Source organism: Aegilops tauschii, chromosome 7, assembly GCF_002575655.3.
Source record: "Aegilops tauschii subsp. strangulata cultivar AL8/78 chromosome 7, Aet v6.0, whole genome shotgun sequence".
NCBI lineage: Eukaryota > Viridiplantae > Streptophyta > Magnoliopsida > Poales > Poaceae > Aegilops > Aegilops tauschii.
In genome coordinates this window covers 400604098-400674918 of record NC_053041.3, presented here as the reverse complement: position 1 = coordinate 400674918, position 70821 = coordinate 400604098, and the positions used below count along the sequence as shown (strand labels likewise).

The 70821-nt window shown below is 46.4% G+C and overlaps 4 protein-coding genes, 1 long non-coding RNA gene and 1 pseudogene across 15 annotated transcripts; 4 read left to right on the top strand and 2 right to left on the bottom strand.

Moving 5' to 3' along the window:
• Nucleotides 1–13934: 13934 nt before the first annotated feature.
• Nucleotides 13935–14498, bottom strand: LOC109751436 (uncharacterized; annotated as a pseudogene).
• A 4382-nt stretch (nt 14499–18880) lies between these two features.
• On the top strand, nt 18881–19985 carry LOC141028070 (uncharacterized). The gene is made up of 3 exons (XR_012190327.1): nt 18881–19075; nt 19162–19712; nt 19792–19985. It is a non-coding gene; the product is annotated as an uncharacterized lncRNA (long non-coding RNA).
• A 7074-nt stretch (nt 19986–27059) lies between these two features.
• LOC109761017 (plant-specific TFIIB-related protein PTF2-like) lies at nt 27060–29164 on the top strand. Its single transcript, XM_020319813.4, has one exon. The coding sequence runs from the start codon at nt 27135–27137 to the stop codon at nt 29019–29021; it is 1887 nt and encodes a 628-aa protein (XP_020175402.2). The 5' UTR covers nt 27060–27134; the 3' UTR covers nt 29022–29164.
• Nucleotides 29165–31280: 2116 nt separating this feature from the next.
• On the top strand, nt 31281–35326 carry LOC109761187 (uncharacterized). The gene is made up of 10 exons (XM_073503450.1): nt 31281–32594; nt 32696–32771; nt 32891–33015; nt 33111–33193; nt 33285–33417; nt 33509–33666; nt 33743–34228; nt 34324–34377; nt 34463–34572; nt 35201–35326. The coding sequence occupies exons 1-4, from the start codon at nt 32507–32509 to the stop codon at nt 33131–33133; spliced, it is 312 nt and encodes a 103-aa protein (XP_073359551.1). The 5' UTR covers nt 31281–32506; the 3' UTR covers nt 33134–33193; nt 33285–33417; nt 33509–33666; nt 33743–34228; nt 34324–34377; nt 34463–34572; nt 35201–35326.
• Nucleotides 35327–38583: 3257 nt separating this feature from the next.
• On the top strand, nt 38584–62572 carry LOC109761013 (uncharacterized). Of its 11 annotated transcripts, XM_073503442.1 has the most exons (14): nt 38823–39062; nt 39145–39188; nt 44780–44928; nt 45360–45427; nt 52353–52492; nt 52852–52949; nt 53043–53105; nt 59313–59470; nt 59559–60024; nt 61082–61140; nt 61220–61319; nt 61414–61496; nt 61702–61793; nt 62014–62572. In XM_073503442.1, exons 9-13 carry the CDS (start codon nt 59701–59703, stop codon nt 61790–61792), a joined length of 657 nt encoding a protein of 218 aa, XP_073359543.1. In that variant the 5' UTR covers nt 38823–39062; nt 39145–39188; nt 44780–44928; nt 45360–45427; nt 52353–52492; nt 52852–52949; nt 53043–53105; nt 59313–59470; nt 59559–59700; the 3' UTR covers nt 61793; nt 62014–62572. The 11 variants fall into 11 exon arrangements, with proteins under 11 accessions (XP_045087975.1, XP_045087974.1, XP_073359548.1 ...); XM_073503447.1 differs by lacking the exon at nt 44780–44928 and having other exon boundaries at nt 38795–39062; nt 61082–61134; XM_073503441.1 differs by lacking the exon at nt 44780–44928 and having other exon boundaries at nt 38795–39062.
• On the bottom strand, nt 41336–44308 carry LOC141027206 (uncharacterized). The gene has a single exon (XM_073504188.1). The coding sequence runs from the start codon at nt 44306–44308 to the stop codon at nt 41336–41338; it is 2973 nt and encodes a 990-aa protein (XP_073360289.1).
• Nucleotides 62573–70821: the final 8249 nt, after the last annotated feature.

The window sequence follows — 70821 nt, the reverse complement described above, 5'->3', positions numbered from 1 at the left end:
ATCCATGTATGAGAACAAAGTATGGACTTTGGTTGACTTGCCCGATGATCGGCAAGCCATTGAAAATAAATGGATCTTCAAGAAGAAGACTGACGCTGACGGTAATGTTACTGTCTATAAAGCTCGACTTGTTGCGAAAGGTTTTCGACAAGTTCAAGGGATTGACTACGATGAGACCTTCTCACCTGTAGCGATGCTTAAGTCTGTCCGAATCATGTTAGCAATTGCCGCATTGTATGATTATGAAATTTGGCAAATGGATGTCAAAACTGCATTCCTGAATGGATTTCTGGAAGAAGAGTTGTATATGATGCAACCGGAAGGTTTTGTCGATCCAAAGGAAGCTAACAAAGTGTGCAAGCTCCAGCGATCCATTTATGGACTGGTGCAAGCCTCTCGGAGTTGGAATAAACGCTTTGATAGTGTGATCAAAGCATTTGGTTTTATACAGACTTTTGGAGAAGCCTGTATTTACAAGAAAGTGAGTGGGAGCTCTGTAGCATTTCTGATATTATATGTGGATGACATATTGCTGATTGGAAATGATATACAATTTCTGGATAGCATAAAGGGATACTTGAATAAGAGTTTTTCAATGAAAGACCTCGGTGAAGCTGCGTATATATTGGGCATCAAGATTTATAGAGATAGATCAAGACGCTTAATTGGACTTTCACAAAGCACATACCTTGACAAAGTTTTGAAAAAGTTCAAAATGGATCAAGCAAAGAAAGGGTTCTTGCCTGTGTTACAAGGTGTGAAATTGAGTAAGACTCAATGCCCGACCACTGCAGAAGATAGAGAGAAGATGAAAGATGTTCCCTATGCTTCAGCCATAGGCTCTATCATGTATGCAATGCTGTGTACCAGACCTGATGTATGCCTTGCTATAAGTCTAGCAGGAAGGTACCAAAGTAATCCAGGAGTGGATCACTGGACAGCGGTCAAGAACATCCTGAAATACCTGAAAAGGACTAAGGATATGTTTCTCGTATATGGAGGTGACAAAGAGCTCATCGTAAATGGTTACGTTGATGCAAGCTTTGACACTGATCCGGACGATTCTAAATCGCAAACCGGATACGTGTTTACATTGAACGGTGGAGCTGTCAGTTGGTGCAGTTCTAAACAAAGCGTCGTGGCGGGATCTACATGTGAAGCGGAGTACATAGCTGCTTCGGAAGCAGCAAATGAAGGAGTTCATATCCGATCTAGGTGCCATACCTAGTGCATCGGGTCCAATGAAAATCTTTTGTGACAATACTGGTGCAATTGCCTTGGCAAAGGAATCCAGATTTCACAAGAGAACCAAGCACATCAAGAGACGCTTCAATTCCATCCGGGATTTAGTCTAGGTGGGAGACATAGAAATTTGCAAGATACATACGGATCTAAATGTTGCAGACCCGTTGACTAAGCCTCTTCCACGAGCAAAACATGATCAGCACCAAGGCTCCATGGGTGTAAGAATCATTACTGTGTAATCTAGATTATTGACTCTAGTGCAAGTGGGAGACTGAAGGAAATATGCCCTAGAGGCAATAATAAAGTTATTATTTATTTCCTTATATCATGATAAATGTTTATTATTCATGCTAGAATTGTATTAACCGGAAACATGATACATGTGTGAATACATAGACAAACAGAGTGTCACTAGTATGCCTCTACTTGACTAGCTCGTTAATCAAAGATGGTTATGTTTCCTAGCCATAGACATGAGTTGTCATTTGATTAACGGGATCACATCATTAGGAGAATGATGTGATTGACTTGACCCATTCCGTTAGCTTAGCACTCGATCGTTTAGTATGTTGCTATTGCTTTCTTCATGACTTATACATGTTCCTATGACTATGAGATTATGCAACTCCCGTTTACCGGAGGAACACTTTGTGTGCTACCAAACGTCAGAACGTAACTGGGTGATTATAAAGGTGCTCTACAGGTGTCTCCGAAGGTACTTGTTGGGTTGGCGTATTTCGAGATTAGGATTTGTCACTCCGATTGTCGGAGAGGTATCTCTGGGCCCTCTCATTAATGCACATCACTTAAAGCCTTGCAAGCATTGCAACTAAAGAGTTTGTTGCAAGATGATGTATTACGGAACGAGTAAAGAGACTTGCCGGTAACGAGATTGAACTAGGTATTGAGATACCGACGATCGAATCTCGGGCAAGTAACATACCGATGACAAAGGGAACAACGTATGTTGTTATGCGGTCTGACCGATAAAGATCTTCGTAGAATATGTGGGAGCCAATATGGGCATCGAGATCCCGCTATTTGTTATTGACCGGAGACGTGTCTCGGTCATGTCTACATAGTTCTCGAACCCGTAGGGTCCGCACGCTTAACGTTACGATGACAGTTATATTATGAGTTTATATGTTTTGATGTACCGAAGGTTGTTCGGAGTCCCGGATGTGATCACGGACATGACGAGGAGTCTCGAAATGGTCGAGACATAAAGATTGATATATTGGACAACTATATTCGGACACCGGAAATGTTCCGGGTGATTTCGGAGAAAATCGGAGTGCCGGAGGGTTACCGGAACCCCCCGGGAGAAGTAATGGGCCTTATGGGCCTTAGTGGAGAGAGAGAGAGGGGCAGCCAGGAGGGGTCGCGCGCCCCCTCCCCCTTTGGTCCGAATTGGACTAGGAGAGGGGGGGCGGCGCCCCCCCTTTCCTTCTCCCTCTCCCCCTTCCTTTCCCCCTCCTAGTAGGAGTAGGAAAGAGGCGAGTCCTACTCCTACTAGGAGGAGGACTCCTCCTCCTGGCGCGCCAAACAAGGGCCGACCGGCCTCCCCCTTGCTCCTTTATATACGGGGCCAGGGGGGACCCCATAGACACAACAATTGATCTATTGATCTCTTAGCCGTGTGCGGTTCCCCCTCCACCATATTACACCTCGATAATATCGTAGCGGTGCTTAGGCGAAGCCCTGCGTCGGTAGAACATCATCATCGTCACCACGCCGTCGTGCTGACGAAACTCTCCCTCAACACTCGGCTGGATCGGAGTTCGAGGGACGTCATCGAGCTGAACGTGTGCTGAACTCGGAGGTGCCGTACGTTCGGTACTTGATCGGTCGGATCGTGAAGACGTACGACTACATCAACCGCGTTGTGTTAACGCTTCCGCTTTCGGTCTACGAGGGTACGTGGACAACACTCTCCCCTCTCATTGCTATGCATCACCATGATCTTGCGTGTGCGTAGGAAATTTTTTGAAATTACTACGTTCCCCAACATGAATTACCTGGGTGGATTGATGTTGCTTGGTTGTTGAGAGTTGAGTGGCTCCTTAGGGCCATTTCCATGGTTTTACCTAAGGTGATTCACTTGTGGTTTGCCACCCAGGACCAAAGAGATTTCTAAGTCTCTCCAAGTTTAGTAGCTTTCCGTGCAACCTTATGATATATGAGCTCTGTCTTGATCAACTAAGTTGTGGGAGTTCAACCTGTCGGCTTGACTAGCAGATGTAGCAAAATTATAGGTTGGACGGGTCTTGCAAGTATGGTTGAACTTTTCTTCTGAAAGATCTTGTCTCAATTCTCTCCTTTCCATGATGCACTCCGCGTGCATAGGATGTTTGGGTTAATTGGGTCCTAAGGTGAAAGTGCACAACCTCTGCATAGTTAAAAACTAAGTACTTAGTCGTGTCCCCGGTGAAGGACGTCTTCGAGCAGCTGGACAAGGATGGATGGAAGAATCTCATCATCGTTTTCACTAAGTTAAAAGTTGACTAAGGGAATTTTATATGTGGTGCTCATAGGCTTTATCCTATGGTGCCAACTTTGAAAGAAAAGTCTTTGAAAAAGATAGGGAAAAACTGGCTTTCTGCACTTAGCCTTAAATTCCACTAAGCCAAATATGCATATAGTTAATCGAGTTGTCATTATTTACCCACCAAAGATGTCATTTGCCAGTACATCATTGTATTGACCTCCTTCGGGGGCTGCATATTCCAATGTGCAGGTAATTCCGATGAAGAATGAGAAGTGTTGGACTCGAGCTTACACCCAACATGTATGCCTGTGGCACATGCTTGAAGATGGAGGCTCATTGCTTTTGCTTGCTTTATGTTTAAGTTTTTTGGCTAGTCCAAGAGACTATGCAAGGATGTAATAAAGTACTTTGAATATTCTTGATCTGTGATGTAATAATTTTGATACTTATGCAATGATACTTCGAGTTTTGTACTGTGGTGCTAGCATTGATCCAGGGACTAGCACATAACACATGCATTCCAACTTTAATAAAAGTTGGGGGTGCTACAAAAACTTGGTCCTCTAGGATACCAAAGACCAAAGTTAGGAGTACCAACTAAATATCGAAGGATCCTTTTCACCGCCATCATATGGCTTTCTTTAGGACTAGATTGAAATCTTGCACACATACCCACACTAAACATAATGTCCGGTCTAGATGCACAAAGGTCAAGCAAAGAACCAATAATAGAATGATAAAGTTTTTTATCAACCTCTTTACCTTCCGAATCTAGTTTAAGATTCGCATTTGTGGGCATAGGAAAATTCACCGATTTAGCTCCCACCATATCAGACTTCTTGAGCATGTCTTGAGTATATTTAGCTTGACATATGAACGTTCCTTCTTGATATTGGGAAATTTCAAATCCAAGAAAACACCTCAATGTTCCCATCATAGACATCTCAAACTCCTTGGTCATTAGCTTAGAAAATTCATCACTAAATTCACCATTAGTAGCACCAAATATAATATCATTAACATAAATTTGGCATACAAACAACTCTCCTCAGCTCTCTTAGTAAAAAGAGTGGGATCTATAACACCAAGCTCAAAACCACGATCTAATAGGAACTCCTTGAGATGATCATACCAAGCACGCAGAGCTTGCTTGAGGCCATAGAGTGCCTTATGTAGTTCATAGGCATGGTTAGGAAACTTGGTGTCTTCGAATCCCGAAGGTTGTTTGACATACACTAGTTCATTTATAGGACCATTTAGGAAAGCAATTTTAACATCAATTTGATATAATTGAATATTATGATGAGTGGCATATGCAATTAAAATGCGAATGGATTCAAGTCTAGCAACGGGTGCGAAAGTTTCACCGTAATCGACTCCTTCGATTTGTGAATAGCCTTGAGCCACCAATCTTGCTTTGTTGCGGATGAGTTGACCATGAGCATCTTGCTTGTTATTGAATATCCACTTGGTGCCAATGATGTTGATGTTCTTGTCACTTGGCCTTTCAACTAATGACCAAACTTTGTTGCGCTCAAAGTTGTTGAGTTCCTCATGCATAGCTTCTACCCAATCAACATCCTCGAGTACTTCATACACTTTGGAAGGCTCTACAAAAGAGACAAACGAGTGGTGTCCACAAAAGTTCAACAATTGTCTACGAGTGGACACACCTTTAGATAAGCTTCCAATAATGTTTCTTTGGAAATGTTCATTGGAGTCCAAAGCAGTAGCTCGCTGTGCTTGACGACGAACTTAGCGTTATTGTTGAGTCTCTCCAATAAAGATATTTTCACCATCACCTTCTTCTTGTCCATGATCAACCCTTGGTGGAGTGCTTAGAGGAGAATTCCCTTCAATGTGTCCACTATCATCAATGGGTGGTTCTTGGTCATTGTCTTGGACATGAGTGTCATTTTGAAGGTCTTGTCCTTGTTCTAGGTTAGCTTGTTGATCAATATTTGAGGTAGATGGCTCCACTTGCATGGAGCTTGAGCCTTCATCTTGAGCCACAAGGGGTTCCTCAATGGGTATAAGCGCACCTACACCCATTCTTCTTATGGCCATCGAGGGAGGTTCATCATCTACAACATCATGATCAATATGCCCCGCTTGGGAGCCATTATCCTCATCAAACTCCACATTCATAGACTCTTCAACACACCCCATGGATATGTTGTAGACTCTATAAGTGTGGGAGTTTGTGGCATAACCAACAAATATGCCTTCAAACGTTCTAGGCTCAAATTTAGCAAGTTTACAACCTTTAATGTAGACATGGCATTTGCAACCAAATACACGAACGTAATTGAGAGTAGGCTTGTTACCGGTAAGGAGTTCATAGGGAGTTTTGTTGAGAAGTGGACGAAGATAGAGCCGGTTGGATACATGACACGCGGTATTGATGGCTTCAGCCCAAAAGTTGTATGGAGATTTAAACTCCGCCAACATTGTTCTTGCCATATCAATGAGATTCAGGTTCTTCCTCTCCGCTACACCATTTTGTTGAGGGGTATACGCAGCGTAATATTGGTTCCTAATCCCCTCTTCACTCAAGAATTCATCCATGGTGTAGTTCTTGAACTCCATCCCATCATCACTCCTTATTGCCAATATCTTTGTCTCATGTTGACGATGCACTTCGGTTGCCCAACTGATAAATATCCTTTGAGTTTCACTCTTCCTCTTGATATAGAAAACCCAAGTATATCTTGTAAAATCATCCACAATCACCAAACAATACTTCTTGCCACCAAGACTATCATAAGTTGGAGGCCCAAATAAATCCAAATGAATGAGTTGCAAGGGCCTCTTGGAGGTGATAATTGTCTTCTTGATATGATTCTTCTCATGAGTCTTCCCAGCAATGCATGCACTACAAGGACGATCTTTAGAAAAACTCACATTTGTTAGTCCCAACACGTGCTCGCCCTTTACAAGGTTTTGCAAGTTTCTCATACCGACGTGGCCTAAACGGCGATGCCAAAGCCAACCCACGTCGGATTTAGCCATTAGACATGTGGCAACTTGAGTGGTTTCTTTGGATAAATCAACCACATACAAGCCTTGTTCCACAAATCCAACTAAGGCTACTTTAAGAGAAACCGTAAAGAGGACGGTCACGTGTAGTTTATTAAAGACTACAGTTTAGCCACAATTGGTAAGTTGACTAACGGAAAGAAGATTGTATGAAAGGGACTTGACAAGGAGAACTTTCTCAATGGACAAGTCTGGAGAGATCACCACCTTGCCATGTCCCAATACCTTAAGTTGAGCATTGTTCCCGACGGTGACAGTGGAGTACTTGATGAGTTCATTCAATAAATCCCCCAACAATTCCTTGCTTCCGGTTATATGTGATGCGCATCCACTATCAATGAGCCATGATCCTCCACCGGAAGCATAGTCCTACAATGCATCAATGCTTGTTTTTAGGTACCCATTTTTGGATGGGTTCTCTTTTGTTAGTCACAAGGGTCTTAGAAACCCAAATAGCATAGTGATAATCATCTCCATATGAAGTACCAACATACTTAGCATAAACATAACCATTGTATTTCAAAAGCACATAAGATGGGTTATATTTGCCGGCAAAGTTTTTGTGGGTGAGCATGCTCCTAGTAGCATTCCCATCCACAACCTTGTTGGATTCATTTTCTTTAGCCAACTCCCCCTCCTTCACAAAAACAATATCATTAGTGGAGGGAGTGACTTTTTTCTTCTTGTTGTTGGCCTTCTTGGACTTAGGTGCAAAACCAAGTCCCTCCTTGCCAACATTCGCTTTTTGCGAGTTTAGGAGAACATTCAAGTTCTTCTCCCCTTGGATACAAGTGGCTAGGCCCTTCTCAAGTTGGTCCTTCAACCTAGTGTTCTCCTCAATAAGTTTTGCCTTGTCACATAAAGAGTTAGTGGCACAAGCATTTTCATTTGAAGCAATAGGAGTAATAGCAAGAAAGCTCAAAAGATATTGAGCTTTCAATGTGTCATATAACTCTTTGAGTCTAGTGAGCTCACTTGAGGTTGCTTTATGGGATACCTCAAGATTCTCAAGATCCTCAAGGAGTTTGGCATGACCCATTAGAAGCTCATCATGTTTGATCTTGTAATCACTCGAGGCCTCAAGAGCACTATCACAGGTTCCCTTTGCTTTGGATAAATAGAAAGCTTGAGTCTCCTCAAGTGACTCTATCATGGTTTGTGCCTCTACAAGATCATCTTCTGGTTCCGTGATTTTATCGGCATGATCGCGGGCATGTCCTTCTAGGTCCATAATCTTGTCCTCCTTTTCCTCAAGGGACAATTACATCCATGCCACTAGTTGTGTCACACCCGTTTGTTTTGCCCCTAAATTCAAAAAACCCTCAGTCTTGCCCAACCACGTTTGCTGCACTTATGTTTTTGCCCTTCCGTCACGGCTCTGCCTGGTCAGCGCCTTTTGACCATAACTGGCAGCCGTTTATGGACACATCTTGCCCCTAGCTTGCTCTTACAGGTGGGTCCCGCTCACTCCCCATCTCACTCTCTCACTCGACAAACCCTAGTTCTGGGCGGCGACGACCTTGGCGATTGGCGGCGCCATCGATTCTCATCCCACACAATGGACAGTGGGGAATGCAGTGGTGGCGGCGGTGATAAGGGATCCACGCCGGCGGGGTATGCTCTCTCCCTCGCTCCCTATCTCTCTCTCTCTCTCTCTCCTGGATTTGGTCGATTAGGCTCTCTCCCTCCTCCTGTTTCTCTCTCCCTTGGATCTGGTGGAGTAGGCTCTTTTACACTAGATCTAAATGATGTAGGTGGTTTTTTCTTGTTCTTGTGTGTTGATTTATGCCCTGTTTGCATAATAGGATGGATCCCACAAGAGAATTTTCTCTGTCTATAAGAATGGAGACAAGTGTATTAGCTTCCGTCGGCACAAAGCAACATGGATGTGGCTTTAATTTCCCCTTAGTGGTGGACAACAGCAGCAGTTTTAATGATTTTAGAAATGCAATCTCTTCCAAGTATCCTTGGGGTGTGTTTGATGCAGTAGAGTTCAGATACTGGGACAGTGAGAAAGTTAATTGGGTCCCTGTGCAGTCTGATGATGAGTTAGCAGTGATGTTTAGAACAAATGCACAAACCATGTCATGTAACTTGGAAGTTACAGTTATTCAGAGAACTAGAGCAGAAAGCATGTCTTCTAGGCCATCTGGTTCAAGGGGTTCAGGTGTCAAGCTCTCTGGTACACAAGCACAACCTAGGTCAAGCACAAGAGCAGGCAGTACTACTTGGAAGCCACCTGGAACTCCAAGTGCTAGAGTCAATTCTGAGCCTTCTTGCAGTCAAAGCCAAGCACAACCAGAGAAAGTGGCTGACCATGTTGTGGAGGAAGCTATGCCTGATGAGGCAATATTGTCCGATGAAGAGGATGTGAAACTGTATCCTGGCTATGTCCAACCCAATAACCAGGAAGATGCAGTAGATGAGGATTATATACCAGCAGAATTTTCAGACACGGATGATGATGAGAGGCAGGAGGAACATGACATGGGACATTTTGAAGATGATGATGAGGATAGACCTGTAGTTATGTATGATAGAGAGAATCCCTCAATTGAGGAAGGTGTAGTCTTTCCCTCTGCAGTTGACTATAGAAATGCAGTTGCAACATTCTCAATAAGGACAGAAACAGAATTTCAAATTGTCAAAAGTGATCCAACAAGGTTTACTGTGCACTGTGCATATGAAAGGTGTAAATGGAGATTGCATGCATCTTTGATGAGGAGAAGCACACTGTTTCAGGTACTATACATGTTTTCATAGTTGTAACCTCTAATAAACTAGTTCTGATTCAACCTCTAATAGTTATTTATTACTTATTGTGTTTTGTTATTCATTTCAGATCAAAGTAAATCCTTACCAGCACAATTGTCCAAGTGGCAACTTACTGGCAAGCCATGCATCCATGCTCTCTTTTTTATTACTGCTCTAAGAGGTGATGCCAATGCCATTGATCAATATGTTCATAAGTACTACTTTGTTGAGAAATTCAGAGCTACTTATGCTGACAACCTACCAGCTTTAGAGGGAAAGCAACAGTGGGACATAGTGAATCCAGGATTCAGATTGTGTGCACCAGTTCAGAACAGAGCACCAGGTAGGCCAAGAAAGCAAAGGATCAGGGCTAGCAGTGAAGGAAAGGGGCTTGGTGCTAGGAAGATAAAGTGCAAGAGGTGTGGGAGATTTTGACACATTGCCAAACACTGCAAACAATCAGTTGATGCTGCATTTGGAGAGGAGGATGAACATTGGGGAGCAGAAAATGTGGATGAGGCTGCAACAGAACCATTGAACAATGAGGAAAATGCAAATACTGATGGAATAGATGATGATGATGATGAAGGAGTTCAGCAGCCATCTACACAAGTTGAAGCTACTGTAGTGAGGTATGTACACTTACTATATTGCATTACTGTTTCTATTTCTAGGTTTCTCAATGCCATGTCTGATTACTCAACCATCTGTCAGCCCCAGGAAAAATTACAAAAGAGCAGCTGATAGAGGGGCTTCTCCAAGAGCAACTAAGAAGAAACCAGGCCATGCAGCAGTAGTTGAACCCTCTCCAGCTCCAGCTCCAGCAAAGAACACCAGATCCAAGGCAAGGCTGTTACCCAACCCAGCAAGAAACGCTAGGAGCAAATCACTGAAGTTCTAATTGCTCCCTATCATGTTGAACTTAATAATGTGATGTGCACTTGGCTCCTGAATGTGCACCATCATGTTGTGATGTTGAACTACTTTGTTATGTCGTCGTCGTGTGATCTTGAACAACTTTGTTATGTCGTCGTCGTGTGATCTTGAACAACTTTGTTATGTCGTCGTCGTGTGATCTTGAACAACTTTGTTATGTCGTCGTCGTGTGATCTTGAACAACTTTGTTATGTCATTTTTGTGCAATCTTATGGCATGTTCAAGATCAATCAATGCTTTGGATCATTGATACTACTGAATTCACATAAATAACTCATAAACAAGTTCCAAACCGCATCTTCCATTACCAACTTGCAATATCCATTAGCTACAATAGTTCATCCATCATAAACAACACTACCTCATCCATGAAATTTGCTCAAATCTCTGAAGACACAGAGATGGCCACAACAACAACACACAACAGGGCAATACCAAACAACGGTGTCCACACACGCAACATTTCATCTCGCTCTTTCAGTTTCTTCTTCAAAGTGCGCTTCTTCTTCACCAGCTCTAGGTTTCTCTTCTGCAAATGATGACATTCGATCCACATCCGTTCAATCTCAGCATGCATCTCTTCAAAGGCAAGGGCAACGCGAGCTGGGGGAGGCGGATCAACCCAAACCAACCATTGGCACTCTTCTGGCAACTGCAATTTAGGCAAGGATCAGAGAACAACAAGGACACGTCCATATCCAAGATTAATGATCTAATGTTACTCTTACATCAAGTGGGCACCCTAAAAACCATCTGCCGGTGCTTCCCCCTCCCCAGGTGACTCGACGGGCTGGAACAAGGCCATGTCCAGCACAGCGGTGCTTCGAGTTGTACTCCAAGCCGGTGTAGGTGTCGTCCGGCAGATAAAACTCAGATGCATGCTCCACAATGCCCACCCCATCGACCTTCTCTAAAAATGTGAGATTTTTTCCCAAAATACACAAACCCTAACCCTAGAACAGAGGAGCCGGGGGAAATCCAAAGGGAATCACCAAGCGTTGCTTACCTCTCGAGCCATGGCGGGTGCCGACGAGAACTTTGATGAGATGCCCGGGCTCGACATCGCAAGATCCACCTCCTCCCGCTTCTCCTCCTCTCGTTTTGCCGCGCCGCCGCTCTGTTTTTTTCACTTGAGCTCAATGAGGAAAAGTAGTAAGGGCAACCAGCCCAGGGGCAAAAATGTCCATAAACGGCCGTCGGTTATGGTCAAACGGCGCTGACCAGGCGGAGCCGTGACGGAAGGGCAAAAACATAAGTGCAGCAACCATGGTTGGGCAAGACTGAGGGTTTTTTGAATTTAGGGGCAAAACAAACGGGTGTGACACAACTAAGGGCTCAAATGTAATTATCCCTTTCCTCAAGGAGGTCCTTTGCGTCACCTAGTTGAAGCATAAGTGACTCAACCAATTTCTTGGTCTTACCATGAAGGTTCTTTATGAAAGAGGCCACTTCTTCCTCCTTCTCCTTGCTCCCTACATCCTCAACACAATCCAAAAGAGATGGTAGTGAGGAGTTAATCATTTTAGATGGGGGAGTCACCTTGGATCCCTTAGCCATAAGGCACATGTGGTTGTTGTCCTTCTTCTTGTTCTCATTTGGGGCGTCGAAGAGAGACTTCAATTGTGGTGGAATATGACCAATGGCAAGGGCGGCCATTCCCACCTCTTCACTTTCTTCTTCGGAAATGTACTCCTCTTGAGATTGAGAAGCAACCAACGCCTTTGGTGATGTCTTCTTCATGAAGTTATTGGGCTTGGTGGAGAACATGTTCTTCTTCCGGATGAGTTGACCTCCATATTCTTCTCTTCTTTCATATGGGCAATCTATCACAAAGTGCTTGTCATTGCCACAATTGAAGCAATTCCTCTTCTTCTCATATCCCTTGGAGTCCCTTCTTGAAGATCCACTTGGTGAGGTGCCTTTACCCTTGAAGTTCTTCTTTCCCCAAAACTGAGATGTAGCAAGAGCCACACACTCATGCCATTCTTTGTTCAACACTTCGGGGGCCTCTTCATCACTTGAGCTCTCTCGAACTCTACTCTTGCTAGCCTTCAAGGCAAGCTTCTTTACTCCACGAGTTGGAGTGATAATCCCGGTGGTGGCGGTCGAGGTATCCATAGTGACAAATTGTGACATCACTTGTTGTCATGGTGTCATAATCCGATCTTGCATGAATGCTCAACACCATGGCTCGATCATATGGGAGTATGGTCTTGAGAAACTTGGCCTTGACCCATTCCTCGTCTAGGTCCTTGCTTCCATAGTTCTTCATGGCCACTACAAGCTTGAGGAGTCTTCTATGTGGCTTGGTTGGTGTCTCCCCCTCACGCATAGCAAAGTTGTCCACTTCATGTTGGAGCACTACTTTCTTGGATCGTTGAATGCTCGAGTTGCCCTCATGCAATGTGTCAAGAAAGTCCCATGCTTCTTTGGCGGTCTTAAAGGAGCGGACTTGATCAACATCTTCATCGGTCATTGCTTTCTCAAGCATGTATTTTGACATTGCATCAAGTTGCTCATCAATGACTTCTTGTGGCGTGAGGTTCTTGGGGTCTTGTGGCTTGAACCCATCCTCGAAGACCCTCCACAATTGTACGGAGGCACTACGAACATAAGACTCCATAGAAAGTTTCCAATTAACGTATTGATGACCCACAAGTATAGGGGATCAATCGTAGTCCTTTCGATAAGTAAGAGTGTCGAACCCAATGAGGAGCAGAAGGAAATGACAAGTGGTTTTCAGTAAGGTAATGCCTGCAAGTGCTGAAGGTAGCGGTAACAGATAGTTTTGTGATAAGATAATTGGTAACGGGTAACAAGTAACGGTAGTAGTAAAAGTGCAGCAAGGTGGCCCAATCCCTTTTGTAGCAAGGGACAAGCCTCTTATAATAGGTAAAGCGCTCCCGAGGACACATGGGAATTACTGTCAAGCTAGTTTTCATCATGTTCATATGATTCGCGTTCGCTACTTTGATAGATTGGTATGTGGGTGGACCGGTGCTTGGGTGCTGCCCTTACTTGGACAAGCCTCCCACTTATGATTAACCCCCTTCGCAAGCATCCGCAACTACGAACGAAGTATTAAGACATAGTCTAAGCATAGCATTAAACTAGTGGATCCAAATCAGCCCCTTACGAAGCAACGCATAAACTAGGGTTTAAGCTTCTGTCACTCTAGCAACCCATCATCTACTTATTACTTCCCAATGCCTTCCTCTAGGCCCAAATAATGGTGAAGTGTCATGTAGTCGACGTTCACATAACACCACTAGAGGAGAGACAACATACAACACATCAAAATATCGAACGAATACCAAATTCACATGACTACTATTAGCAAGACTTAACCCATGTCCTCAGGAACAAACGTAACTACTCACAAAGCATAATTATGTTCATGATCAGAGAGGTAATAATTATCATTAAGGATCTGAACATATGATCTTCCACCAAGTAAACCAACTAGCATAAACTACAAGGAGTAATTAACACTACTAGCAACCTTACAGGTACCAATCGGAGTCGCGAGACGGAGATTGGATACAAGAGATGAACTAGGGTTTGAAGATGAGATGGTGCTGATGAAGATGTTGATGGAGATGAGTCACCTCCGATGAGAGGAGCATTGGTGATGACGATGGCGACGATTTCCCCCTTCGGGAGGGAAGTTTCCCCGGCAGGACAGCCCTGCCGGAGCTCTAGATTGGTTCTGCTCAAGTTCCGCCTCATGGCGGCGGCGTATCTTCCCGAAAGCTCTCCCTTGATTTTTTTTTCCAGGATATAACGCTTCATATAGCAGAAGAGGGGAGTCAGAGGGGCAACAGGGGGCCCACAAGCCCTGTAGGCGCGCCCAGGGGGTGGGGCGCGCCTACCAGGCTTGTGGCCTCCTGGCAGCTCCCCTCTGGTATTTCTTCCGCCCAGTATTTTTTATATATTCCAAAATAAATCTCCGTTGAATTTCGTGGCTTTTGGAGTTACGCAGAATAGCTATCTCCAACTTGCTCCTTTTCCAGTCCAGAATTCCAGCTGCCGGCATTCTCCCTCTTTATGTAAACCTTGTAAAATAAGAGAGAATAGGCATAAGTATTGTACCATAATGTGTAATAACAGCCCATAATGCGATAAATATCAATATAAAAGCATGATGAAAAATGGACGTATCACGTATCTAGTGGAATCAAGCTTGGGAGGAGGACCATGAGGAGTATTAATATGAGGGTGAGTGGGTTGATGCACATAGTTAAAAGGCATAGCATTGTAAGAAGAAGGTATTCCTTTAGGGAGTGTGTTCTTATTCTTAGATGGGTCCTCCACATTATCTACCACCACTTCGGAAGGTACGGTAGATGATGAGGTAGCATTTTTAGCAAGTTAAGCATCCATCGTGGTGGCAACGTTAGCCATGAGATTTACTTCCATTTGTTTAAGGAATTTCATCATGACTCCCATTGTGACCGGAGCCTCCTCCACGATGGTTGTGTTTGTGTTTAGAGGAAGTCCGAGACCCGGATCAACTGGAGTCCCGTCATCACTTAACTTAGGATGTTCTTCCCCTCCAGATATCCTTCTATTTAGGCGGTGAAGCCTTGATCAAAGAGACCTTGCTCTGATACCAATTGAAAGGATCGAATAGGTTATCTAGAGGGGGGGCTGAATAGGCAACTACAAATTTTTCTTTTCTTTTAAAAAATTAGGGATTTGCTCAAAATATAAGTTCTCTAGAAAGTGCAACTATGTGAACAATCCTATATGATGAGCAAGATACAAGCTAGCACAAGATACGATAAGTAAGCTAGCTAAACAAGTAAAGGCAAGGTAAAAGATAACAACACGGTGACACGGAGATTTATCCCGAAGTTCACTTCCCAAAGGAAGCTACTCTCCGATGGAGCGGTGCAGAGTCACAAAGTGATGCCCGAATAGGCGTCAATGCCACGCCGTATCTCCTTCATGTCCTCACCAACGTGATACGACACGAACCACTATGTTGCCTTTGAGGTAGACAAACAAACCTTTACAAGGATGAGGCACACTCCACAACTCAATTGTAGGCTCTCACCAAATTCCCGTGGCTCCCAAAGCCACAAGAATCACAAGGACGAGGGGGACACTCCACAACTCAATTGAAGGCTCCTCAACTAGTCTCCACGGCTACCAAAACCACGGGGATGACCGCGAACCGTCTAGGGCTCCTAAGAACCCAAGAGTAGCAAGAACTCAATGGAATGGAGGGGGAAATCGAATTCCTTCGGTGAAAGTGTAGATCAAGGTCAACTCCCTCAAATCCTAGAAGGATGGAGTGTTTGAGTGGGTAGGGAGAGAGATCTTGGTGATTTGAGCTTGCAACAATGGTGGGGGAAATATTTCTGGTCGTGGTAGTGTGTTTGGGGAAGAAGGGGTGACTTATATAGGTCCACTAAAAAACTAGCCGTTTTTTCCAGGAAATACACATCCGGAATGGATCCGGAATTCATCTGGAATCCCGGACGCTCGGAATAATCCGAATCCCAACTCACTGGTCTCCGGATGGAAAACAGGGAGTGGAGACTCATTTCGGAACCAGTCCGGAGTGAGTTCGGAAATTCCGACTCGGCCGGAATTCTGAGTGAATTCCGAACCACTCGGAATTAGTGCATTTTGCGAGTTTTCTGTGGTAGATCAAATTTCTGTCAACTTCCCCAATGATTGTAGGAATGTGGGAAGGTGTAGACGTGATTTGTGAAGGTGCAACATTTCCCAAACCATTTCAAAGAGACGTCCCTCTTGATAGTACGGCTTTCCTATGACTCAAATAAACGAGTAAAATTAGGGGCCAGCGTCTTCAAGCTTTTTCCTTTCTCTAAGGGATCATCCAACAATGTGCAATGCTTCTATGTTTCCTAAAACACTTGAGTACACAGTGAGATCATTTAATCATGTTGTTAACAAACACCAAAATATACTTAGGAGAAATATGTCCTTACATATGGCTCCCCTTGTGTCGAATCAACAAATTTGGGTTTTACTTCTCTCGAAGACTGTTGTGATCCCCTACACTTGTGGGTCATCAGCCCACTCGGGATAATCGTTGAACAAGGAAAGCAAGAAGTCCAAGCCGGACCCAAACAAGGAAAACTTACCGTACAAGGCAAGAAGAAATAGAGATAGACTCCAACTCTTACTTGTAACCGACCTAGGGCACCCGGGACCCAGCCTAGTATATAAAGGCACGGGAGGGGGCTCTCTAGACACCGAACGCACAATCCACCGTAGTCCCCCATAGCCATCATCAACCTCGTGCCAAGTCGCCTCTCGCCTTTGTAATCATCTCCATCAATACGATCAAACAAGCAGGGGTAGGTCTTTACCTCGTACGAGGGGCCGAACCTGGGTAAATCTCGGTCCCTGTCTTGCCTGATAACCGTTGAGTCCACCGGCATCGTACGTTTGCTCCCCTATACAGAAAATCCTAGCTACTCAAGCATGGGATTTGCCGTTTGCCCCCGAGCTTTGCGCCGGATCCATGGCGGCGGCCGCTGCGACCGCGCGGATGGGATCCGCCACCCCCAGGTACGAAACGAGGTGGAAACGAACCGGCGGGAGGCGGCGGCTCTTTTCTACTGCAGGGAAGCGGGGGCGGGAAGCGGCAGCGAGATTCGGTAGCGGAGAGAGGCGGGGAAAAGAAGAACTCGCGCGCGGTGAAACTTCAACATGAGTGTCAAAAAATGGCCACCAAAACTGAACAGATGGGGCACAGGCGGGGATTTTTCCTGCTCACCGGAATATTTTTTTTCTGATTGGGGGCTTATTCGGGATCTGATCTTTCCATTTCGTTCCGGGCAAAAAAAAAACAGTTATTTTTCGAGCCGGGGCTTATCTAGTTTCGGTAGAGATGCTTTTAGGCCTTCTTGGGCCTTTTTCCGTCGAGGGCCTTTTTCCGTTGAATGTTCCGTCCGAGTCCCTACGTAACAGATTTCCCTTTCCCTTACAAAAAAAAACCTAACAGATTCCCCATATTCTACCGGCAAATTTGACAATTTTGACCTCGAAACGAAATCAATTCACAGAATGAACTGCCCGTAAAACTATTTCACACCCCTGACCCTTTTGTGTAGCGCCCGCCACGCCGGCGCCACACCCTATGGTGCAGCGCATAGCTCTGGGGCGTTGCACCTCTGTCCACCGTGGCAGCCCATGGGCCCGCACCCAGCAGTGCAACGCCTCCGAGCTAGGCGCCGCACATGTAATGTGCAACGCCTAGCGCTCGGGCGTTGCACATTGACTTAGATGCAACCGCGCCAGCCCTCTCCTCCCCCACCCACCCCATTGCCAGTTACAGAACATAACAGGGCGGCGGCCCTCTCCACTCCCCCTCTCAATCCCCTCTCCCAAATCCTTCCGATCCGACGATTTGGTCCGTGCATTTCTTCACCAATCCATCGTAGAAGGTACTCTCCTCCGATCCCCTTCTTTCTATCCATAGAAAATATGATATTTTGAAGATTTGGGGAACCCTTGTTTGAATCTTGCATGTATTAGATTTGGGGAACTTTTGTTTGAATCTTGCATATATTGGATTTGGGGAACCCTTGTTAGATTAGAATGTGGTTTGGATAGATAGGTTGACATGTTATTTATATAGTTTGGATACATAGATTGACATGTTATTTTTATGGAAAAGTTATTTGTATGAAGTAGGCCTAGTTTAGTTTATTTGTATTGAAATTATACTCGTATTGAGAAAAATGCTTTGGATACATATGCTTTGAATCTTGCATGTAGTAGGCCTACTTTAGTTTTTTTGAATTGAAAAGATAATCGTGTTGACAAGAATGCTTTGTTGAAATTGTTAGGATGGTTTGGCTTCTCGATGATCATTGGGACAAACAACACCGGTCGTACGCTATGTCGGTGCAGCAGCGGGTAATACTGAAAGTGGCCGGTGTTATGAATTTCGTATTTTTTTCAAACACAAATGCCCCATATGTAATGTTATGATTTGTTTGTTTGTAGGAGCTTGCACCTCTGAAGCTTCGGTCTCACTGGATCAGCCTTGGAGGGATGCGCTATGATGAGCGGTACACACCGTATGTAAGGGAGGCAGGACTTCTCCCTTTCATTCAGTTGGTCCGCCGGTCGACGCCACCCAACAATGCTGCAGCACTCACCGCGCTTATTGATCATTGGAGGCCGGAGACACACACTTTCCATCTTTGGACCGGGGAGATGACCGTGACGCTGCAGGGTATTGCTATGATCACCGGTCTTCCTATCGATGGCAATCCTTTATGTATGAACACCGATTCTGATGGGTGGCGCGCGCAGATGCAAGCCCTTATCGGTATGGTTCCTCCGGAGCCTCGGGAACCAGAAGCAGAAGATAAGAAGAAGGAAAGAGTCGTAGCGGGCGCTACTTTCACATGGATATCATCGAACTTCTGTCATTGCCCTGATGATGCTAATGAGGACATGGTGAAGACATATGCTCGTGTCTACATGTGGTACGTGATATCCAGGACAATGTTTGCTGATGGCACAGGCAAGAATGCTCCATGGATGTGGCTGAAGGCGTTGACCGTCTTCGATAGCAAATGGAGTTGGGGTTCGGCGACACTGGCTTACTTGTATCGACAGGTATGAAGTTGTTTCCTTTTCACTTCATTGATACATTATCAATGCGCTCTTGCGGCAAATTTGACCATGTTCTCTTTTATGTGCAGTTGGACGAAGCCTGTTGTAGGCACACTGGAGGTATTGGTGGTTGTCTGCTCGCACTTTCCATATGGAGCTGGGAGCGTTTGTCGGTTGGACGACCGAAGACCATGAAGTACGAGGATTGGGACGATAAAGACGACCCACTATGGCTCCCCACTTGGGCTTACAAGTGGGATGTGTTAAATGAGATGACGGATGATCCCTCGGTAATGTACAAGTTGTACAAGAGCGAGCTGGACGCGATCACGCCTGAGAGGTGAACCGACATTGCATAAGTGATTATCATGCTTGTATCGTAACTCAATATCAATTTTGCATTCAATCCCATTTTGCAGGTGGAATGGGAGCCGTATGGAAAAGGAGAGAGTTTTGGTAACCCTATAGAGTTCAGGCTGAATCCGATGTGCATTAGGGATAGGGATCTCTGGCATATGCGGTGCCCACTGATATGCAACTGGGCGGTTGAGCTTCACCTGCCACATCGGGTGTTCCGCCAGTTTGGTTTGTTCCAGCCACACCCGTCGGAGTGGGAGGACACGGACAAGTTGCTACACGCGTAAGATATAATTAACCTTGAGCACTTAGCAGCTTCTCGACGGTTTTGATGATGCTAATATTCTGTTTCTAACTTGCAGGTTGGATAGGAAAAAGCAGCGGAAGATCAAGGATTGGGCCAAGCATCACAGGAAGTATGTCGTGCAGTTTGCTCTTAGTGTGGAGCAAGCAAGGGCTGGAAAACGAGCCCAGCTTCGTGAGCACTGCCCGATCGCGTTCAACAACTATCTCACATGGTTTCTTGCAAGTACCCGCGTGGAGGTATGCCAGCCGGCGTATGCTGAGGAGATTCTGGAAGAACCCACCGTTTTTGATGCCCAGCACCAGTACAACGCATTAGTCAGGAAAGGCAACTCAGTGATCCCTTCAGCTCCAATGATGAACTTTGTGGTTAGCCCTTTTTGCTTTTCCATTCGCACTATTCACATCTTCGCTTGCCTAACACTTTGATACCGTTTCTGTTCATAGCGTGCCCAGATCAAGAAAGCAGCTGATGAGACCGAGACTATTCTGGAAACAACCCCGGCCGGCAAAAGCGATGGGGAAGGTGCACTTCGAGCATTCATTAAGGTTCACATCTCCTTCAAACTAGCACTTAACATTTGTTGGTACGTTCCATGTCTCATTCACTTGTACATGTTGCAGCACCAGGGCCAAAAGTTAAGGCGGCTATCAAACCTTTTCGGTTGTTGTGACCCCGAGTATGTATCACCAGAACGGTCTAGGTCGGCGACACCATCAGATCCCGCTTCGGGGCAGAGCCATGGTGAACCTTTCGAGGATGAGGATGTGGGTGTGGTCACCCAAGAGGTATGTCATGACGATATATATCCATTTGTTGATGCATTGCTAACTATATCCTCACACACGGTCTTTCCATATCTTTTGTTGATGCATAGGTTGCTGATGATATGACCTTGGGGACGTACCAGGCTCGGTCTGCATACGAGTTGAAGCCTAGGAAGGGAATCAACAAGTACACACCTGAAGACTTCACCCAAAGAGGCAAAAGGACGGTCGGCACCTCGCGGATGGCGGCTTTGGATGACTATTTGGATGACGATGTCGAACCGGAGCCGGAGCCGGAGCAGGAGCGGGTTCCTCTTCCTAGGAAGGTGAAGAAGATAAGTGTCAAGAGGGGGGAGGAGCCAGCAAGCGTGGAAAGCACTAGTCATCATCATTTTTTTATAATGTTGAACTTAGAGTGGAATTTGTTATGTCGTTGAACTTGGAGTGGTCGTACCTGTAATGTGGAATTTGTTATGTCGTTGAACTTGGAGTGGTGGTAGCTCTATGTTAAACTTGAACTTATTGTGATGGTCCTTTTAAGAAATGATGTCCGTGGTGAACCCTTTTTGAACCTTAATGTTTCTTATACGAATTGTTGAACTGTGGCTGAAAATGACCCAGTAGAGGGGGGGGAGGCACACAAGGTAGGCCTCCAGTTTGAGGCAAAAAAATTGCTAAGTGTTTGTGCAGCACCTAGCTCGGGGGCGCCACACTATACGGTGCAACGCCTAGCGGCCAGGCGCTGCACTGTAGAGTGTGGCGCCTCCAGGCTAGGTGCTGCACAGGTCTGTAACTTGCCATACCTTCTATTGTGTCTGGATAGCTACAGACATGTGCAGCGCCTAGCTTGGAGGCGCCACACTCTACAGTGCAGCGCCTGCGAGCTAGGCGTTGCACTGTAGAGTGTGGCGCCTCCAAGCTAGGCGCTGCATAGGTCTGTAACTTGCCATACCTTCTGTGGCTCTCTGGATAGCTACAGACCTGTGCAGCGCCTAGCTTGGAGGCGCCACACTCTAGAGTGCAGCGCCTGCGAGCTAGGCGTTGGACTGTAGAGTGTGGCGCCTCCAAGCTAGGCGCTGCACAGGTCTGTAACTTGCCATGCCTTCTGTGGCTCTCTGGATAGCTACAGACCTGTGCGGCGCCTAGCTTGGAGGCGCCACACTCTACAGTGCAGCGCCTGCGAGCTAGGCGCTGCACTGTAGAGTGTGGCGCCTCCAAGCTAGGCGCCGCACAGGTCTGTAGCTATCCAGACAGCAACAGAAGGTATGGCAAGTTACAGACCCGTGCAGCGCCTAGCCTGGAGGCGCCGCACTCTACAGTGCAGCGCCTGGAAGCTAGGCGTTGCACAGTATAGTGCGGCGCCTCCAGGCTAGGCGCTGCACAAACACTTAGCGAATTTTTTGCCTCAAACTGTAGGCCTACCTTCTGTGGCTCTCTGGATAGCTACAGACCTGTGCAGCGCCTAGCCTGGAGGCGCCACACTCTACAGTGCAACGCCTAGCTCGCAGGCACTGCACTGTAGAGTGTGGCGCCTCCAAGCTAGGCGCTGCACAGGTCTGTAGTTATCCAGACACAACAGAAGGTAGGCCTACAGTTTGAGGCACTTGGACTTGGACTTAGTGAATTTTTTAGCTATCCAGAGAGCCACAACAGCTAGGCGCCACACGGTAGATTGCAGCTCCCAGATGCTAGGCGTTGCACTTGGACTTAGTGAATTTTTTAGCATATGCAAACATAGTAAGTAACAACTGTAGATTGCAGCGCCCAGATGTGAAGTAGGATTGATACGTAGCAAGCAAACAACTGTGAAAAGAACAGATGCACGAAGTACTTCACGACACATAGTAGTTCATAACACATAGTACTTCACGACACATAGTAGTTCTTACAACCAAATCGAGGAGGAGACATAGTAGTTCACCGCACATAGTAGTTCTTACAACCAAATCGAGGAGGAGACATAGTAGTTCACGGCACATAGTAGTTCACAACCAAATCGAAGAGGAGACATAGTAGTTCACAACCAAATCGAAGAGGAGACATAGTAGTTCACAACCAAATCGAAGAGGATGACATAGCTCTACTGCGTAGAGCAAGGCCCCTTTCCCTTCTTCTTCTTCCTCTCTTCTTCCTCTTCCTCCTCCCTTTTTCTTATGAGGTGAGCCTCCTTAACCACCCTCTCCATGAATATCTGATTGTCTCTCTCTTCTTTTTCAGCTGCAATTGCCCAAAGCTTCATGGTTCTTTCTTCAAAATCCTGTTGACGCTTCTTCTGTGCCTCCTCAACTTTCCTCATCAACGCTTGCTCCCTAGCGCGCATCGCATTTGCCGCAGTCTGTTTTCGCTTCCTCTCCTTCTCAAGCTCCTCTTCCTTCTTCTTCTTTAGCTTGGCTGCATCCTCCTCTCTAAGCTTCTTCGCAGCCTTCTCCCACCATCCCGCCATCTCATCTTCGCCATCCTCCTTCATCGTTGGTTTGTTGGATTGGGAAGCCGCCATACCTACAATGAGTGAAACATAATGGTTAGTAAGGACAATAAGAACAAATGGAAGCACATATGAAAAAGAAGAACATATGAAAAAACAAGAACATATGATACATTATAGTTAGTGAGGAACATACGGAAACGGTCCATCTAGGTATCCAAACATTCCTCTACAACGAACTTGCGCTTGTCCATCACCACGGCCAAGTCCACCACCAAGGCCAAGACCATCACCAAGGCCGAGACCATCACCACGGCCATTACCACCACGTCGAGCTCTACCACCACCACGGCCGAGACCACCACCACCACCTCTACCACCACCACGGCCTCTTGTAAGTCCAAGTTGCCGACCTCTTTGTTGCCTAGATCCTCTTTGGCTAACACTTGGTTGGCTAGGCACTTGTTGGCTACCACTTGGTTGCCTTGGCACTTGTTGGCTACCACTAGGTTGGCTACCACTTGGTTGGCTGGGCACTTGTTGGCTACCACTAGGTTGGCTACCACTAGGTTGGCTACCACTTGGTTGGCTCCCTTGTGTAGCTCCTTGTTGGCTTGTGCTTGCATCATTTTTCTTGGACCTTTTCCTTGGTTTCGTACATTTTCTTTTGTTGTGGCCATGACCTTTGCACTCCCCACAACGAGAGCTCTCACGAGGCTCTTGGAATTGGTCGTTGCCCGCTTCGCGGCGCCCACCATGGCCCCATCCGTCCATGTCGCCTCTAAGACGCTTTGTCTTACGTCTACCCCGTTTAATAACCTTCAACTCCGGATCCGGCCATAGTTGAACTCCATGATACTCCGGCCATTGTGATTGGTCAAAGTATGGGTGAAAGCGGGGAGCCCATGTTTTCTTGACCGTCATGATTGAGAACTCCGACTCCCTCACGGTGCGTGGGTGATTGATGTCCACATTCCTAACGCGACCGGCAGCATACAAATGTGAGCATGGGAGATGAAGCAACAATGGCCTCCCGCAAGTGCAATCACATTGTGTTAACGACACCTTGAAAGCCCGACCTCCATGTTGCCGGCCATCGTTTGTGGTTCCTCCTGGCTCTTTCACTTCGTACTTCCACTCTTCGTTGTCATATAATATAGCTTCTTCTGAGTCCGCCTTCCGTGATTGAAATACCAACCATTCATCAACTTTGGGTGGGAACTTGTACTTGTACTTCCGTGGGTTCTCACCCGCTATCTGTGCATCGGTTTCCATCGAGTACTTTACAAAGTACGCATTCATCTTGTCAAATGTGTATTGAACTATTGCCGTCACGGGTAATCCACGTGCACCTTTGAGCACCCTATTGAAGTATTCGGCCATATTGCTTGTCATTTGACCGTATCTCCGGCCATCTTCATCAAAAGCACGTGCCCACTTATTCCGGTATTGAATGTGCCTATTGAGAAAATCTTGACCCCCGGGATCAAGTTTTTTGTGTGCGAGCAATTTGTTGTACAAAGTGGCGAAGCGCTTATCGGAGAAAGCGAGACAACAATCTTGAAGATCATCGGCCAACTCCTTAAGGCCACATGCCCTATAGAAGTTCGAACAAAAGTGCCTCATGCATCATCGATGGTGCAACGGAGCATGCCCGGGAATGTCAATCTCCACGGCATTAAGAATTCCTTGATTCCGATCCGATATGACACAAATTTCCCTTTGAGCGGGTAACACCTTCGTCCTCAAAAGATGCAGAAACCACTCCCAGTTGTCATTGTTTTCCACCTCAACCAAAGCAAATGCCAATGGCAACACCCGGTTATTGGCATCACTTGCTATCGCAACCAACAAGGTGCCCTTGTATTGTCCGGTCAAGAACGTGCCATCAATTGCGATGACCGGCCTACAATGTTCGAAAGCCATCACACATTGCTCGAACACCCAAAAAGCACGGCCAAATACTCTGACTTTCCTTCCTTCATGAACCGTTGTTTGGTGCCCATGAGGCTCGACCACATGAACCATGCCAGGGTTTGTCGCGGCCATGGCTAACAACAACCTAGGGATTCGGTTGTATGCTTCCTCCCGTGTACCATACAACATCTTAAATGCGGCTTGCTTCGCCTTCCATGCCTTGCCGTATTTCACCTTGTAATGAAAGATGGCTTTCGCAAGGTCAATGACATGTTGGACGCTCATTGTTGGAAGTGTGGATATTGATTGGAGAGCCTGTAAGCGATGAACTCGGACGTGAGTTGTTTGTGGTCTTCGGACACAATCTTGCCATCCACCCTTTTGCCTTGGCACATGTAAGTTGGCACACAACTCACTACATGCCAAGTTGGACCTCCTTTCCATGGTCTTGCACGCACAATCCACGGACAACCGCCACGGCGTCTTGCCACTCCTTGTTGGACCTCCTTTCCACGAGCTCTACCACCACCACGGCCTCTTGTAAGTCCAAGTTGGACCTCCTTTTCATCTTCACATGCACATGCAACCGTGTAGCGCACATTGACGTCCGAGTTCACCACCTTGTGTGGACGATAATGCGTAACCGAGTAGTTGTCGAGCCAGATCTTCAAATCCAACAAGCTGTCGAACTTAGAACCTTTAGCAATCCGGTTCTTGTCGTCTACCAAATCACGGTGAGAGCTTGGCCTAACCCCAAGAGGTACACATTGGCCACCATCTACCACGGCTTCATCCACGAGACTAACATCCTTGAACAATGTAGTCCGATGATCCCAACCAAATACCTTCTCGAAAGCTTCGGCCTCCTTCACCGTGAACCCCTCCGCATCAACTTGTTCATCGGGACCATCGTCATCCGAGTCCGATGCATATGCACGGGAAAAAGGGATGGAATGGTCCATTGTCTCTTGCAAATGATATTTGTCGAGATCACCCACATTGTTGTCATGGAGATCAACTTCATTGTCATCGTCCGCATACTCATCATTGTCCTCTTGCAAAGATTCATCTTGGTTGTTTGTATACGGGCTCAATGTTGGCCTCACTTCTTGGGTCAAAAGAGGTTCAACAATTTCATCTCGCTTCAAGGGTGGGGGGCTACTAGCAACCAAAGGGGAGGGGTTCCGGTTCAAGTCCAAATGCAAACTTGAATCAACCTTCTTCGTTGCAAATAACTCAAGAGCCTTGTCTAGTGATTCGGCCACCGTCTCCTTGTATGCAACCCAACGTTGCTCCGAGTTGACACGCATTGTCTTCCAACGGATGTGCATTCCAAAACCAACATTATGCCTTCCCTCCAACTCAATGATATCACTAGGGTCCATCCAATTCAAATCTTTCCTAACTTGTTGCAAGAGCTCCGCATAGCTAGGACTACTATCAAACACCATGTCAAGCTCATCCGGGTCCGGTTCTTTATTGCCTTTCAAAAAGGCGTCTTTGTCCCCATGATGAACAAACACACATGTTCTTCCCATCCCTATAAGCATTCAAAGAACACAAGGTAACATTGCTTCCATGAGTACTAATCCATGGATTAACACGGAATACAAACCCTAATATATATATATATATATATATATATATATATATATATATATATATATATATATATATATATATGAAACAACAACCCTAACCCTAACCATAACCCTAGCCCTAAACCTAACCCTAGCACCAACATAACAACACCCATAAGAATAACCCTAGCATGCTAACAAAGCCTAATCATAGAAATTGGCTAACAAACATCTCACATCTCCATGCAAATCTCTAGATCCAAACAAAACTAGGGTTTCCCCAAACTAGCAACAAATGAGCAATGGGAGAACTTTACTTGGATCAAAACAAGGGGATCGGAGATTATTACCTTGAGGGAGGGTTTGACTTTGAAATCCACGGACAAATTCTTCAAATTTGCAAGATTTGGAAGAAGATTTGAGAGGGGGAGAGAGTCAGAGAGGGGGCAAAGCTCGGGGAGAGAGTGAGAGAGTGTGTGATGGGGGTGGGGTGGGGGAGAGGGTCCCAGCCAAGTGGCTGGATAAGTCACAGTGCAGCGCCTAGCCGCTAGGCGCTGCACTGCTGGGTGCGGGCCCAGAGGCTGCCACGGTGGACAGGAGTGCAACGCCGCCGCGCTAGGCGCTGCATAGTAGGGTGTGGCGCCGGCGTGGCGGGCGCTACACAAAAAGGTCAGGGAAGTGAAATAGTTTCGCACCCAGTTCATTCTGTGAAATGATTTCGTCCCGAGATCAAAATTGTCAAATTTGCCTATTCTACCTCAAACACATAGCGAGCCCTAATTTGCAGATCGGCGTCCACACCGAGCTGCTACTCCGCTTCTCCGCCGCCTTCTTTCCCCTCATCGTTTCTTCCCGCTCAAGCCACCGCCCTCCTCAGCATCTGACCTCCCCGCCGCACCGGACGCCGCTGGTCGCGCGCGCGATGGAGTCGACGTGCGTGTCGTGCGGCGAGGGCCCGGTGATTCCGGAACCGGCCTCGGGCGTGCTCGTCTGCACCGCCTGCGGCGTCGTCCACGACGCCGGCGCCGACGAGTTCGTCAACTCCACCTGCTTCACCGAGGGCGGGGAACTCGACCGTCGCGCCGCCACCACCGTCCACCACAGCTCCCAGTCCCCCTACCTCGACCACAAACTCTACGCCGCCTCCGACGTCATCACCTCCATGGCCGCCCGCTTCTCACTCTCGGCCAGCCGCGTCGACGAGGTCCTCAGAATAGCCCAATCCGCCACCGACAGGAATCTTGCCTGCCTGGGCACTGCCTTTCTCCCTGCGCTCGCAGCCGCCTGCACCTTGCTCGTCGCGCGATCCCACCGCCTTCCGATCTCCTTCGCCGAGGCCGCTGAGGCCGCGGCCTGCACCACGTTCGCGCTCCCTAACCTCGTGTACCGCATCGCCTCCCAACTCTACCTCCCTCCCCTCCCGTCCTTTGACTACTCCGCCGCGCTCGAACGCGCGGTGGAACGCTCAGGCAAGCTCACCGAAGCTGCGGGTGAGAAGAGGGATGCCATCCTTTCCCAAGCCCGATTTCTCCTCTGCTGCGCCTCCAAGTGGTCGCTCACGACCGGTAGGCACCCGCTCCCACTTGTCGCTGGCGTGATAGCTTTCGCGGCAGAGCTGAACAAGGTCACCTCTGTCTCTGTGGAAGATATTGCCCTGGATATTTCGGCGGTGCCGCACACCAGCCGCCTCCGATACAACGAACTTGTTGCTGCGCTGGTGGGTGCCGCGCAGAAGTTGCTTCCGTGGGGCTCCGACGTCAATACCAGAAACCTTCAGTTAAGTGCCCCCATCCTGCTGCAGCTCATGCAGATGCAGTCACAGTCCGGCCAGTCGGAACAGTTTCAAGAGTGCTTCCGTCCAGACATTGCCAGCACTGTGAAGGAGTACTCATCTGTTGACTTGGACGAATCCAAGTACTTCCAGATTGACCCCCTTGATGTTGATGATTTCGATTTCAAGAATTATGGGCAAGAGTTGAAGGAACCAGAGGATTTGAAGATCTTAGAGGGATGCATGTCAGATACTTACCAGAATATCTTGAAGAGGATTGCTCAGCTAAAGGAACTTGGGAACTTTGGTAAAGTTCCTAGCAGGAGGAAGCGGTGGAAGAGAGAGTTGGAGCTGGAACCATGGGATAATGCCCAGACCAAGAACAAACCCCTCGAGGAGGAAGCAGATATTGACATTGGCTATGATGCACCTCCTCCATCCTTTACTGCTGGAGTGGATTTGCAGAAGCGGAGGCGAGCACGGATTGAAGCTGCTAAGTGTCGGATCAATGAAATTATGAAGGCTCCTGCTACTCGTATTGCAAATGCAATTGATTCACCGTCTGCTCTTGGACATGAAGATGTCTGTCCACCACAAAAAAATATCAGGAAAAATCAATGGCGAAAGAGACGAAATGAAAAGGATCATCTGACAGAGATTTCAAATGCTCCGGACTGTGTGAAGAAGAGAAAGAAAAGAGACTCATGTAATGTTATTGACTGGGAAGATTGTGTCATTGAGCTCCTGTTATTACATGGTGCAAATGAAGCAGAGATAGAACAAGGCCAGTACAAAAGATTGTTGGAGCTGCGTGTCTTCAGTGCATAAGTGGAGAGCGATGAAAACTTGGCGATGCAGACTCTCCAGTCATTAGTATTTGATTACTGGCTTGCTTTCTGAACATAGGTTGTCATTACTCTGAATCATGCATAGTTTTTGTTAGAGAAATTCCTCGCTGTTTGCATTATTCACATGATTGCATCCCGATTTGTCTACCGCCGTGTATTTATCCTACCATAGTGCCTGAAGCACATTACTTTGTTTGAACTGTAAGAGCATCTCCACTCGCAGCCCCCATATAGCATCCGGATTACAACTTTGGAGAGGGCTTTGGGGGGCGTCCGGACAAAACACGTCGTATGGGGATAGCTGTTTCCCACTCGTTGACCCCAAACCATCCCCAAATTATCTCAGTGCATTAGCACAAAAACCTTGGAGGTATGGAGGTCGGCGCTGCCCAGGCCGCTGGCCGCCTCCACGCGCTTCCCGTTCGCCGCGTGGGCGAGCTGCCCAGGCCGCCGGCTTCACGCCCTGCCCCGTCGGCGCGCTGCAGCAGCCAGCGGTCGAGGTTGATCTACTCGAGGTCGCCGGCGTCAGGTACAGGACAGCAACGAGGAGGAAGAGCTGCATGTATCTCTGCTTGTTCGTGTAGACGGCGGTCTGCACCCTTCCTGGAGCAAGTATTCTTGAGCATCAAGTAGATCCTGAAAATCCCGTCGCCATTCAAGATCAGAAAAGATGTACAGCATGTGCATCTAGACAACGAACTGAATAAGATTAGGAAAAAAACAAGAAACAATTGGGGATTTTGGAGAGACCGTCATGGAGCCCAGCTCCGGCTGCAACAGGATGCAGAGCTGCTCAGGATGCAGAGCTGCTCAAGATGCAGACGGGAGAGAGCACGCACGCCGGCGCTTCCGCCTCGCCCACGTGTCCGGTGAACCACATCCCAAAGCTCCATGAGCAGGCCGAGCTGCTGGACGGCATCCTCGGCGGCACCCATTGCGCGCCACCACGGCACGAGCTCGAGGACGGCCACCACGGCACGAGCTCGAGGACGGCGACTACGGCGCGAGGACGGCCACCACGGCCTCGCACTCCGCCTCGCGGAGCTGCGCGCAGAGCCGACGATGCAGAGATTGGAGAAAGGGGAGGGGCTCCTGACCATCTCCTGGGCGAGCGGGTTGACGACGAGGCGCTGGAGCTGGTCCACCTGCGCGTGCAGCGTGGCCTGCTGCGCCGCAACCATGGCGGGGATCAAGCCCGCCTCGACGAGGGCTCCGGCTTCGGCCGCGAGCGGCGGCGGGGAGAGGCGCCGGAGGCGGGGGCACGACGGCGACCATGGGCAGCAGCGCCTCCGGTCGCCGTGGTCCTGGACGCGTGCGGTAGGTGGGATTGGGAAAAGGTGGGGAAAGAAAAGAGAGAGGAGAGAGATAGGGACACGTGGAGGTCAGCCAACGTCTTGGGTGATATCCGGACGCCCCCAACGACGCCCCAGGCGTGGGGGTTTGCCTTTCCGGATGGTTTCTGGGGTGTGTCCGGATGGAAAGCGTCCATTGGGGTGTCCACTGAGTGGCGTTTCTCCTAGCGGGCGCCCTAAAGGGTTTTGGGGGAGCCTTTAGGGGACGTGAGTGGAGATGCTCTAAGGTAGCCACCTGGATGCCATGTTTGTATGTGTTGCAGTTTGGTGTGGAAGTACTACTTGGCTTTTAAATGTACCACATTACCACTCCCTGTTATATATATATTATGAGCCTATCTATTCACCGACGCCGAGGTTTGGCTCTCGGGCACCGTGACACTTGATATCTTGTGCGTCCATGCGGTGCTGCGGTCCATCGGTTGAGCAGTAGTCGTATGTGTATAAGAGCCTTAATTGATTCGCTGGAGCCTTAATTGCTGAATGTTCTTGGCACAGATTGTCATTCCCTTGCACTTTGTAATTTTCAGAAATTCATACTTCTCACTTCTGTTATGGACTTAGATCCACAACGGGATAACTACCGTGCAGAAGATAGCCAGACGGCATGGCTGCAAGGGATTGGATAGATATAGGTTGAAAAGAGAGAATAATTAGGGAGAGATTAGATTGATTGTTCTTCCTTTTCCAAAGCTAGATACATGACATCCTTATATAGTGGAAGCTATGGCTCTTGGCCTTTTCCAACACAATACGGACTCCTAATAAATTAGAATCCTCTGATTCTAAACTTCATAATACAATACTATCTCCTAAAAGACTCTGCTCCTGTCCTTTTGCTTCCTGATGCATGTCTCTTCCCAATACGTGACCAGCTGCTGCAATATGTCAATGCATTGGCCCTCTTGCCGGCCGGCTCCACTGTACTAGTGTCACAACACTTCACTGTTAGTACCACGCCTCTCTTATACATAGCAACTATCTATCATATTTTACACCTATTAGGTAACCAAAATACGACACTGTTGTGTTGGCCTCAAAACTGGACAGACTGTGACTCTTCTGATGTCCTATTTGCTAATGCTTCATATGTGTTGTTTCAGGGAGCTGTCAGTTATGGCGTTTGATCTTATCATAATCTTGCAGATTTTCTAAATTTCCAATTGTTTAGGTCAGCTCCAATGATTCCCTCCCCCCCCCCCCCCCCCCCCCCCCAATATTTGATTGTAGGTGAATAACGAACTCCTTCATTGAATTTGTCACATCTAAAATTTATGTACAACTATGATGTGATAAAGACTATATCATACATCATACTCTGTTTGCTCCTGACTCATGTGTTTCAGATGTGATTGCCTCAACTGCTTTGTCTTTAGGTCGCATATTCTTATGTACTGTCGTTCCAAAATAGAATTACAATGTTTTTCTTGTTAATTAGTTTGAGTACGGCTACATGTTCTTGAGGCTCGTTTCTCTTGGTACCCTTGTCCTGAACTATGCTTGGACGACCACACATGTAGATAAGATCAGGGAGGACAGTATTTCAGTTAAGCTGTGAATGCAATGGAAATCTGAATACATGAGTGTCATTAGCTTTTTCCTTCACGTTTAGATTTGAAGTTTTTTTTACTGTCTCAGTAGTCAGTACTATATTTATAGACCTTTTGCTGGTAGGAAATAGGTTATATTAATTGTTGCGTGCAGACTGTAGTTCCGTTTAGCATGGTCCTAAGTTTATGTCTTCCATTCTTACAGAGGTATCCTTAGCATACCAATTAAGCTCATGTTTGTCTCTAGATCATAGCTATACATCACAGAAAATCTTGTTATAACAAGTGGTCCAACCTTACGGCTCTTGTAAATACTAACTAGCCATTCTCTGCTTGGTTCATCTGTCAAACCTGCATTGTATCATTGTAAGGAATTATTAGGACTACTTTGACACTAAACATGGGTTGCACTGAACATGGTCAGTTCATGAAAAAGCTCACTGTGTTAGTAGGATACTTCAAGGATGGTTCCTCTGTAACCCGTTAAAGCTGTTGTGGAGGCCTGTCGAAAGCCTGTACATGGTGCAGTTCACAAGATACAACATTGTGGGGAAAAACCTGGCATGGAGGAGGATATTCCCTTCTGTACCTACAGCCTAACTTCACTGGCGGATCTGCCAAGGCCCAGTGCGATGCCTACACGGTTCATTGGTCAGTTATATTGTGTTCTTTGTAGATACATATACCATACTATGTTGCTTTTTTTTTAGCTCCTCTACCTGATCCTTGTTGCCTGCCTTGTTTTTCTACAGATGTCATTGGTAGGATAACCATGGTCTCGGATATCATCCTTATCCATCCATGCATCATAGTGGCTTCGAAAACAAGGCCAGTTATGCTCAAGTATCTGCTATAAGTTATTTGGTTTGTTCACTATGTTCCTTTGTGCCCGCTGTTTTTTCTGATGGTTTCTATGACTGACTGCTTGCTTATGTATAAATGTGTAGGGCCAGGAGATCCAGATTACCATGTGATGGTGCTGTTGAATTTGACGTAGACATGGTCCATGCAGTGTGTGAAAAGGAGCCTCTTATTCCTATATTTGTAGGAACCTTACCCAAGACTGTTCATGGTAACTACTTTAGCTATTGCTTCTCTGCAATCATGCTGTTTTGATGTATCAGTGTTTTTGTAATTCACATGATACGCCGTCTTGGTTTATTGCAGGTTTTAAGAGGGCTCAGTGGTAGCTCCGCTTGCCGATGGTATAATCATGAGGATATACCCGATATCAATTCCTTCAGTGCTAGGTCTGTTCTATAGAACGAATATATTCCTGTTCTTTCTTGGTTTTCTTCTTTGCCTGCTCTATATTAATATTTTATCTCTTTATGTTATTAGCATGGGAGACTGAGTTCACTCCTCTCACAGTTTATGCTCCCTCAGGGCAAAATGCCATTTAACCCTCTGTGCATCCAGATCCAATTGTTCAACCATGCTTCAGCTGGCTCAACTTGGTCCTTTTGACGAAATGGTGAGCTTGCTGCTCTTTAAAATTGATCCTTGGTGTAATAAGTCATCACTTTTTTTGTGACTCTTAATGTTGGTTCATGTTCTTTATGCAGAACAAGTGGTTCCACTGTACTGCTGTTGTTGACAGAATTATGCCTGATAAGCGTTGGTGGTTTGCTTCGTGTGGCGCATGCCGCAAATCCGCTAGGTTCCTCGGTGACCGGTGCCAATGCTCAGACATTAGCTGCACTTCTGGTGGTGCAGACCTAACGTAAGCATTGTTTCCTTCCCTATTTAATCCACCTATTAATCGCCATGTAGTGACCTGCTCACTTTCTGTTTTTTAGATACTGTGTTGGTGTCATAGCGACCGATGGCACGACGGAGGCTGAGTTTGTCCTCTTTGACAAAGTTGCGACAGGGGCCAGGGAAATCTCTTGTGGCCTTGCTGTGGCAGAGATACCCTGGCCAAGCTACGCTTGAGGACGCGGCACGTTTGGCTGCGCTTGACATGACTATCCGACCAGATTCGATCAGCTTGTTGGACAGAAGTCTAAGCTCCTGGTTTCCATAAGAAGAGTCTTTTTTTTTCAAAATTGGAGAATTTGTCTTTCCAGATAAGCATGATAGAAGAGACTTATAATCCTGAGCTACCGTCATCTGTTTTTGGTCTCGCTTCAGCCTCCGATAAATCATCCTCATCCAGTCAGGTTTTGGAGCTGGGTGCCCCTTATGTGGGTAATGCTGTGTCGACCGTAATGAGCCCACCTTGTGGCCTGAGTCTCCATGATGGACATACCTTACCTGCTAGCGGCCAGTCACCCACAATTCAGGTATACTTAATGTAATTGGTTTACCATTCTTTTGTTTGTTTTGTTTCTTTAGTCGTTTGCTTTTTAATTCTAAACTTGTGTATTTTGATCATCAGCCTCACACGCTGACTTTCCACGGTACCGGCTTGCCCTTCACCTCCAGTGGCAGGGTATGTGCCTAAAGCTTTTGTCGGTGCATATATAGCTTACCTATTCCATTCCTATCTTAAAGTGTCGCTGCCATATTACCTGCAGCAAGTCAACTGCTCATAAATGTGGTCCAAGGCGTTCTCACGGTTCATGCTATTGTGAGCAGCATTTCCTCTTCGCAAGAAACGTTCACAACCCTACTGGTTCATGCTATTGTGAGTGTTTTTTATTGCAGCTCTGCCCATACTACACATTCTACAGTTTCATGGATGAAGCTGAACTCTATTGGTGCTAAAGCATCGATTTTTACATTATAGATTTTCTCCCATGTGCATCTTGACTAGCCTCCGAAGAGCCTGCTCAAGATTTTATAATTTGATTTGATAAGGTTCAGCCCTAATTTTGTGTTACTTATTCAGTTTGAGTTTCACAGATTGCAATAAATATGCTTGATGTGGTTAGCTGTTAGCTAGAATTGATGATCTGAGCATGTACTAACTTTATTATTTAGAAAAAATAGTGATGGTAGATCCCATGCAGGTAGCATGTTATAATGTTTTTGCTTCTGTGTCATTTGGGTATATAAATTGTTTGAATGGCAAGTATTATGCAGTATTTGAGAAACCTAGACATATGCTAAATCTGTAAGGTGCTCTCTTATTTTGCAATATTTCTCTGGCCTCCTCTTTTAATTATGAGTGAGGTATCATTGGATTCTTGTGACTATTGATCCTATTTTCTGCAGAATTGGACAATCATGATACACTCGGTTAAAACCTTGTGATGGTGCCCCAACTGATCATGTTTTCACACCTATGATTCAGACAGCATTTGAACTTGCAGGTATTTGTGGAAATGTTTCTCCAGTTATTGGCAGGGGAGCTCGTGAGGCCATCAACTAAGCTGGGTGCTTTGTGGCGAGCTTGATCATGGACTGACATGTGATCAAAATATTTAATTCTCTATCAGGTACTCGTCTCTCTTTGACTGCCCCATCTGGTCTTGTTTAGACTTTAAGTCAAGCACTCTGATTTTCAATTGTTAATTGATTGTTTTCCTGAACACAATGTGCCCAATCTGAGAAAGAAGAGCAGATTATAGCTGAAGAGTTTGGTGGAGAAGAAGAGCAAGGTGATTTATCTCTCTTGTGAACACAATCAAGTTTAATCTGAGCAATTGGTTAATTGGTGCCTATTTTTAGTAACTTAATATACCTTCTGTATAGAAAGCACAGAAAATGTCATGGGCTGTATTCAGGCTGTTATGTGCTATTCATGATCTGAGAAATATTTCATGTAGTTTTCGAGGTTAAGTGGGCCCGCCTTGTGTTTGATAGTCCATTCTTGGTTGGTGAATACTAGAGGCTGGGGCGCCCCTCGGGGGGCCTCCTTGCCGGTTAGGTGCATTCCAATCACCACGCATGATTCATATTATGCGATTCGGCTCTGTCCACCTATCATCCAGTCAGTATCTACAAGGTCTTTTACTATTTTTTAGGTAATTCAGAGCAAAAATGTACGGGAAGTGACACTGCTTATATGCAAGGTACACAATAACCCATATCATGTTGGTATGAAGAAGACACAAATACATGTTCAGAACCTGATGCACTACATAGCCGATGCAACATACATTACGACGGAGCATTATCAGTTTTGTACATCAAAACAAACATAGCCTGTTGGTGTTGCGCGTAGATTCCCTTCTTTCTTCTCCACTATCATTTCGTCTTTGCTTTGGCCTCTTTACCTTCCTGTCATCACTGGAATGAAGAGCAGGTTCACCTCATGTTCAAACTGTCACGTAATCAATCAAGAAGTTGATCAAGTGTTATCGTTTCCTTTAACGCTCTACCTCTAAATAGTTGGTACATCTAGGTAGATTGATTAAAAAAATGTTCTATGATAATATTGATCATTTGCAAGAAATTGGATGTACCAGTCAATATTGAATATTCCAGAGAAGTTGATGCAGTTGCTGTGTGATTTACTTGCAAGATTTCATTCAGAAAAGTATAGAAATGCAGTTAATAGGTGTGTACTTGCAACTCTTTTCTCTCTGTGTTTACCATGGACAAGAATGAATGAACCACACAGTTTGATAAATCAGCCCACTTGAGTTGACATGCTAACTTATATGTAATCTCTGGTCAGAATGCAATAGATCATATTTGTAGTGTCATGCTGACTACCACCCACTGATGGCCTGATCTGACAATTTTCTAACCAGTTGTTGTACATGACAAGACCTACGTGATGAATGAAACACTGGGAAAAAGAAATCATAAATGAATCTGAAAGTACTGAATTTTGGGAGCATTGGTTGAAGTGGGAAATTACTCCTATAAATGATAGGACGCTACCTGGCCATCCAGGGCACATAGTGAGGCGCTTAAGGCAGCTTATCCTGGCCATTGATTGTGGTAGAAACAGTGGGTAAATAGTAAATTTGGATTCACCCTGACCGTTGGATGTCTCCTCCTGCCGTTTTCACTTCCTCTTTGGCTGGATTGGTCGATGACAACTGGGGCCGTGTGCGTGTGGGTCCGTATGTTCGCTGCACCGAGTTACCCTGCTCCAAGTGGCTCCTTGATTTCGATTCGGTGCGGTGAAAATATCTGCCCCTCGCACGTCGGCACCAGCCTCCTTATCTCTCGACCCGGCTTCTTTCGTCTTTCTCCCGTTCACTTTGGAACGAGATCCTCTAACGTAGCAGCAAACTACTGCAGAGGGACGTCCTCAGCGTATCGCCCGTTCATGATTCATCCAACGGCAGAAACTGTAAACTAGAATTAGCAGCGTTGATTGCGCGGCCCATAAGCAGCCCAATCATCTCCAGAATAAAAAAAACATGTCCCATAAGCACGAACGAATACACGCCCGGCTACAGAGCACACAGCTATGGTCGGCTGCACCACGCCGTCGAGAACAAGCTTCCAGTTGCTACTATCTGTGCATGAATAAATTTGGATGGTAATATGTTCCGGTTGGAATCATAACAAACAACACCATCTCAAATCTCAATCTGTTTTTCACGCTCAATTTGTAATTTACAACACCAGTTCATCTCCTCTTGGTCTGAAAGACCGAAACTTAAAGCAACTCCAACGCAGGTACCAATTTCGCCCGCCGTCGTTCGTTTGGGTCGGTGCGGACAAAAGTAGTGACCCAACGCGCCGACCAATTTGCAAAACACGTCCGCTTCGCGTCCATGCAGACCCATTTACGGCCCAAATTTGTGGCAGAAATGCGTCGGCGCGGGCGCGTTGCGCACCTTCTCGGTGTCTGGCGCGTCCCGACCTGGCGGCCGCCCAACTACCGCGGTCAACTAAATGACGACCACCCACCTCGGGCCCAGGCATCAGCGACGGCGGTCGGCCTTTTTCAATCCGAGCGTGCGGTGCGGGGGTCGTCCTCATCCACTTTCAGAAGCCCCCCGTCCCCATCTCGCCATCCCTCTACTCCCCCGTCGGAGACAACCCTAGCCACCGCAGCCGCCGCAAAATAGGTTCTTCTCCGGTAAAGGCAAGGGCAAGGCCCCCGCCGCCTTTGCTGGCCCCGCTTTCCCCGCCAAGGCCGAGCCGGAGCCGACCCCCATCCAGCGGTACTCCTAGACCGTGGTGGTGGGCGAGTGGGTCAGCGCACCACCGGTCTGGATGGGGGTGACCGAGGTGCAGGAGTGTGCCTACCTCGAGCAGTGGCGACAGCTAAGGTTGGCAGAGGAGCGCCGCGAGGGCGAGTACCTCGAGCAGCTCGAGCGCGACGCGAGTAGGAGCGTCGTGCCCGGGGCGGGGCACCCTAGCCGGTGGGAGCACACCCAGCAGCGGACGACGTCGCCGCAGCCTGGAAGACGGCGTTCCCTTGAGCAGGCCCGGCGCCGATGCTAATCAACCTCACCGGCCCCGACGACGACAACGAGGATGCCTAAGGCAGCGCGCCGCCTCGTAGTTTTATTAAGTTTAATTAATATTTAGTTAATGTAAATGTGGACTTGGACTCTCGCCAGCCTTTGTGGCCGGCATCAAAGGCCGACATTAATTTTTAATTAATGTTTTGTTATTTTTAAAATATTTATAATTTTTTTCCAGTCACCTAAAAAATGTGTCAGACCAGCGTTGGGCGCATGCGCCAATCCAAACGCGAAAGCGGACATGACTGTCCGTCGGGCTGACCAAAACGGACAAAAGATGAACAAATCGCCGTCCGTTTGGGTCGGCCGGTTGGAGTTACTCTTAGCTTCTAGTACAAACTTTCAGCCTTCAAGTTCATCCTCAACTTGTTAGTTTGAGCAGCTAGGTTTCATGGCGGAGGTGCGAACATGGCAGCGACAGTCACCCTCTCTGACGCTGCGAAGCTCAGTCTCATAGTGGCGTCGAGCGCTGGCAATGGCAACGGCGAGTGAACAGTGACGGAGTTTGAAGGTTTTTTCCCTTATACGCGATTGGGCTTCGTTTATGGGCCGAACGGTTTTAGGCATTGCTGGCATGCTTTGCCACGTTCCAACTTCGTGCGATTGGATGAGGCATCGACGGGCGCTAGGCATCGACGTCCCTCTGCAGTAGTCGCTGCTACGTTAGAGGATCTCGTTCCTTCACTTTCCCCGTTTCGACCCACTGTTCCCGCGCGTTCTGCTCGCATCGCCTTCTTCCGCCCCGATCTGCTTGCTTTCACGATGACCTTCGCCGTCGATCATGCGTATGGCTGAGGTTAGATCGTCCACCTTGTTGTTCGGTTCGTCCACGGTTCGATCTCCTCCGTTCTAAACCTTCCTTTTTTCCTTTCCTGCAGATCTAGGTTGCCCTCTGTTTTCTTGACGTGGTATTGATTCTTGAGTAGGTGCCCCTCTTTGCTTTTTCTTCCGGTGTATTTTCGTTTCCTCTGCTTGCATTTCTTGCCTTGCGGCTTACATGTTTGATGAAATTCCTAACTCGCCGGTGCTCTCAGGTTTTACTGAACGTGTTCTGCTGGTGCTCAACTGTGCGTCCTTCTGTTAGACCTTTCAGCCTGAGCATTTCATAGCTATGGATGACACTAGGAGAGTTGGGACAATTTTCGTTGGTTTATTTCTCACACAAATGCCATGCCAACCTGAGGGGTTGGGGATACATACTTATAGGCTGCTAGCCAGCCAAGCATATGCTAAGATGCTAGTCTAAGATGCTGCTAAGATGCCAGTCTAAGATGCTAGTCTAAGATGCTATCCTAACTGCCGGTCCTTGATGGTCAGGGATTCTATCCTAACTGCCACAAGGACCATATGCTGCAGACCCACAAAGACCTTAGTACATAGACTTATCCATCATTCTCCCCCTAAGTCTTGTACGTCGTTTTGTGGGAGGGTTGAATCATCCCGATCCTGGAGCAGAGTTCGAGGAACTTGATCCTCCCAAGAGGCTTGGTGAGCAGGTCTGCGAGCTGGTCCGTGGTGTTGATGTAGCTCGCCTCGATGCTCCCTTCTTCCACACAGCTGCGGATGAAATGGTACCTCAGTCGGATGTGCTTGCTCCGTTCGTGGAAAACGGGGTTCTTTGCCAGGGCCAGGGCGGACTTGCTGTCCACCAGGAGCTGCACCGTTCTGGTGTCTCGGACGAGGAGATCACCAAGCAGTCGAGCGAGTCAGAGTGCCTGAGTGCAGGCGGTGGAGGCCGCTATGTACTCAGCCTCACAGCTGGACAGGGCCACCACCTGCTGCTTGACTGATTGCCAGCTCACGAGACACTTGCCGAGGAAGAAGAGGATCCCGCTCGTGCTCTTGCTGGTGTCGATGTCGCCGGCGTGGTCGCTGTCGCTGTATCCGACGAAGTGTGCCGCCCCCGGACACCTAGGGTAGTGGAGGCCGTGGTCGAGGGTCCCTGCTACGTAGCGGACGATCCTCTTCACTGCCTGCTGGTGCTCCGTCGTCGGTCGCTCCATGAACCGACTGACATAGCCGACGGAGAATGCCAAGTCCGGCCGTGTGTGGGCGAGGTAGCGAAGGCTCCCCACAAGGCGTCGGTACTGCGTAGCATCCACTTCCTCCGCCTTGCTGTCACGGCTCAGTTTCAGCCTCTCCTCCATCGGAGTGAGAGCTGGGTGACAGTCGGTGAGCCCAGCTAGCTCAACGATGCGCTTGGCGTAGGCGGACTGTCGAAGCGCGATCCCGGAGTGATCCTGGTGCACCTCAATCCCAAGATAGAAGGAGAGGAGCCCCAGATCACTCATCTGGAAGGTGGCCTTCATGTCTTCCTTGAACGCTGCCACCTCTGCATCTTTGGTGCCGGTAATCACCAAGTCGTCAACATAGACGCCCACCAGCAGGGCGTTTCCTCCACTGCCCCGTCGGTAGACGGCCGCCTCATGCGGGCTTTGCTCGAATCCCATCTTCTTTAGCGTGGAGTCCAGCTTGGCGTTCCACGCCCTAGGTGCCTGCCGTAGGCCATAGAGAGCCTTGCGCAGGCGGAGTACCTTGCCCTCCTGGCCAGGGATCGCAAATCCCGGTGGCTGATGCATGTAGACTTCCTCCTTCAAGTCGCCGTTGAGGAATGCCGACTTGACATCCATATGATGGACATGCCAGCCCTCCTGGGCAGCCAGCGCGAGGAGAAGTCGCACGGACTCCATCCGTGCCACGGGAGCGAAGGCGTCGTCGAAGTCGACTCCTTCCTGCTGCAAGAAGCCTCGGGCCACCAAGCGAGCCTTGTGCTTGATGATGGCGCCGACTCCATCCCTCTTCAGCTTGAACACCCACTTAAGGGTGATTGCGCGGTGACCACGAGGGAGGTCAGCGAGCTCCCAGGTGTGGTTTTGCTCGACCGCATCCATCTCCAACTGCATCGCGGCGCGCCATGCCGCGTCTCTCTCGGCCTCTGCAAAAGACCGTGGTTCGCCGTCTTCACACGCGAGTTGTAGCTGCGCCTCCAGGTCACGTGGCACCAGTCCCGGCACCGGCTGGTCGCCGAGTAGATCTTCCATCGTACGATACCGCAGCGGTTCGCCGCCATCATACGCGTCGATCCGCTCCTCGTCGTGAGTGAGCGGAGAAGCGAACTTCGTCGGGTTGTGCTCTGCGTGAGCTGGTGCTGATGAAGATGAGCCCGGGGTGGTGACTGCCGGGGCTGGAGTGTGCGGCCTCGCCGGTTGTGGTGTCGTCGGCGTAGCAGGCACCGGAGTCGATGTGGTTTTGGGGGGCGGGGTAGGCGTGCCCGGCGAAGAGGAGCTCGTCATACGTCGGCGTCGAGCCGTCGTCCACCGCCTTGTCCCATTGCCACCCTCGCCCTTCGTTGAACACGACGTCTCGCGCCATGCGCACATGCTGTGTCTTTGGGTCGAGGATGCGGTAGGCCTTTGAGCCCTCCGCGTAGCCGATGAAGACTCCCGGAGTGCTCCTGTCGTCGAGCTTGCCGATGTGGCCGAGCTCCTTGGCGAACGCAAGGCAACCAAAGACCCGCAAGTGGGAGACCGCCTGCTTCCGCCCATGCCAGGCCTCGTACGGTGTCCTGCCGTCGAGTGCCTTGGTAGGCGAGCGGTTGAGGATGTAGACGGCTGTTAGCACCGCCTCTCCCCAGAAGACAGCCGGCATCCCTCTCTGCTTGAGGAGAGCCCGAGCCATCCCCACAACCGTCTGGTTGCGCCGCTCGACGACGCCGTTTTGCTGCGGGCTGTACGGCGCGGAGTAGTGGCGCTGGATGCCCTCATCAGCGCAGTACGACGCGAATTCAGCCGCCGTGAATTCGCCGCCGTTGTCAGTGCGCAACACGCGCAATTTGCGGCCGCTCTCCGCCTCCACACCAACCTGCGCGCGCCTGATGGCGTCTGCCGCCTCTCCCTTACTGCCGAGGATCATCACCCACATGTAACGGGAGAGATCGTCGACGAGCAGTAGGAAGTAGCGTCGACCTCCTGGTGTGGCTGGCGTCACCGGGCCGCACAGGTCTCCGTGCACGAGCTCCCTCACCGGGCCGCAAAGGTCTCCGTGCACGAGCTCCAGCCTCTCCTTGGCCCGAAAACTCGCCTGTTGGGGAAAGGGGAGTCGTCTCTGCTTCGTCATCATGCAGATGTCGCAGAACTGCTCCACATGGTCGAGGCATGGCAGGCCTCGCACCATCTCCTTGGCACTTAGACGCTTCAGGGCCTCAAAATGAAGGTGCCCAAAGCGCTCATGCCATTGCCACGCCTCGTCGTCCCGACAGACAGCGAGACAGACCGGTTGTGCCACCTGCACATCAAGGACGTAAAGTCGATTTCCACCTCTGGGTACCTTGGCGAGAAGGCGACCCTGGCGATCCCAGATACGTAGGACCCCATGCTCAATCAGCACGCGTGAGCCGTTCTCATCCAGCTGTCCCAAGCTGATGATGGAGTTCCTTAGCGCGGGGATGTAGTAGACACCGGTGAGCAGCCGGTGCTCTCCCGTCTTGGTGGTGAAGATGACGGAGCCGATGCCCTTAATTTCCACAGCGAAGGCATCCCCAAACTTGACGGAGCCTCGCGCGTCGGAGTCGAGCTCGGCGAAGAACTCCCTTCGACCGGTCATGTGGTGGGTGGCGCCAGTATCGAGGCACCACCCCTCAGTCTTGTCCTTCCCGGAGCCATCGCCGAGAAGAGCATGTGCTTTTCGCTCGTCGAGGTGGAGGGGAGCCTTTGCGACTGGTGTCGCTGAAGATAGCTCGATGCTTGCGTGTGCCATGAACAAAGCCGTCTCCTCCTCCTTCGCCTGTGCGACGTGAGCCTGGCCTTGTCGTGGTTGTCGACACTCATTGGCCCAATGGCCAAGCCGGCCACAGTTGTGACAACTGTTATCCTCTGCCGGCTTGGGCTTGCCAGCGGCGCCGTCCTTGACGCCTCCGCCGGCGTCACCTTCGGCACGTCCTTGTGCCTTGCCCGGGGGGCCTCTTCGCGCCTTGCGCTGCTTGCCACGCTTGCGGCCGCCCGTCGTGGAAGAAGGCTCCCCCTTCTTCCTGTCACCAAGGCTGGGATCCCACTGCTCCCGAGTTAGGAGCAGCTTCCCACCGGTGGTGATGGGCCCCAAGGGAGGCTGTGGCTCGTCGGTGTCGACGACCTTGAGACGGCCTATCGCCTCCTCGATCGTCATCGTGGAGAGGTCCAGCAACGACTCGATCGAGCGAGCCATCTGCTTGTACTTCTCGGGAATGCACCGAAAAAGCTTCTCGACAGCTCTCTCCTCGGTGTAGGTGGCATCGCCAAACTTCACCATCTTCTGCAGCAGAGTGTTGAGACGGAGAGCGAAGTCATCAACGTCCTCACCTGGCTTGAAGCCCAGGTTCTCCCACTCCTTACGAAGTGCCTGCAGGGTGGACTTGCGAGCACGGTCGCTGCCGATGCGTGCTGCGGCGATGGCGTCCCAAGCCTCCTTGGAAGTCCGCTTGTTGGAAAGCGAGAACTGCATCTCGGGCGGGACTGCGGCGATGAGGGCGTCCAGCGCCCGTCGATCCTCTAGGTGGTCGATGTTGCTGTCCTGGACTGCCTCCCACATACGCCGCACCTGGAGCCTGACCTTCATGATCCCGGCCCACTCGACGTAGTTGGTTTTAGTGAGGGTAGGCCACCCAACACTGGGACCAACATCCCTGACCACAGTCCGGACCTCGTAGAGGCCGCGGTCCTGGTCATTGCAGCCGCCGTCGCGGTGCGCGCCTCCACCTGGAGCGCGGGCGTGCTCGGCTGCCCACTGCGTCGTCCGCTCCTGCGCCACTTTGGCGCGATCTGCGTCGGCGCCGTCGTCCGCAGGCGCGGAGCTGCTGGAGTTGCCGGGGCCGCCGCGGAGTGCCTTGGCATCCGCCGTAGCCTCACGGGCTGCTTCTACCTCCGCCCTGGCTGCTTCTACCTCCGCTCTGGCTGCTGCCAGCTCCGCTGCAGCCAGCCTCGACACCCTTGCCGCCGCAGCAGCTGCTGCTACCGCCGCTCGCTCACGCTCCTCTGCCACGGCGCGCTCGGCCTCCTGCCGGCGCCGCATGCTCGAGGTAGCCGTGCGCTGAGAGCGACCTGCAGACATGGCTCGCTGCAGGGGGGCTGTTGCGTGAAGAGGAGGCTGTTGTTGCCGAGCTGCTGCTCGACAGTCCAGAGGGAGGGAGGTAACCAGAGGCAGACGGAGCAGCTGCTGCTACCGACTTGGGCTGCTTAGCTCCCGGTGAGGGAGGTAAGCAGGAAATGCTCAGGGTACAAGATAACCAGGCTCTGATACCACTTGTTAGACCTTTCAGCCTGAGCATTTCATAGTTGTGGATGACACTAGGAGAGTTGGGACAATTTTCGTTGGTTTATTTCTCACACAAATGCCATGCCAACCTGAGGGGTTGGGGATACATACTTATAGGCTGCTAGCCAGCCAAGCATATGATAAGATGCTAGTCTAAGATGCTGCTAAGATGCCAGTCTAAGATGCTAGTCTAAGATGCTATCCTAACTGCCAGTCCTTGATGGTCAGGGATTCTATCCTAACTGCCACAAGGACCATGTGCTGCAGCCAAAGGACCATGTGCTGCAGCCCCACAAAGACCTTAGTACATAGACTTATCCATCACCTTCTTCCGCCGTTCATCGACCGTCTGCTGCTGCTGCTCATTCTTAGCAGAGGTTTGTCTCTCGCGCTCTTACGCCTTTTAGGTCTTCTATGGTACCTTTTGGTGTTCCTTTCTGTTAGCAGACTTCTTTTTATAGATCTTTGTGTGTGCCTTTTTTCAAGTAGGTTCTTGTAAACAGAAAAATATTAGCCTTCATGCAAGTCGTCTTTGCTAAACTGATGACAGTATCGGGTGCCTTATTCACCTTGAAAGGAAGTAGTGCTCTTTTTTACATTGGATATTGTTATTTCTTTCTGTATATTTGTAATTACTTTCTAGGTTTACACGTTCTTACTTTCTGTATTAGTTTGTTTCTACTGCTTTATGGGTTTAGACGTTGTTCTTTTCTTCTTCAGAAATCTCCTTTGCAGATTTTGTATGACGTTTACCTGATTGTTGACCTGATATTCTTTTTGGTTGTCTTTTGGCCTTGTCTGCAAACAGGTCTACCAGGTCCAGAATATCATCTTGGCTCGATCCTGCCCTGTACTGTGCTTAGTGCTCCTATCAAGGTTTGTTTCTTCCCTGTAGAATATATGTATTGCATATATGTGTGATATGTGTCTATGTTTACTTACACTTGTTTTGTTCCTGCGGATTATCTCCGTGGGTTGTGGTTGTGTTTTTTTTCTTATCATTTTGTTGCGATGCTCTCCAGGATGTGTGCTGTTGTTTACTTCGTCGTTCCTGTTTTAGAGACTCTTGCAGCTCGTTGTGCTTTGCCGGCCTTGTTTTACTTGTGTGAGGTGACTGAGGACGGTTCTGTTTTGGCTGGGGTAGAGCTTGAGCTTCCTTTGGAAGGCGTCGGCGCGGTGTCACGGAGGCAGTTCTTTTGGAGCACAGCCTGGCGTGGCTGCGTTGGCGCTTACGATCACGCTGCTGTGCAGGTCATCAATTTTTTGCAACGAATCTATGGGTTCGTTGTGCGAGACTACAACTATGAATGCATGATGGCGTATAGGGAATCCATGCGTTCTGCTGTTCTTGTCGCTGTGTATGCTGCTCGGCACGCCGGGAGATTGGAGAGAGAGGTTTCTGTAGGGCCAGGGTTATTTACCTCGCCTCCTGTTGAGCGGGGAACGTTAGATTGGAATTTATTGTGCTCTCAGCTTATGGCATCCATGCGTAATGTGTAGATTCTGTAATTGATTCTTGTACTGAAACTAGACTGCTTACTGTTTGAGAGCTTTGTATAACGAGATGTGGTTTATAGTGAGATTATTGCGTAGTCGGGTGTGCTGTTCTCTGTACCAAGTATTCTCTTGCTCCCTGCATCGCTTCTCTGTGTAAAAAAGTTTTCGGTAGGCTCTTGTCTTTGCTTCTTTTTGGGCTTGCAGCAGACAAAGTGAACACACTTTGATTCCTGCCAGGATTTTAGGTGGGCTGTTAGTGTAGGTGGGCTGTTAGTTTTGTTTCTCTTTGGGCTTGTGGAAAGCAGACTGAATAGGCCTTGGCTCTTGCTATCTCAACCTTGTTTTTATAGTGTTTTGGTTTGTCCCATTTCTTTTGTTTTGCTGTTAGATGCTTAGCTTCTTGTTGGATCCATTTGAGGGTGTTTTGATACCTTTTTAGTTCGGGTTTCCTTCGTTGGTTATTTCTTCCCTTTCGTGTACAGGGATGAAAGTGGTTGGTGGTAAAGCATTTCCAGTGCCCTCTTCATATTATTTTATCCCTTTTATTTGGGTGCTGTTCTTTTAGATTTGTTTCTTACTTTCAGGATTTTAAAAGGTTTTAGTGCTGCTGCGTTGAGTATGGTAGTTCCTTGCTTTAGTCAATGTTTTATGCTCCGGCATGTCCATCTTTAGATTTCTCTGGTTTGTTTGGGTGCTTTCTTGACATTCCAGTGATGTTTGTGCTATGATGTAGGATTTGTAGTCCAGTGATTTTGCTATGACCTCCCTCACGCCTATGTTCTACCGTATACGCTATGGATAGCCCTCCTGTTGTTTCTCGCCGCCGCAGGGCCGCTGCTGGGGTGGCTCTTGTGCCTCTTCCTGGTGCCTCTCGTCGTAAGAATCCTACGGATAGCCCTCCTGTTGTCCGTCGCCCCCGCAGGGTGGCTGCTGGGGTGCCTCTTGTGTCTCTTCCTCGTCCCTCTCGCCGTAAAAATCTTATCTCGTCGGCGTTTGTTGGATATATTGCTTCAGGCCTTCCCAAGAGAAAATGTATGACCCTTCTTGTCACTTCTCGGTAGTCCCTTTTTATGTTACCTTATTAATGCCTTTGTTTTTGTGTTATTACTATAGACGATGGTTTCTTCCCTGTTCTTACCTCTGAGGTTACTGCTGCGAATCGAAAGAAACGCAAGCTCATACACGATAGATGGTTTGGTGGTCGTGTGCCAGGTGCTTATTTAGTTCCTTTACTCTTTACTTCCTTAGACTTGTCTTATGTTTATGACGCCGTGTGAGCTTTTGGATTGCTGTATTTCGTACAGATGCACCGTTTACTTCTCCCTTAGATCCTTTGTAGGTTGGTTTCACAGATGAGGAGGTTGCTATTTTTAAAGGTAATACATGCGATATCTTGTTTGCGCTGCCTCTGTCTTACCAGAGTCTATTGTCGTATGATTTGATCTAAGGACATACTTGTTCCATAGCTGGTTATGTAGGCAGGTCTTTCTATGGAGGCCCAGCATATAAGTGTTCCCGTTGTAAGTCGAGCTTCTGGTATCAGGAGAGGGCGAAGTCTGAATCTGCAGTAAGCAAAAGGCGGGTTGTCTACAACCTCTGCTGCAAGGGTGGGAAAGTCTTTGTTGAGCCTTTCAAAAAACCGCCTCCATTTCTTGTTGACCTTCTAAAATTTGATGGACCCCCACAGAGCAAGGAATTCATTGAAAAAATACGACAATATAACTGTTTGTTTGCTTTTACTTCCATGGGGGCGAAAATAGATCGTTCAGTAAATAATGGTGGTGGTCCAAACATTTTTAAAATCTCCGGCGGTATATGTCATCGGATGGGATCTCTTTTGCCACAGGAAGGGAATGCTCCAAAATTTGCAGAGCTGTATGTGTTTCATGGTGGAAATGAGATTGATAATCGAATTCAGGCTTTAAACAAGGAAGATAGAATTCTGGGTGGGTTAGATAAGGATATTGTTAATGGTCTGAAGCTCATGCTTGATGAGCACAATTCTCTTGTAAAAAAATTCCGCATCGCTAAGGAGATCTTGGCTGAGAATGAATTTGCTGAAATTTCTATTCGTATAGTTGCTCCTGGCAAAGATGATGGCCCTCAGTTTAATCTTCCTTCCACGGATGAGCTTGCATGCTTAGTTGTTGGTGAATTAACATTGGAAACTCCTAGCCGTGATATAATAATACATGGTAGGGGAACACATTTGCAGCGAATTTCGTCTTTACATCCTGCTTATATGGCTTTACAATACCCTCTACTCTTTCCGTTCGGTGAGCGTGGATTTCAGCTTGGTGTGAAATACATAGCGGTAGATCACGAAGGTTCCAACAAAAGAGAGAAAATGACCATGCAGGATTTTTATTGTTTTTGTTCACACTATAAAGAAGGCCAGCATAACCCTTGTTTGTCTTGTGGTCTGTTGTCTGATCAGGCAGTTGTAGATTCTCGTGTATGCACAGATGAGTCCAGGCTACATTTTATTTTGCTATGCAACGATGATCTGAGAGCTGAGAATTTACAAGGGCTTGTAGATGCGGTTGGAGTGGGCCGCATAGATGGAAGTTCAGTTGGTAAAAAAAAAATATTGCCCTCTTCTTTTACTGGTGGACGCCGTTATATGATCGAAAATTTTCAGGATGCGGTGGTTATCGCCTGTGTGCATGGTTGTCCTGATCTTTTTACTACTTTCACATGTAATCCTAAGTGGCCTGAGATAACGGAAGCTCTTTCTGTTGAACCTGGCCAGAGACCACACAATAGGGCTGATATTACTGTTAGGGTGTACCACATGAAACTTAATGAGTACCTTCGTGATATTAGATCTGGCAAGGCGTACGGCAAAGTGGTCACAGGTAATGCAACCTGTTGCTTACTTTCTCTGTGGAGATTTTTTTTTTGTTTAACTTGACTACCTTCTCCCAGTTTTGCACACTGTGGAATTTCAGAAAAGGGGCTTACCGCACGCGCATATACTTACTTGGCAAGACAAAGAGAAGCGGGGTGAGGTTAGCCCTGCTTTGATTGATTCGTTCGTGTGTGCACAAATTCCTGATCCCGTGGCAGATCCTCTTGGATATGCCCTCGTTGCTGAGTTCATGATGCATGGGCCATGTGGGGAGGATCACCCTAAATGTCCTTGTATGAAAGATGGCCTGTGTTCGAAAAAATTCCCTAAAACATTTCAGGAAGAAACATCGATTGATGAAGTAGGCTTTCCTGTCTACAGGCGTCCAAATAATGGCCGTTTTATCATGAAAAACAAGATTAGGCTTGATAATAGGCACGTTGTGCCTTATAACATGGCAATGCTGAAGAAATATCAAGCTCATTTAAATGTTGAGTGGTGTAACAAAACACATGTCTTAAAATATCTGTATAAGTATGTTACCAAGGGCCCTGACATGTCAAAAACTCTGTTTAATAGGATAAAAAATTCTGAGGATCCAAATGATAATGGGGTGGATGAAATTGAAGAGTATAGAGCGTGTTGATACGTATGTGCCCATGATTCATTTTGGAGGTGTTATGGGTATGACATACACAGTAAAGAACCTTCTGTAGAAAGACTTGCTGTTCATTTACCAAATAAACATATTGTGCGATTTCGTGCAAGGGCCAACCTTAAGGCTATTGTTAACAATTCTTTGCTGCACAAGACCATGTTAACAGAATGGTTTGTTGCTAATGCTAGATACGAAAGTGCCAGGTCTTTAACATACTGTGATTTTCCCACAAAATGGTCTTGGAATGCACAGAGTAAGGTATGGATGAAAAGAAAACTTGGCAAAAGAATTGGTAGGATTTACTATGTGCATCCTTCTGTTGGTGAACTTTATTATCTTAGAATGCTGCTAATGATTGTAAAAGGCGCAAAGTCTTATGCTGATGTTAGGAGTTACAGTGGCGTTGTCTATGGGACATTCAAAGATGCATGTGCTGCTAGGGGGTTACTTGGTGATGATAACGAGTGGTTCTGTGCATTTGATGATGCTTTGAAATGGGGTATGGGAAACCAGTTGCGTCAGCTATTTGTGACCATAATTCTTTTCTGTGGAGTCATCGATGAAAAGGGTTTTTTCGAAAAATATTGGAGTGATCTAGCTGAAGACATCCAGTATAGGATGCGTCGTGATCGTCATGATCCTTCATATTGTGTTCCTGATGATGAGCTAAAAAACTTGCTTTTAGATGAGTTGTCTATTGTTTTTTCTAGGAATGTTTGTAATATTTTGGATCACAATTTGCCTCTAAAATCTGTGTAAGATGGTAGCTCGCGGGACGCCAATATGATTAGCGATGAACTTTGTCAAGATTTTGAAGCGCTCATTGAAAGTGCTGAAGCTATGCAGAAAAAACTTAACGTAGACCAAAAAAAGGCTTTTACATCTATAATTGATCGAGTGAGGGAGGATAAACCTGGTTTATTTTTTGTTTCGGGCCATGGTGGTACTGGAAAAACTTTTCTTTGGAATGCTCTTGTTGCTTATCTTCGAGGATACAAAAGGGTTGTTTTGACTGTTGCATCTTCAGGTGTTGCATCGCTGCTGCTCCCTGGAGGGTAGAACGGCGCACTCTAGATTTAAAATTCCTATTGACCTTGATGAGAACAGGCTATGTGACATTCGGAGGTCTACTATGTTATCGTCTTTGATCGAGTCAGCGTCTCTTATTATTTGGGATGAAGCTTTGATGACACATAGGAAATGTTTTGAGGCGCTAGATCGGAGCTTGCGTGATGTTTTATCTGACCGTGATCCGTCGCTGGCCAATGTTCCGTTTGGTGGTAAGATAGTTGTCTTGGGTGGGTGACCTTAGGCAGATTTTGCCTGTTATTGAGGGTGGAACCCGATCTCAGGTTGTCAATGCTGCTGTTACAAATTCTCCTCTGTGGCATCATGTCACGGTTCTTCACCTTACTATTAACATGCGGCTAGCTGTCCAGACTGAGGATCCTGATGTGCAGGCTGAGGCGGGAGCCTTTGGTCGGTGGGTTCTGAGCATTGGTAATGGCACCATCCCTGCCATGGCGCGGCAGGGGGAATCTGACCCTACCTGGATAAGCATTCCCAGCGAACATTTGGTGCATACCGATGGCCCAAAAATTCCAGCTATTGTTGATGTTGTTTATGTAGATTTCTTGCAGCGCTACTCTGATCCTAACTACTTGAAAGAAAGAGCTATTTTAACACCGACAAATGATCTAGCTATGGACATCAATGATCATGTTCTTTCTTTGGTGCCTGGCGAGGAGAGGGAATATTTAAGCTGTGACTCGACGGGAAATTCAGCAGATGAAGCTCGTAACATAGATGTTTTTTATCCTACTGAAGTTCTAAATACCATCAAAGTAAATAACTTTCCTTACCATAAATTGGTTCTTAAAAAAGGTGTTCCAATCATGCTCCTTAGGAACATAAGCCAGGCGGCTGGTTTATGCAATGGTACACGACTTATTGTTACTAGACTTGCTGAGAAACTCATTGAGGCAGTTGTAATGACTGGTTCCAATATCGGAGATATAGTTTATATACCGAGGATATGCTTGACTGTTAGAGATCCTAAATGGCCTTTTACTTTGCACCGCCGGCAGTTTCCTATTAGAATTTCATATGCCATGACTGTTAACAAAAGCCAGGGACAAACTCTTGCAGCTGTTGGTCTGTATCTGAAGACTCCTGTCTTCACCCATGGCCAGTTCTATGTTGCGGTGTCGCGTGTGACCTCTAAAAAAGCACTCCGGATATTGATTGAGAACGAAGATGGTACCTGCGGTTCCGAGACTAGAAATATCGTGTTCTCTGAGATTTTCGAATCTCTTGCAAATAAGTAATAATAGCACCTATTGTAATTACCTACCTATGTTTACTACATACTTTTCTGTGCTGCAGACTTTTGAACTATGTCTTTTGGACAGTTTGTGTGCTCCTCTTGAAAATAAGTAATGTTAGCACCAGTTTACTATATGTTTTTTGGTTTGCTGGCTTTTGAGCTATGTCTTTTGAACGGTTACTTTTGGGTGCATAGTGTTGGCTCACTATACGCTTCTGTTTCTCTTGCGCTTGTTTATTGAGCGTAACGTTCTCATTTCCTCCCAGGTATAGAGCTATGTTCTTGCGTATAAATTGTCTTTACCTCTATCTACTTTTTCTTGTCTTCAGTTTGGCTGCCCGGTGCATTATCCTTGCCATTTTAATCGTCCTTGTCATGTTTTCCGCAGATGGCATGTTCCAAGCTTTCTGAGATTCACAGTGATAGTAATCATGTCTCCACTTATTTCTTAATCTTGCCTTTTGTACAGATTGAACTGAACAAGGTACAAGTTGGTGGTAGTCATATTTGAGAGATTTTGGTCCAAGGCTGTAAATATATCCCCATTTACATGTCAGATGTGAGGACCTACTGGTGAAGATGAGGGCTCTACAGCGACCAATCTAGAAGGTTTAATCCCGGCTCTTCTGTGCTCATCTTCCTTCCTTGCTTCTCTGTATAAAATCTCGCTACCAATGGTCCATGTTTGCTTTTTGACTGTTTGGTCTTATCATAGTACGTTTTGATCAGATTGGTGTGATCTTGAATGTGTGGTTGAAACGGTTTAGCAGGATTTAAGTTGGATTCAAGAGTTCTCAGTTTGGCCGCAGTGTTCTCGTTTTCTTAGGAAAATTGTTGGATGTAATTCCTATTCAATGTTCTGCCGTAGCTGCTCTTGTTCATTTAGTGTCTCTCAAATGCTTTATTTTCTTGTCTAGCCTTATCTCTAGGCATGTTACCTGATAGGTGTTTTTTTTTGTGTTGTTCAGGCCAGGGCTTCAACGATGAGTTGCAACTTAATGTTTGGTACAGTCATCACCTGCAAGCGAGCACCAATAACATGTGGTGTTTATATTTGATTCGCTTGGTATGAAGGGGCTACACCATCAACTCCATTGGTTTGTTTTCGTCCCTGCTTAGATTTGTTTCCGTGTATGCTGAAATCTTGCTTACATTTCAGTGATCTTTGCATTATTCCAGTGGTGTCTATATATGATCTGCTTATCATGCCTTACTGTAAAGGGTCAGTACTCTATTTTCTCTTGTTTTCTTTTGAATTGTCCCTATTATTGCAAAATTCAGGCTGTGCTTCTGGATGGAGAGCTGATGATTTATCTGCCGTCATTTTATACTTCTTTGTTGGATTATATACAGATCGTAGGCATCCAATTTTTGTGTAAAGTGCCACTGAAAAATATAAATTACTCCTATTTGTATTTGACATATAAACTGTAGCCCTCTATATATATTTTTTCATTACTCGCTTTCAGCGCATGTTCTGTTGTTACTCCCAGTCCATTGATTGGGTGCTTAGTTTAGTTTTTCCTTTGGTTCTTCTGGTAGGATTGCTTTCCTAGGCATCAATATATATTATTTAGTTCTCTGTTTTAAAAGAGTCTGCAGTCTGCACTATACTCTCATGATTTTGGCCATACATATATTTTTTCATTACTCTAGCTTTCAGCCCATGTTCTGCTGTTGCTCCCAGTCCATTGATTGGGTACACGCAGATGAAAGCCCAATAATCTGAGCTAATGAAGTTTGTGAAGAGCTCATGAAGTTAAACAAAACATGTTTAGGACAATATCTTTTTGCCTGCAGCATTTGGTGCCGTACCATCAGCAGTAGAAGTACTATCCACGATGTAAATTAGGTCCAGTTGTAGAAGTACTACCCAAACTTCAATGCTAACAAGTAAAAATAGCTATTTTTTTGGAAGAGCTTGTTAGTTGGCGATGTTAGGAATAAGCAACTTGTATTCCCATGAGGCCATAGGCCGATATATATACATGTACAGGTGGGGAACATATGCAGGAAACCCCTTATACAACGGGATAAATACAAAGGGGTACATGACTTATATTATAACTCTAACACCCCCCCTCAAACTCATGGTGGATGAACAACACTGAGTTTGGAGAGATAAAAGCCATGTTGTGCTCTAGTCTGGGCCTTCGTCAGGAAATCTGCCAACTGTAACTCGGAAGGCACATACTGAAGAGCAATAACCTGATCCTGCACAGCAGCGCGCACATAGAAAGCATCAACACCAATATGCTTGGTGAGCTCATGCTTCACAGGATCGCGCGCAATGCTAATAGCACCTGTACTGTTAGATAAGAGCAGAGTCGGTGTAGTGACAGAAACACCAAAATCCTGAAGTAACCACCGTAACCAAGTCACCTCTGCCGTCAAAAGAGCCATGGCTCGCAACTCAGCCTCAGCACTCGAACGGGAAACTGCAATCTGTTTCTTCGTCTTCCAGGCAATGAGAGAACCACCAAGAAAAACACAGTAAGCAGAAAGTGAACGGCGATCAGAAGGATCACTAGCCCACGTAGCATCCGAATAGGCCTGAAGCTGTAAAGAACTGGAGCTAGGAAAGAATAGACGGTGAGAGATCGTGCCCCGAAGATATCGGAGAACACGAAGGAGATGACCGTAGTGAACCGATGTGGGAGCAGAAACAAACTGACTCAGAATATGAACCGGATAAGAGATGCCCGGACGAGTGACAGCAAGATAGACAAGACTGCCAACGAGATGACGATAACGCGTCGGGTCAGGAAGAGGAACACCATCAGTAGCACGGAGGTGAACATTGAGCTCCATAGGAGTCTCAACAATGCGTTCGTCAGTAAGAGCAGCACGAGCAAGAAGATCCTGAATATACTTTTCCTGGGATATAAAAAAGCCATCAGAGGTAGAAGAGACTTCAATCCCAAGAAAGTAGCGAAGAGGTCCAAGATCAGACATAAGAAACTGCTCACTAAGACGGGCCTTTACAAAGGCAATATACTCGGGGTCATCCCCAGTGATGATCATGTCATCAACATAGAGAAGAAGAAGAGTCCGACCACGAGGAGAAAGGTGAATGAACAATGCTGGATCATGAGCACTTGCTGAAAAACCAGCAGTAGTGACCACAGAGGCAAAACGCTCAAACCAGGCGCGAGGGGCTTGCTTAAGGCCATAGAGAGAGCGACGAAGACGACATACCATGCCATCAGGAACATAATACCCAGGTGGTGGCTGCATGTACACCTCCTCACGTAGCTCACCATTAAGAAAGGCATTCTTAACATCAAGCTGAGATATAGACCAGTGACGTACAGAGGCAACAGCAAGAAGTGTACGAACAGTGGTCATATGTGCCACAAGAGCAAAAGTCTCGTCATAATCACGACCATGCTCCTGCTGAAAACCACGAGCCACAAGACGAGCTTTGTGACGCTCAAGAGAACCATCGGAGCGAGTCTTAACCTTGTAGATCCACTTACAAGTGATGGGACGGACTCCGGGAGGAAGAGAAACAAGATCCCAGGTACCAGTGCGTTCAAGAGCAGCAATCTCCTCTGCCATCGCAAACTGCCATTCAGGATGAACAACAGCCTGACGATAAGAAGTCGGCTCAAGAACAGCAGCACCAGCAGTGGGAAATCCAAAGCGATCAACAGGCGGACGAGGACGAGAACGCAAGCCATAAGTAGGCTGAGTGGAAGAGGACGACTCATCCAAAGAGGCATCCACAGGTCGTGAACGACGAGTGTAATGCTGAGGAAAAGATGGAACAATAGAAGGAGGAATCGCCAAGGTAGAATCGGGGGGTGGCGACGAAGAAGTCACCGGAGATGAAGGTGTGGGTGGCGACGAAGAAGTCACCGGAGATGAAGGTGTAGAATCCGGTGACATGCTAGGCGAGGAGACCGGAGAAGATGGTTGCTGCAAATCGACTAGAGGTGGAGAAGCAGAGGGAGTGGAACGAATAGGCACAGGCGCAACGGGGGTGATAGGTGAGTCAGGAAAAGTGAGAAAAGAGATATCCTCCACTGAAAAAATCGAGGAAGATGGGCGTGGGTAGAAAGGACGAGACTCATCAAAAGTCACGTCGCGAGAGATACGCATCCGACGACCAATAGGATCCCAACAACGATAGCCCTTATGCTCATCACTGTAGCCTAAGAAGACACACTCAACAGACTGAGCGGTCAGTTTGGTGCGTTCGCGAGGGGCAAGAAGAACATAGCAAACACAACCAAACAAGCGAAGCATCGAATAATCGGGAGAACGATCAAAAAGACGCTCAAAAGGAACGCCACCCTGCAAAGCAGCGGACGGCTGAAGGTTGATGAGATAGGCGGAAGTGGAGATAGCCTCGGCCCAAAAATGAGGCGGAAGAGAGGCGGCGATCATCATCGCACGAGCCGTCTCAAGAAGGTGACGATGCTTGCGCTCAGACACGCCATTCTGAGCATGAGCACCAGGACAAGAGAACTGGGCAAGAGTACCCTGCTCAGCAAGGACTCCACGCAACATCTTGGAGATATACTCTCCAGCAGAGTCAGCACGGAAAACACGAATAGGAGTAGAGAACTGAGTGTGAACCATGGCAGCAAAGCGCTTATAGATAGATAACACCTCACTACGAGAAGACATAAAATATAGCCAGGTGTATCGAGAGAAATCATCTATAAAAATAATATAGTAGCGATGACCTCCTTTCGAGGCAAAGGGAGCTGGACCCCAGACATCGGAGTGAACCAGGTCAAAAGGACGCTGAGACATAGTGTCACTATGAGGATAAGGTAACTGGACCTGTTTACCAAGCCGACAACCCTGACAGTCTAAAGACACACCGCCGGAGACAGATCCAAGAAGACCACGTCGAACTAAGGATGAGAGACGAGAGCCACACAAGTGACCAAGGCGATGATGCCACTGCTGAGAAGAGCTAGTAGACAAGGCAACAGAGGGGGAAAGACTGGCGGCGGTGGCAGCGGAGGGAAGGTGAAGCCAGTCAAGCTCCCAGAGACCCTGAGAGTCACGGTGTCGGGGGCCAGCACCAAGGAGAGCACCAGTGTGACGGTCCAGAACAGAACAAGAGTCAAAGTCTAGAATCACCCGACAACCGGAGTCAACAATCTGACCACCAGAAAGGAGCTGCATGGTAAGTCGAGGAACATGAGCAACATCAGGAACATGAAAAGATGAGGTGCTAAGAATGCCTCGACCATTAATCGGGAGGGAGGTACCATCAGCAGTAAGAACATGAATAGGAGAATCAAGAGCACGAATAGAAGACAAGGTGGATGAATCATGAGATATATGAAAAGATGCTCCAGTATCAAGAATCCATGGAGATGTACCTGACTGTGTTGAAGGTGGTCTCACAATGCCAGAGGAGTCAGTAGCAGAACCAGCAGAACCCGTCGGTGAAGAACCAGAGCATGCAGCGAGCAAGCACCGAAGGCGCGTAATCTCCTGCTCAGTCAGGAGCTCAACTGAAGAGGTCGACGTAGATGCACCCGGCAATGAAGAGCCGGAGGCAGGGAGCAGACCACGAAGTCCCACAATCTCCTGCTCGGTGAAGTACATAGCTGAAGTAGATGACGCAGTAGCACTGGGAGAGGAGCGGCCACCAGGGCCACCACCACCTGTGGAAACCGCCAGAGGAGGCGACATGGCATAATCAACATCATCCGTAGAGGCCGGTGACGGAGACGAGGGCACATGCAGACAAGCCCCAAGCGCCAAAGGAAGACGCGGGTCAATAGAGTCATATGCATCAACACATCCGATGGGGGCCGTGAGAGGAGCCGGTGTAGAACGATAATCACCGATGAAAGTTGCAGGAGGAGTCGATGTAGAGCGACAATCACCACGTGCGAGAGTCGCCACAGGGGACGATAGCACAGACGAACGAGCACCAAGCACGGAAGAAAGGCACATGTGCGAGACGGGGTCAGTAGAGCAAACACTGAAAACACCGTCAGGGATCACCGGGCAGCGAGGGACAGCAACAGAGCCCGATGCAGCAGACATTTTTTTTTTCTCGAGGGAAAGCGGAGACAAGGAGTCACACGGTGGTCCACGAACGACGGCCGCGAGTAGCCACGCATGGAGCCGGAGTCGATGCCTCCGCTGCCCTCACGTGGCTGGGAGCAGGAGGCGCCGCCGAGAGGAAAACGGCGCGACCGCAAGCCGCCCAGACAGCTCCTGGCGAGAGGAGGCGGACGGCGGGAGGGACCAGGCGGGAGGGGCGGACGGCAGACGGCGGGAGGAGCCGGGCGGGAGGGGCAGACAGCAGACGGCGGGAGGGGCCGGGCGGGAGGGGGAGGATGGCGCGACCACGAGCTGCCCAACGCCGGGCGGGATGAGGCGACGGCAGACGGCGGGAGGAGCCGGGCGGGAGGGGCAGACAGCAGACGGCGGGAGGGGGAGGATGGCGCGACCACGAGCTGCCCAATGCCGGGCGGGAGGAGGCGGGAGGAGCGGACAGCAGCGGCGCCGAGATTGGATCGTAGCACGAGTTGCGCGTGCGAAAAAGAGACCTAAAGCTCTAATACCATGTTAGGAATAAGCAACTTGTATTCCCATGAGGCCATAGGCCGATATATATACATGTACAGGTGGGGAACATATGCAGGAAACCCCTTATACAACGGGATAAATACAAAGGGGTACATGACTTATATTATAACTCTAACAGGCGAATGGGCGTCATTCAGTCTTACAGTTTTTATCGTCATTAAAGTATAATAATTGGTTGACCTCATTTCCATAATCAGCACTAGGTTAGTCTTTTTGGTTACCTCTGGTGTTGGTTCTCACAAAGCCAATTCCATGCTGTTGCCGATATTTTTGGTGAATCTGCTATGTACTGAGAGATATAACGATTAATTCTGGTTCTGCCAGAGCCAAGGTCCGATGCATTTTAGGTTGCTGGGATACACATATTTGTTCAAATGCATCCAGGAGATGAGATGCCATATCATTTTATTTAGAACCTTTTACTCTCCAATGAGTTTAAATATTCTATATGTTGTAGCGGTATTTACATATGGAGCTTATCCTCTAGCTAATTTGGTTATGGGAAATATATTGTTTACTCTAACTTTCATGCTTAACTTAATACACAGTGTTGTGATTTTTTACTTCTGCTTTAATATAGGTGAAACTGCAATAATTGTCTTTTCGTTTTTTTTTCGACGGATCAGTTTACGTATGTCGTTAGCATTTTATTCGGGATATTTTAGCATTGCACTATTTATTTCAAATCCTGTAACATTTCAGTTTTTGGAATACACATGTTTCTCATATTACCGCACTTCCCAAATCTCAGTTTCAGTTATCAAGTTCTCGCATTATCCAGAGCTTGTTTTTGTATGTAGCAATGAAATAGACAACATCAGTTTTATATTTGTTCATATCAGCTATTGCTGTTTTCCAGGACAAGCGGTTTTTCTGTACTGTCACTGTTGACAGGCTTGGCTCTGATCAACGTTGGTGGTTCGCTTCGTGTGCCACGTGCCTCAAGTCTGCTAAATATACTGGCTATCAGTATAGATGCTCTGACGATGCTTGCTCCTCTGTTGAGGCCGACTTAACGTGAGCATATTTACCATTTACTTCTTTGATTTGGTGCTTGCATGCTACTATCTGTGAACTAAAACCTTCTTTTGGTTTTGATTTCCAGGTACTGTATTTCTGTCTTTGCATCTGATGGCACCGCGGAAACTGAATTTGTGTTGTTTGACAAGGTCGCATCGGGTGCTGTAGGAAAACCATTAATTGCTATACTTCATCAAAGGTATCCCGGATATGCTGCCGTGGACAAGATGGCCAAACTTGTGAGGCATGACGTTACTATTCCACCACAGATAACTCAGCTCATCGGGCAGAAGTATAAGCTCATGGTCTCCATATCAAAAAAATGGAAGCTCAAAAATGGCGAGGATTTGTCATTCCAGGTCAATAGAATTGCAGAAACCTACAAACCTGAGTTGCCTCCCTCTGTCAGTGCTGTTGCTTCTGGATCTGGCAAGGATGCATTGGTCAACAATGTTTGTGGTGAACAACTCCCTGTCTTGGGACCGGCTATATCGTCTGGACCAAACACACCTCCTCCCACGGGTTTTCTACCTGGTTCTCCTGCAGCTCAGGTATAACACAACATTTTTGTGTTTTCATTTGTTTGCTGGAACTTGGAATCACAATGTTCAATCCTTTCTAGGATTTAAATGGTAGGATACTGAAGCGAGTATGCTCACATTCAGGTTAAATCGTAGGATACTTTGCATTGCCGTGTTAAGAGATACTTTGTATGTGGTAGAACAATATGCATGTCCATTAGAAGAATCAGGTTTTCAAAGCAATAAAGGCATGATCAAATGCGTTGCTTTGATGAACATCAGTATATGCAGGATGCACCAATGATACTGAGTACTGAATGAACTAACTATAATGTACACTAGCAAATTGACTCCGAATCCCATTGCATCAGCCAACCACAGATTCATGAACAGACCATAGCAAGTACCAGTCTTCATTTTCTTATTATTTGAAGTGTGTGCTGAACTGAACACAAGTATTGCATCACTTTCTGATATTGCTGATCAGTAAAAATATATGTGGCCAAAAAATCTAGAATCAGGACATAATGAGGTAGTAACATCATGCCACTGATCAGTAAAAAATTGCTTCCCTGAGTGCTACCACGCAAAAAAAGAAGTGCTACTTGCTTGTTTCGGTGTGACTCTGAATCTGATCTGATGTGTTAGAGAGGAGGACGACTTGTGTTCAGTTCAGCAAAATATATGTGGCCAGAAAAATCTAGAATCAGGACATAATGAGGTAGTAACACCATGCCACTGATCAGTAAAAAATTGCTTCCCTGAGTGCTACTTGCTTGTTTCCGGTGTTACTCTGAATCTGATATGATGTGTTAGAGAGGAGGACGACTTGTGTCTTGGGTAGGGTTTGTCCTGCAACTTTTCTTTACTTTCTGAAATGTTACGTACTGCATGAGTGTGCTTTTGTTCTGGGGTTGAATAGATGGTTCTGTCTAAGCACACTTGGCTGTTCATTCTTTATACTATTGTGTTATAGTACCTGGCGTCGCCCTGACCATTGTTATCCTCCCTATTTTGGAGGATCTACACTACATTGATTATTTGGATGTACTATCAGATCATCCTAATGCTATTTTTTCTTCCTCAGGCACACACACATGCTTCTATTGGCAAAATCACCCCCTCAACTCCATCTCCACGGTACTGGTAAAGTATTATGGAACTGCATGTCCCTTGTTCATTTGGTTCTTTCCCCTTCTTATCGTCTTATTATTTATTGCAACAGCTCTGTTGCCCCGAAGCGTGGCGCAAGGCGCTCTTTGTTTGGTAAATCTTTGAAAGGAAAGTCTGACGTCATGCTAGGCGATGCTACTACATCTGCCCAGGTGCTGGCTGTTTGTTTTTTTCGTATTTACTGATCCTCTTTCTGGACCCTCCTTGTTCTTGCTCTGACTTGTTTTATCTTGGGAAAAAAATTAGGATGGCGTGGAAGCTGTGGTGGATGATTCTTCCATGACTGTTGAAGAGAAAGATGTTGATGCGGTACCCATTAGGCCCAAAAGGTCTTGCTTAACTACTTGATGGTCTGATGTATTATTAGTTCAACTCCAGGACACATTCTTATTTTGCATTCTGTTTCTTATTTTGCAATATGCGGAATTAGGGTGTAAGAGTTCTAATTCTACCACATTTACAGTGCACATGCCAGCCCCCGAACCATTTTGTCTGTCAGCAATATATTTACTGTCTGCTTTTCTCGTGTGTTAGGTCCCCGTCCGGTAGCAAGGGTCTGGGCCACCAAAGAAACAACAGAAGTAATGCCCTTTCTGCAGTGCTTGCAGATGTCGTTTGTAAATAAGGTGGGTGCTAATTACGTTTTGCATGTTCATTCTTCTGCTTCTAGGCATTAGGCTCAAAGGTTGCTTCTTTTCCTGATTGTCTTGCATATGCAGTTACTTTTCTCCGTCTACTTCTTTTCTTCCAAAAGATTCCTCTATATATCCCAGTGAATTACATTGGTCTCTTGTCTTCGGTTCAAATACGATCTCTTTATTCTTTCATCTTTTCCGTGGTGATCAGGTTCAGTTCCGTTCATCCTTGTCTTCCTGTATGATTCTTGTTATGAGCTTAGCTCACAAGAAACAGGTGAAGGGTTCCTAGATAGTTCACTGCTGCTTGCCGCCTCGACATTCGCGGGTGTTCGGCTTGCCTTCCTCCGTGCTTCATCGAGCTACTAAGGCGGCTTTGACTTTTGCATCTATGGGTCTCGTCTTACGCTGTCTGCGTGATGTGATGACCTTGCCGTTTGCCCACTCTGTGTTGTTGGATGTATCTTTAATGCTGCAGCATAGATCACCTACGATTGTTGCTTAGATGCACATGTGATGGGTATTTTGTGTGACCATATGCTTGTCCAGAAGCAAGCTTTTATAAGTACAAACTAATAACAGTAGGAAAAGAACCTGCTAGACCGGTGTCAGCACAATCTGATGATTGACCTGTAAACTTCATTTCTCTGTTTGCATGCCATGGACTATTGGTGAATACTTGGATCTATCTATTTAAGCTTATGTATCTATCGTGAATTTCTACTTGCTATTGTTACTGGCAAGGCTATAATATAGCCTCAAGTTTCATATGTCTTGTGTATTGAACGTACTTACTAGAGTTTCTGTTGCTCTATAATTAGTATGTGTTCAGTTTTTCCAAGGAAGGGTAAAGCAATCTTTAAAAAAATGGTTACAAATGTACTATGGGATACCAACAGTTTCTGAAGTTATCCGCCAGAGGTGTGGTTATATAAGATGGATGCCAGGCATCATAACATACAATATGTATTTTACTCATGGACTAAAACTTTTTGTAAGCAATCGTTTATTTTCACATTCAACTAATGTTCTTTAAGTTGAAAGAAATAAAGTTAAGCTCTCCTCTGTTATCTAAAGAAGCAGCTATCCATGTGCTATCTGACGTATGAAATGAAGAGTGCATGCAAAACTAAACAAAACTTATTCAAACACGATGAATTCACATTCCATGTAACCTTCAAATACATGTTATAGTGACCATAATCGTTAGTGACTAAGCTTGATTTTGAAATGCACCTGCCATATAATTCACAAGGAATTAAATCACTGATATCACACATGTTTGTTGTCCATCACAGGGAACAATAGAATAAAAATATGTTTTGCTTAGCAGTACTGGAAATATTGGAATGTTCAACATTTAATGGATGTTCCTTCTTTATATGAGGTCAATACATATTTAAAATTACTTTCATAATATACAAATTGGTGCATACAAACCTTCTCTTCTGATTCCATCAACCACAAGTCCATTGATGCATGTTATGATCTATGTCCTTGCTTACTCGGGGACGAGTAAAGGTTTATGCTTGGGGGAGTTGATACGTGCATTTTATATCATCATTTTTATATCTCATATTATCATATTGGAATGTTATTAGCACTGTTACATCAATGTTTTTACATGTTTTAGATGATTTATGGGACTTTCCTACAAGTCCCTATTTTTGGTATTTAATATCAGGGAGGCAGATTCCCCTCCTTTTCTTGTTTTTATTGTTTCAGGAGTTTCGGGAACCCAATGAACAAAAGGAAAGAAACCTCGGTGATTTTTCTTCGGAAGGAATAACGTCGAAAGAAGACCGAAGGGAGGAGAGCCACGGTGCCCAAGTTGGGTGGGCCCACGCGGCCAGGTACAGGGGTCGCATGGGACCCACCAACAGGAGCCTCGGGCACCTCCTCGGCTGGGGCTTTTTACGTAGGTCGTCGTCTTCCCCGAAAAGTCACGCCCTATTTTTCCCCGAATTATCTGAGGCCGCGACGGCGGCGAAACTCCTGGATCCCTTCGAGGGGGTCAGATCCTGCTGCTCCGGAGCCCCCGGAGAGGGGGAAACCATCGCCATCGTCATCACCTTTCCTCCTTGGCGTGTGAGGAGGCCTCTACATCATCACCATCACCAAGACCAGCACCATCTCCATCACCATCCCTGTGATCCATCTCGTTCCCCTCATAGTTTGAGAGCTGCTATACCCTAGATCATTGTCTTGTGCTCCTATTCATGTTAGTGATTGGGTACTTGTCATTATTTGGTGGTGAAGTTATAATTTCAGATTGTGTTGTACCCTTTATGCCACTGATTATGATCATGTTTGCACGTTGTGAGTAGTTCCCGCATGTTCCTGAGGGCATAGGATGAATTGGCAATGATTTATATATAACATGTGTTGGTATTTTGTCAAGAATTTATCTTTTATGTGATTCTATGATGGTGTTGTGCGAACGTCGACTGCACAACACTTCACCTTTATGGTCTCATAGGAGAACAACATAGTGTAATGAATTGAGGAAGACTTAGGAGGACAAGAAAGCCTAAGACAGAGTCATGCAATTCTAATTATGTGGGTATTAGTGTCGGGGACCTTAGAGTGTAATGCTATGGTGGGACTTTATGTCTTAATAATTCTTGTGCAGTCATTGAGTTGGCCACATGATCCATCATAAGGGGTTGTAGACTATTAATTTAGTTTTACCTAGTTATGGCTCCGCCCCAAGAAGATTAAAACTTGACAAGATATGAAACGTGTTATTTAATAAATCTATATGCCTAGTGATATCCGTGCCGCCCTCGGGAACATTTTCCACATATAAGTTACATGTCACTTGAGCTTGTCCTCTTGCACATAGAGGATTGGGCTTTTCTCTCATTGAGAGCTTTCAACTGCTACTATTTACTTTCAGCATTTTATATTTCCGTGCAATTATACAACCAAAAACCCCAAAAATACCTGCATCTTTCATTGTTTTATTTATCATTCTTGCTAACCAATACCTTTAGCTCCTCGTGGGTTTGACAACCTTTTCTAATCGAAAGGTGCTACAACTGATCTCCTGCACTTGGGAGCCATCAATCCCCAAGCTTGAGCTCTTGCCCCTTCTTGGACTTCTTTCATAGTTCCCTACACGCGCACTTGAAAATTCCCTTCACACAAAACTTCTCATAAAATCATTAGAAGGGTTAGTGCATTAAAATGAATTCAACCACTTGATACAATTGGGAAAATCCTACAAACTTGTTTTTGACATTAGGCTACTGTTATTAGGTCTTAATGTAGTGTCCCCCACCTTAAGAACACCACTTAACACTTGAAAATAGGCAACGCAAAATATAGGCAGAATCTGCCAAACTGAAACAGCCAGCAAAGATGAATTTTTTCGAGGAACTTCTGGTCCTCTAATCAAAAAACTTAAAACTAATGAAAGGTAGGCAATAAGCCTCAGCTTACTCACAAACAATTTCAGATCCATATCACCTTCTGGCTGGGAGAAAGAATTTTTACGGTGAAGCACAGCGAATCTGTTTTCTGGCAGCAAGATAAAACTTTTTGATCACCTCTCAATTAGAGGCTACTCTTGGCACAACAACGAAATAAAAAGGATACAAAGGTGTCATTACAGTAGAAATGAGCACCTTGACTCAAAAATAAATAAAAAGCAAAACAGAAAGCAAAAAAAATCTTGGGTTGTCTCCCAAGAGCACTTTTCTTTAACGCCTTTAAGTTAGGCTTAAAGCAAGAAATCAAGTCTTTTCAATATTACCATCCTCTGGGGCATAGGTTGCCCTCACAATAGATTCATATGGTTGTCTCATTATTCTCTTTGGGAAGTGTTCCATCCCTCTTTTGAGTGGAAATTGGAACTTAATAACGCCATCTTCCATATCAATAATAGCACCAACAGTTCTAAGAAAAAGGTCTTCCCAAAATAATAGGACAAGAAGCCTTGCGATCTATATCCATAACAAGAAAATCAACGGGAACATAATTACCATTAACCATAATAAGAACATCATTTATCCTTCCCACAGGTCTTTTCATAGTAGAATCAGCAAGATGAACACCCAAATGACAAGCTTCCAATGGTTTCAAATCAAGAATAACATATAATTTCTTAGGCATAATAGAAACACTTGCACCAAGATCACACAAAGCATTGCAATCAAAATCATTAACTCTCATCTTAATAGTAGGTTCCCAATTATCTTCCAACATCCTAGGGATAGAAACTTCAAGTTGTAGCCTTTCTTCTCTAGCTTTAATGAGAGCATCAGTAATATGTTTAGTAAAGGCCATATTAATTTTACTAGTATTGGAAGTCTTAGCAATCTTTTGTAGGAACTTTATAACTTCAGTAAGGTTGCAATTATCAAAGTCAATATCATTTTCATCAAGAATAGAAGGTTCATCCTTCTCTAAAATTTCAGCATTTTCAGATTTTTTTCTCAAAAACAGCTTTAACACTTTCCAATTTTCTGGGGTTCTTTTTAGATGAAGTAGAGGACTCGCCTACCCCAATTCTTTTACCATAGAATATTTAGAACCAGTAGGTGATTCATAAGTACTCAAAGTTTTAACTTCTTCAATGGCACATATAGCAGAAACATTAGCAATTCTACTCATTCTAGCAATTTCAGCCTCTTTTTCTTCTCTAGCCCATCTAGCATGCAATTGAGCTAACATCCTCACATTATTATCTATTTTAGTCCGTGAGTGGGTCAATTCTTAACCATAGATTTCATTCTTTCCCAAGCTTGAGGAACATGTTCATTATCAATTTGTCTAAAGTTCATGATGTTACTCCTTAGTTGTATAATTTTTGCAGGTGGATAATACTTTCCAATAAAAGCATCTTTGCACTTAGTCCATGAATCAATACTATTTCTAGGCAAAGATTATAACCATTCTTTAGCACGTCCTCTCAAAGAGAAAGAGAAAAGTTCCAGTTTTATGATGTCTCCTTCTACCTCGTTATATTTTTGCATATCACATAATTCAACAAAGTTATTCAAATGAGAGGCAACATCATCAGTACTAGCACCAGAAAATTGCTCTTTCATGACAAGATTAAGTAAAGCAGGTTTTATTTCATAAGATTCGGCCTTAGTAGCAGGTGGAGCAATGGGTGTGCATATAAACTCATTGTTGTTGGTGCTTGTAAAGTCACACAACTTGGTATTCTCAGGGTTACTCATAAATGCAAGATAAAAACTAAGAACATGTAAAACAAGTAGAAGGTAAAAGCTAAAATTCTATTTTTTTTTGTGTGTTTTTGTTTTTTATAGGAAGCAAGAAAGCAAGTAAAACTAGAAAAGTAAACTAAGCAAGACTAGAAACAAAGTAAAGAGGTTGGAAGTGTGAGACTCCCCTTGCTGAAATTTTCAAGTCCCCAGCAACGGCGCCAGAAAGTTTGATGTGGACAACTGATGTGCCCGTTGGGAATTCCAAGAGCAAGGTTTTGATGCAGTACAGAGCAAGCATTCCCTTGATTTTATCAAACCAAGGTTATCAATCCAGTAGGACTTGAGAACTTCCAACAAGGTGTCAACGGCGCCAGAGAGCTTAACGTTGACGGAAACCTGCACACAACAGACAAACTCCCACTTTGCCCCAACTTACAGGAAGGTTGTCAATCCTCTTGGTCTGCTGAAAACAAAGAGATTAAACGAATGGTGGAAAACAAAGTTGAAAGGAACAGCGAACAAAAGAGAATTAAAGAGGTTGTAATCAATGTAAACAAGATGGACCGGGGTCCACAGTTTCACTAGTGGTGTCTCTCCAAGCAGAAAATGATGTGAAAGGGTAAACAAATTACAGCTGGGCAATTGATGAATAACTATGACATAACAATGCATCTTGTAACAGTTCATTCATTGTGGTGTTTATTTTGGGCATTACGTCTAACATACACTGACTGTTATCCAACTGCATTTGTGACTAATAATCTACCCCGGGATCGCTATCCAGCATGTCACCCTAAAGGTATTAAGTTGAGGCAAACAAGTTCACCCTATTCAACAGATAATTGCATTAAGCTCAATACATAATGTAAGCAATGTTTCATAACACATGGAAACTAGCACCGCTGTTTTCTCCCTGGTAGAAACTGCACACCCAAGGTACTTGTACGTTTCTGTCACTCGGGCACTGATTCATGGGGGCAAGAAACAAAGATGAAGCTGAGATTGGCCGGATTCCAGAAGACAAGGAACGGCGTCGTCAAGAAGGTAGCTGCGCCCAGTCCTTCCGATCCGCTCGGCGCTGAGGTAAAAAAGCCAACCAAAAATATTGCTCATCTAATTGATGTGTCCGTAGCTAGTAAGTTCTGCTCTAATATGACAAACATGACGAATACAATTAATCAGACCGTAGCTAGTACAATTGACGAACTTAGAAAGGATATTGATAATACTTTATCCCATTAGTGCTGCAAGTTAATGATGAGTATTTTAAGAAAAAGCTGATGCATTTAGAGAATAATGGATTCATTAGTTTTCCTACTAGTATTCATACATTTGTTGCATCGGCTAATGATAGGCAACCTCACGTTTCTTTACATAACCATCTGAGTGGCCGGAACTATGTGAGTGGTTCGGCTAATAATTTGATGTCTAGCGTAGCTGCACCTATTGTTTCAACTTCGGTACCACCAGATTACGACAACTTTAACCGAAGTGCAACTTTCAATTATAATTTGCAGCAGCCTAGTTATCAGACGGTAGCATACAATACACCACCATTACCGCCTGTCAGTACCGGCGTTACGTACGGGCCGGTACACGATACATATTTTAGTGGGACTCCGCGGCAAACGTCGCATGCTCAAATTTCTTTGCCGGAGTTTTCACCGCGTGCTTGCGTTCCATCTACTAGACAAACCAATTATCCACAGTCCAGTGGTAGTTTTAAGGATCAGCTTGATAGTATACTCAGAGAATTTGGTTTAGAACCAAAGGGTAAAGTAGAAGGGCAACAATGTTCAGATGTTAATCAAGTTCTGAAAAAGGCTTTGCTGCAGGAAAATCGAGCTAAAGATATTAAACAACATAGCCGGTTTGAAGAAAGTATAAATAAAGAGAAGGAACACCAGATTGTTTATGATGGTGATTCGGCTAGTGGTGATGGTAATGACATAAGTGTAGCCGAATGGGTGCAAGAACCTAAATCAGTACCATTTGCATGTTCTGTTTTGAAACCTACACCTGCTAAAAGAGAAGAACTTAAATACATTTTTGATGTTAGTAAGTGTGATAGGATATTTGATATGTTACTACAAGAAAGGGTAATTAGAGTAAGAGATGGTCATGTAATTCCACCTTCAGAAGAATTGGCTAAAAAAGATTATTGCAAGTGGCACAATTCTTTTTCTCATTGTACTAATGATTCTAATGAGTTTCGTCGACAGGTACAATTGGCCATTAATGACGGACGATTGACATTTATGAAGACTACCGAAAGGAAGCTCGATAGTGATCCTTTACCTATTATCAATGTGATCGAGTTTGAAAAGAAGAAAGTGCTTATTCGGTCGGATCAGACCGAGTCCGCAAAGGGAAAAAATGTTGTCGTCGATGATAATGTTGCGCCGAGGATGATCAAACCAAAAAATTCAGAAGTAAGGTTGTGGAAAGTCAATGGAAAAATGACACAAGCTCCAAGAATAAAGCCGACAGTTAGCATGTTATTGGAAAAGTATACTTCACGCAAGGCCAACAATGTGTTTAATCGTTTTGGAGGCGTTAAGCGTACTAGGTCTCCTTTTGGACCTGGAGGTCATGAGCCATGGAAAAAATATTCATATCATCAACAGCCGTACTATCCAATGGAGTCGGCTTATTGGGGATGTTCACCTTCTATGTATCCTCGATTTTCTCGGAGAGATTTTTGTCCTTGGGCGCCATATCCTAGAGGTCCAGCATGTTACTTTCAACCGGAGTGGAATTCATCAAGGCCTACGTTGAACCAAACTCGTATGAAAAAAGAGTTCAGTTTAATCAGAAAGGTAGACTCCGTGATGCCAATGTAATTCGTGCTAATGATGAAAATCCAGTCTCGGTAATTTCAAATCCGGCGTCGGAGACACAACACAGACGACACGATTCATATTGGTGGTCATAAGTTTAAGTGGGTGCCAGTGAGGACTGCTGCTACCGCCAGCTGTGCCATGGTGAGTCATCCCGCAACATGTTTAGATGGGTCTGACAGTGATCATACTTTAGAACCAAAACCAGCCGACGTTGGCAGTGGGATGCAACAGCAGCACCAAGAGCCTGGTCCGTATCAGAAGAAGGTTAGTCTGGAGCATAACGTGCAGAATTGTGGAAATAAAGTACCTCTTGTGACCTCTAGTGCTGGTCAAAAATTTGGTTCAGTTAGCACGCATACCAATTCAGCTATGGGAAACATTACCTCTGGAGCATCAGTGTGTGCACCTCCAACGGGATTCAAGTCTAGTACTGGCACAACTACACAATGGTGGAATCCAAATAACAGTGGAAGCCAGAAAATTGCAAATCCAGGTGCATCTGATTTGGAACCTGTGCACATACGTTCAGAGAAGACTGTACGTACTAGTACTGGTGAGTCGGCTGATGCATTTGCGAATCTACATGCAAGAGGCAAAAGAAGATTTCAGACGGATGTTACATCTGATCAGCAGAGAGTTATTTCGGCTAAGGGAAAAATATTTGTCCCACGGACAGCAATACGTCAGTATAGGCTGAGAAACTAGGGGGCAGCAGAATTAAGTCACTCGCTCCAGGAACCAAACCAGAACCACGATGGTGCCCGACGGGACTTACACACACTCAGAAACGGTGTGTACAACGACTGCGAGCATTGGAAATAAAGGAACATATAGCCAAGAAAAGGCGAAATGAATTGTTCAATCGGTATAGACCATTGGTGCCTACAAAAACTTCGAAGGAGAAGCGCATGTGTCAGGAAGTTTGATGCACCATGGCCGATATATTATTTGAGTATCGCCCTAAGGAAAATTTGGCCGGTGAGTTATTTGGACATCGCT

Excerpts from the sequence above, each read along its gene's own strand:
- LOC109761017 (XM_020319813.4), top strand. The coding sequence starts at position 27,135 with ATGATTTCGTCCCGAGATCAAAATTGTCAAATTTGCCTATTCTACCTC.
- LOC109761187 (XM_073503450.1), top strand. The coding sequence starts at position 32,507 with ATGGAGGAGGATATTCCCTTCTGTACCTACAGCCTAACTTCACTGGCG. Across the intron at positions 32,595-32,695 it reads GATGCCTACACGGTTCATTG|ATGTCATTGGTAGGATAACC; the intron begins GTCAGTTATATT and ends GTTTTTCTACAG. Across the intron at positions 33,016-33,110 it reads CTTACCCAAGACTGTTCATG|GTTTTAAGAGGGCTCAGTGG; the intron begins GTAACTACTTTA and ends GGTTTATTGCAG.
- LOC141027206 (XM_073504188.1), bottom strand. The coding sequence starts at position 44,308 with ATGCGGCGCCGGCAGGAGGCCGAGCGCGCCGTGGCAGAGGAGCGTGAG.
- LOC109761013 (XM_045232039.1), top strand. The coding sequence starts at position 47,793 with ATGGGGGCGAAAATAGATCGTTCAGTAAATAATGGTGGTGGTCCAAAC.